This window comes from Tachyglossus aculeatus, chromosome 9, assembly GCF_015852505.1.
Source record: "Tachyglossus aculeatus isolate mTacAcu1 chromosome 9, mTacAcu1.pri, whole genome shotgun sequence".
NCBI classification, from domain to species: Eukaryota; Metazoa; Chordata; class Mammalia; order Monotremata; family Tachyglossidae; genus Tachyglossus; species Tachyglossus aculeatus.
The window spans coordinates 21,342,689-21,405,445 of record NC_052074.1 but is presented as its reverse complement, the minus strand read 5'-3'; the positions used below and the strand labels follow the sequence as shown (position 1 = coordinate 21,405,445).

At 43.6% G+C, this 62,757-nt stretch overlaps 2 protein-coding genes across 2 annotated transcripts; one reads left to right on the top strand and one right to left on the bottom strand.

Annotated features, from left to right (window-relative positions):
* Positions 1-5,111: 5,111 nt before the first annotated feature.
* On the bottom strand, positions 5,112-18,306 carry MGME1 (mitochondrial genome maintenance exonuclease 1). The gene is made up of 5 exons (XM_038751771.1): positions 18,267-18,306; positions 11,674-12,273; positions 8,112-8,331; positions 6,017-6,149; positions 5,112-5,447 (listed from the first exon to the last, which is right to left on the bottom strand). The coding sequence occupies exons 2-5, from the start codon at positions 12,188-12,190 to the stop codon at positions 5,286-5,288; spliced, it is 1,032 nt and encodes a 343-aa protein (XP_038607699.1). The 5' UTR covers positions 12,191-12,273; positions 18,267-18,306; the 3' UTR covers positions 5,112-5,285.
* Positions 18,307-18,718: 412 nt separating this feature from the next.
* Positions 18,719-56,616, top strand: SNX5 (sorting nexin 5). The gene is made up of 13 exons (XM_038750852.1): positions 18,719-18,772; positions 35,046-35,150; positions 36,570-36,680; positions 37,982-38,103; positions 38,604-38,727; positions 39,733-39,828; positions 45,959-46,064; positions 46,147-46,222; positions 49,201-49,240; positions 49,343-49,429; positions 51,244-51,403; positions 53,614-53,699; positions 56,229-56,616. The coding sequence occupies exons 1-13, from the start codon at positions 18,719-18,721 to the stop codon at positions 56,277-56,279; spliced, it is 1,218 nt and encodes a 405-aa protein (XP_038606780.1). The 3' UTR covers positions 56,280-56,616.
* Positions 56,617-62,757: the final 6,141 nt, after the last annotated feature.

Here is a 62,757-nt window from a genome sequence, read left to right as displayed (position 1 = left end):
TTCTAGATTATGTGTACACTCTAATTTATGGAGCATCTGTGTGCAGAGGCACTGTACTAAGCGCTTGGGAGAGTCCAATAAAATTAGTAGAGCCTTGAGGATTTCAGTATTTCCACAGAAACTGTTTCTAGGTGTTGGAGATTAAACCAGGGTGGGTAATCTGTTTTCTGCCTTATCCTTGGACAGGTAACTTAACTTCTCGGCGCCTCAGTTTTCTCCTTATGTAAAGGTGATTCAACACCTGTTCTCCCTACTCCTTCCTCGTGAGCCCTGTTTAGGACAGAGACTGTGTCTGAGCTGAACGTATTTACCCCAACGCTTGGCATGTAATAAGCGCTTAACAAATATTATTGCTGTTATTGTTACCGAAGAGAAACTGCGATGCAGAGAGGTAAAATACTGGCCCAAAGTCACACAGCACAAGTCAGAGGCAGAAATGAACGGCTAACAATTAAGCAGGTGTTCACTGCCTCTCTAGCAGAGAATGCCTGGAGTGGTTTCAAACATGTCACGGACTCCAAAATAAGGCGGCAGAACAATGCACCTCTCTCAGATGCAACCAATACCTTGTTATTTGTCATTCGATCCATGGCAAAAACTGCCGGCAAATCTGCCCGGTAAATGTCAGGTATTCTAATGCAGTGGGTAGCAGAGGAACCCAAAATAACCGTAAGGTTGGCAGACAAGCGGTGAGCTGGGATTAGATCCCAGATTTCCCGATTCCAAATTCTGTGCCCTTTCCACCGGGCCATGTTGCTTCTCATAACAGTCCTAACCGATAGAATGTCACATTCTAGAAAGCTCTCCCACGCAAAATTCCCAGGTTTCTGCTGGGAATTAAGCAATCCTAAGGGACCTTTTATCACTATTTTATAATCATTTCATTTGAGGTACAAGGAAGAATGTATCTCTTTGTCCAGGGTCTCATTGCAAGGAAACCCTCAGTCAATCAGTGGTATTTATTGAGTGCTTACTATATGCAGAACACTGTACCAAGCACTTGAGAGAAAGTAATACAATAGAGTTGGTAGGCTCCTATGGAGCTTACAGTCTAGAATGGAAGGTAGGCATTAAAATAAATTATTGCTAAGGGAAATGGCAGAATGGGGCCGAGGGTGGTGTGATTATCATGTTGCATGAGGGGGTACGGATCCAAAGTGCCTGGGTGACACACAAAGGAAGGCAAATAGGGGAAATGAGGGCTTAGGGAAAGCCTCTTGGAGATGTGATTTTAGGAGGGTTTTGCAGGTGGGCAGTGATGATCTGTTGGATAGAAAGGCAAAGAGAGTTCCAGGCCAGAGAAAGATCTTGAGCAGGGGATCCACAGCAAGATAGACGAGGATCAGTGAGTAGGTTGGAGTTAGAGAGAAGTGTGGGGGGTGGATTGCAGTAGGAGATCAGTGAGGTAAGGTAGGAGGGGGAGAGAATCAAAGTCTGCCAGGGACATGATGAATTCTCATGTTTGCATTTCAGTGAGTGCTACATTGCTAACCCATGCTCACTTTGCCCTGGATCCTTTTCTGCATCTAATTGTACACAGCCTTCCTAATCTTTTTTACATGCAAGTTGGTTTTCTTCCCTCTGGGTTCCCCCACAGCGATCCTTCCAACTGCATCTCGTTGTATGTTTCTGAGCACTCGATCCAGTTTGTCGCGGGGTGCTGTCATTCATCGATCAAGTGAGCATAAGCTGTAGCTCGTCAGGGATCTTTGCTGACAAGGTTAGAGGCAGGTTTCTACTATCCATGACTATCAGGTAATCAGAAAAATGGGTTCTGGAAACTCAGCTTCCTCTTGCTACTCGGTGTTTTCCCAAGGGTGCTACCAAACTGGTTCAATTTCCTCCTTCTTTGATTTCCCTTTTCCATCCTCCCAAAGGTTGAGAATGATTGGCAAAATGGTCAAAGGGCAATTTAATTGAAGAAAGAGGAAAAAGGAAAGCTCTGGATGCTTAAACCCTGGCTCAGCAGAAGAGTCAAAAGGTGGCAGCCAGGGAGGTGTTGGTGAAGAGAAGCCAAGGAGGGAGAAAAGGTGGGTTGAGAAGGGTCTGTCAGTTGATCATACTTACTGAGCACTTACTGTACTAAGCGCTTGGGAGAGTACATTATTATTCAATCGTATTTATTGAGCGCTTACTGTGTGCAGGGCACTGTACTAAGCGCTTGGGAAGTACAAGTTGGCAACATAGAGACGGTCCCTACCCAACAGTGGGCTCACAGTCTAGAAGGGGGAGACAGAGAACAAAACAAAACATATTAACAAAATAAAATAAATAGAATAAACATGTACAAATAAAATAGAGTAATAAATACGTACAAACATATACATATATATAGGTGCTGTGGGGAGGGGGAGGAGGAGGAGAGGAAGGAGGGGGCTCAGTCTGGGAAGGCCTCCTGGAGGAGGTCAGCTCTCAGTAGGGCCTTGAAGTAATATTATTACCTATTACTATTATTACTTATTATTTATTATTACTGACATATTCCCTGCTGCAGCTCCTATTCAAAAGGAGTGTCAGAGCAGAACTTGTCAAACTCCTTCTGCACACCCAAGAGTTTCATGCACCAGAGTTTCTGAAAAACACCAGCATCCTTTCTGCAATAATAAATGACTTTAATTAGCACCAGGTAAGCAGCCAGTCCCCAAGAAACACAAGATTTGGTTGGCAGTGAAAGAGCAGGGACAACTCTTGAGTACATCCCTCAAGCTAATTAATCTACTCCAGGTCACAAAAATAAGGTCTTTTAGCTACAAGGCATAAACAGAAGTCCTGCTACAATTAGGATGAATGACATCTAATACTCTAGATCTACAAGACTGACCCTGCCTAGGTCAATCTGAGGGGACCCCCTATGTACTGGGATACTCTTTATTTCCCTGTTCTGGTCTAGGTGTTTTCAAATGGATTTTTTTTGATAATTTATTTCAAGGGCTAGCCAAAAAAAATCACAGCACCACTAGCTGTTGTCTGAAAACTCATGGATGTCAGGTGAGGGGTGATGATTAAAAAGATGCCTGTAAAGAACAGAGAAGATGACTGAAAATTACTGTTCAGTACTTTTGTTAGTCCTGGAAAAATTATTGAACAAATCAAGAAAATCAATTTGAAAACTCTTAGAAGAGAGCAATGTGGGTTTTATGATGCAACTGAACACATCCAGATTAATTAAACCATCTCTCACCAGTTCTTTTCTATTCCTGTCCTGCCAAACAAACCTGTTGCAGTTTTCTGATCTCAGATGACCGTTTTTGTGAAGACTGAAGTTTATAAAAGGGTTATCATTTTATAAAAGTTTACAAAAGGGTTTACCTTTTTAATGTCATCAACTGGTTCTACTATCCAGGCTTGTACAGTTGAAACAATTTCGATTTATCACAGCTCGGTTGTTGTTACCAGTGTTTGGCTGACACTTAGAATGATATTGGTTCCTCACTGCTTTTCCCACTGGAAATACAATGCAGCCGACAAAATCCCCTCTAGGTTTCTAATTGGAGGTAGCGCCAAAGTGTTTGTGATCCAGCCTGAACACACCTTAAGACTGGCTTTATCTTAGCTCCTTGTTTACCTTCCCCACCGATTTTCCTATCCAGTGACCCAGTTCCATTGGATAGCCCTCTTTGTGTCACGCCAGCGGTAAGGCCAAATCAGAGTGTGCCTCTGCCAAGCCGATGGGCCTTGCTTTATTGTGGGGCTTTGGAGAAGAGCGGCCGTGGGGTGTCACCACCGAAAAAAAGTGAGAACCACTCAGCTAGAAACTAACTGCAGCGAGGAAATGGGGTACGGGGGAATTTTACCTCGAATCTAACTTCATTCCGATCAGGTACATGTTATGAAGACATCCCCGAGGCTCAGTCTGAAAGAAATGAGGTTGGGCCTAAAGGAAAGCCATGACCAACTAAGAATGGAAAAAATAAGGAAGAAATACAGCCTAGGGCACCGGCACTGAACGTCCACAGTTCCTGCCATCAAATGCATCAGTGGGTGGGGGCACTTTTTATGTAAAATTTTGCAGGATAGTACATACAGCTTTCCAGGCAGTTACACTCATGAACTTGTTTCCAGGACTGTCCAAGTAGCTAAACCAAAAAGATACAGAAACATAACGTGGGCATTATCATGATAGCAAAGGCTAATGCCTTCCACTTTCAAAGGCTGGACTAGCCTCTATTTGATACAGGTGACCCTCCAGAGGAGAATCTTCAACAACTTTAGGAACAAATTCAGTTTCATCTATGCCTGGATGGCAGGAATGATATCGCTGGAGAGAAAGGACCATCGGTGGCACCAAATTTAAAACCCAAATAGGTTGTCTCCCTGACTCTTCGCCCTTCTCCCCAGCTATTTACCGCCTATCCCAGTTAGCCACACACCCATTACCTCTCCCACGCTCAGCTACTTCTCAATACTGTCTTTGTTTTTCCCTAAAAATATTGGGCACTTTGGCTCACTGGTTCACAGCTAGACTGTGACAGAATCGATGTGTCTTTCCTTCTCCCTTAGACTATAAATTCCTCAAGAGCAGAGACAATATTCTGCACCCAGTGGGCCCCCTGACTGTGCCGCCCACGTCCTTCATCCTTATTTCGTAACAGAACGTGGCCGGCACCCATTAGTGGTCAAATAAATCGAGAGACAATGGTTCCTGTTTTCCAGAAAGACATACAGGAAAAGAAAATTCCAATCCCAGGGCTTCTCCTAGTCCCTTCACTTCCAAGGTAATTATTTTCCAAGTCCTGTGCTGCCTTTGGTACCCTCTGCTGGTTGTAGAAGAAAGTCTCAAACTTTCTCATTGGTTCAGAGCTCATCTCCAACTTCTCCGAGGATTATTGGGATGGAAATGGAGGCATTCGGGGTCAAGGATAGAATGACTCTTGCAGCAAGTCCTAGTGGTATTCTAGTTGTACCAGACACTTTGGTGAACTTTTATTCAACTGCATCAAGAACCCGCTGAAAAAAATATACAGATTCACCCCCCCCGCCCTAAAAAATTTCAGATGGACCTGAAAGATGCTCTCAGCAAATCAAATGGAAACAACTGGGGTCATCCAAACAGAAGACCCAAAAAACAAAGTCACCACAGTGTGAGAGTCACCATTATTCTGTTTGCTCTCTTCAAATCAATCTCTGTGGGAAGGGCACGAAATTCCACACATTAAAACTCACCCTCTCGTCCTGCGCTATCCGTAACCATTGCTCTTCTGGAAAGAAAGCAATTCACAATCCCCAAGTGAGATGCTTATGGCCTTCTCTCCAAACTCTTAAGCTGGAGAATGCCGCCCTGAACCCTAATCTGGTTGCTGAATACTCTGGTTCTTTTCCTTCTCTTTGAAGTCTTCTAGGCGAAGCAGCCACCTGGACCAGTACTGGGAGCAGATCTCAGAGTGCAGGAAGTGTGAGTGGGCTGGAGACCCATCTTTGTAGGCCACCACAATTAAGCCACAGTGAACCTGTGAAGAAACACAAGGAACTTTCAGATCGTTTGTTAACACATATCCCGCTCTTATTCTCCAAGCTCCAACTTCAACCCTAGGATAAGAACAGTGAGACAGTTTTGATATGAGCAAGGAGGGTCTGCGATCCACCTCTCACCCCACCAGTGATTATGAGTAGCGGAGGGGAAGAAGAGTCTCAGCATCTTTTACACACTTCCACAGTTGCCCGTGGGCCTCCCCTGATCAATTTCCAAGCTGTTGCTTGAATGAAAAGCTCCAGCACCAACTGGACCAGGTTATCTATGCATCCGTGGGCATTCAATATGCCCTTGGGAAGAAAATGATGTTGAACACTCTTAATGCCAGGTGATCTCTTGGACGGTATATGGGAAGCACAGAAAGGACAAGGAGAGAGGGGAGGAAAAAGAGCCTCTTTGTTAGGACTAGGAAGCCCAGCAGAAGTCAGACCAGATGGTAGAGAACCACACACACACATACATACACACACTCTCTCTCTCTCTCTCTCTCTACCCCCCCCCCACCCCCCAAGGTCTCAATTCCAAACAGAGGTTCAGTGTCCTGACCTGAAAACTGTAGTTGGCATCATGATTTATGGCTCCAACATAGGCTGCAACTTGCAACGGGTTGTCAAACGTGTTCTGGATAGATGGCTTTGGTTTCTCTGAAGTCTTCCAATCAATCACACACAGCTTGCCTCTACAGTAGAGCAACAAGCAAGGATTTGCAGGTACCTGTCATTAGAGGCATTTCCAAAATACGATTCTCACTGCTTTTCCTGAATTTCCCATTACACAAGGTATTAGGTCCACCTGTGGGCCACCCCCTTTCCTTGAAAGGAAGGTTGGGGCTTCTCAGTTGTGGTGCTGTTGTTTCGTGTGGTCCAACGGTCAGTGTTGCAGGTAAGGGGATGCCCAGGAATGTCTCACATCCAATAAAAATTGGTCTTACCTGGGGTCTCCCCTAGAACTTTCACCCCAAATTCTCCCTCTCCCTATCACCTTCCTTCACACACCTTTATCTTGATGGTGGGAGATAGGCAGGAGGGACAAGAAGGGGAAGACATCTCCTGCAAGAGGTCTTCTCTAAGCCCTTCTCTTTCCTCTTCTCCCACTCCCTTCTACATCACCCTGACTTGCTCCCTGTATTCATCCCCCCTCCCACTTCCATAGCACTTATATACATTATCTGTAATTTACTTATCTATACCAATGTCTGTCTCCCCCTCTAGACTATAAGCTCCTTCTGGGGACGGAATGTGCCTGCTTATTGTTAACTGTCCTCTCCCAAGTTCTTAGTACAGTGATCTGCACCCAGTAGGTGCTCAATAAATATGACAATGAATGAATGAAAGAAAAAGGGGGAATAACATAGGAAGTAGGGCCAACACCCGGCTTCCTCGTAACTCTTTTTGCTCTTCTTCACTGGAGAAAAGGAATCCGAAAGTTCTTAGAAATGCAGAGGTCTGGAATAGAACTCCTCAGGAGGGGGACTCCTGAGAATCGAGTTTCCTTACTGCAGCTGGGCCACAAGGATCGGCGAGACCCCCCAGCTCATTTTCCCTTCCCTAGGTCAATCTCTCACTCGCCACGAGAGCAATACACCTCTTGGTGCTTAGGATATATGTATATATGTTTGTACATATTTATTACTCTATTTATTTTACTCGTACATATCTATTCTATTTATTTTATTTTGTTAATATGTTTGGTTTTGTTCTCTGTCTCCCCCTTCTAGACTGTGAGCCCACTGTTGGGTAGGGACTGTCTCTATATGTTGCCAACTTGTACTTCCCAAGCGCTTAGTACAGTGCTCTGCACACAGTAAGCGTTCAATAAATACGATTGATTGATTGATTGAGGAGCGAGAGAACTGACAACAGCAAGGGTCGGGGTCCCTGTACACTGCCTTCCCAGACTGAGCCCCTTCCTTCCTCTCCCCCTCGTCTCCCGCTCCACGCCCCCATCTTACCTCCTTCCCTTCCCCATAGCACCTGTATATATGTATATATGTTTGTACATATTTATTACTCTATTTATTTATTTTACTTGTACGTATCTATTCTATTTATTTTCTTTTGTTAGTATGCTTGGTTTTGTTCTCTGTCTCCCCCTTTTAGACTGTGAGCCCGCTGTTGGGTAGGGACTGTCTCTATTTGTTGCCAACTTGTACTTCCCAAGCGCTTAGTACAGTGCTCTGCACACAGTAAGCGCTCAATAAATACGATTGATTGATTGATTGATCGATTGCCTACACAGAGATGTGTTGCTGAAAGAGGACTCCTTGAAAGGGGAGCTCCTCAGATGCCCCTGTATCCCATGGAGGGGGCAAGGGGGAGGGATACAGGGAGCCCAACTACCAGACGCTCATCTCCTTCAACTCCGGCTCCTCCAACACCCCCAAGCCAGGATATTGGAGACCCCCCGCCACCCCCGCCACGGTTTTCCCTCTGCAGCGTCAGTGGGAAGGGGGGTGGCTCTGAACACGTCCCTGCTCCCACCTTGAAGTGTCTGAAGTCTCAGCCGCCCGGCAGGCACGGGAAGTACAGGGAAAAGTGGTGGGACCGTGAGAGAGGAGAGAATGCATTTTGGGGATGGGTCTGTCTACTGCTTCTTGGTCCTCCCGCCACCAAACCCACCCGCCCCCTCAACCAGCCCGTACCGATACTCAGCTACGCAGTCCACCAGCCCCTGGTACTTCAGGATCTCATGCTGAACTGCGCTTTCCAGGGCTCTGACTCCAGTGACGTCCGCCAGGATGGGCCGCACGCTTCTTAAGTAGCCAGAATCAACGGCATCCTTGTCGTCCTCCTCCTGCGCGGACCCGGATGAAAGTACCGCTTCAATGGCTGTGTGGAAGAGCTTTCCTTGCAAAAATACATCTGAGAGAATGGGAAGAATAAAAAAAATTACATACCAAACTTTATGGCTTAGAGCAACACACGCGTATTATTGGAAAGAACTCATTTCCTCTCTGTAAACTCCTGGAGACCACCAATTTCATTACTTGTGTTGAATTTGGGCAGTGAATTCATAGCATTTCCACAGTAAAGTCCCATTAAAACAAGAGATTGTTTAAATAATAATAATAATAATAATAATGTTGGTATTTGTTAAGCGCTTACTATGTGCAAAGCACTGTTCTAAGCGCTGGGGGGAACACAAGGAGATGAGGTTGTCCCATGTGGGGCTCACAGTATTAATCCCCATTTTACAGATGAGGGAATTCAGGCACAGAGAAGTAAAGTCACCATGAAAGTTTTTAACACAGAATACCTAATAAAATGGATTTGATCAACGTAACGGTCATGCTTTAATACAAGGCGAGATAAAAATCTTGAAGTATTTAAAACTTACTGAAAAAAGGCTTTCCACAGAAGCTGTTAGGGGACACTACTTCTAAGTCTCAAACACCTAACTCAGGTCTCCATGGTATAAAAGCTGTCAGGCTACCCCTCCTGAACTCAACTGAACTCAAACCTGATCCTCCCAAGTTACCAAGATTGGAGAGAGAGCCTGAGCACACCACCCCTCCAACCCTTTCCAGCATTTATCTCCAATCCGGTCTGAAGCGGTTAGAGAAAAAATAAAAAATCCACAACACGGGAAAGAAGCCAATAATAAAACCCCACCTACCCGTGCGCCCCTAGTTCCTCCTTAAAATGGACAGTCTGAGTTCTGCTGAAGCAGGGCTCAGGAGAGGGACTGGATTTTTTTTAAGGAAGTTTATTCAGTATTTTATTTCGCCCTGCCTGTCGCCCTTTTTGAAAATCGTTTTGTGAACTAAAACGACACTACGGAGAGGTTATCTGCAGGAACTGTGGAATTTGGTCTTGAGGTAATCCATTTGTTCCAGCAGTGTGTAACAACAGAAACGTTTGAGAGCAAGTTGCTACCATTATGGTTTTCACATTTTTTTTACCCCAGCATCCTAAAAGCCCTGGTGACATTCCCTCTCTCCCCAAATTCTCCTGGGCCCCATGCTTGAGGCAGGTCTTCTTTTCTCCCTTACTCCCTTCAACTGCTTTCCCTCTTCCCTCCTCCTCCCCTTAAGTGGCGAGTGGTCAGGATAGGCTGGTCCCAGGTGGCCCCCGGCCGCTCTTATACATATCTATTCTATTTATTTTATTTTGTTGGTATGTTTGGTTTTGTTCTCTGTCTCCCCCTTCTAGACCGTGAGCCCGCTGTTGGGTAGGGACTGTCTCTATGTGTTGCCGACTTGTACTTCCCAAGAGCTTACTACAGTGCTCTGCACACAGTAAGCGCTCAATAAATACGATTGATTGATTGATTGCAGGAGAGGGATACTTGGGCCGGCCCCTGCTTTGGCTTTGGTGAGGGGGCTTTCATTCATTCATTCAATCAATCGTATTTACTGAGTGCTTACTGTGTGCAGAGCACTGTACCTAAGCACTTGGAAAGTACAATTCAGCAATAAAGAGAGAGAATCCCTGCCCACACCGGGCTTACAGTCTAGAATTGGGGGAGACAGACACCAGGGATCAATATAAGCCTGCCCTTATCAGAGCAGATGGAGCAAAACGGGGGAAGATAGAGGACACAACGTAGTAATAATAATGAATGTGGCATGCAGTGCTCTGCATGTAGTGCTCAATAAATACCACTGATTGATGTGTTAAGCACCGACTGTGTCCCACTCACTGCACTAATCCCCGAGGTTGACAGAGTATAAGCGTGGCTCAGTGGAAAGAGCCCGGCCTTTGGAGTCAGAGTTCATGGGTTCGAATTCCGGCTCCGCCAATTGTCAGCTGTGTGACTTTGGGCAAGTCACTTCACTTCTCTGGGCCTCAGTTACCTCAACTGTAAAATGTGGATTAAGATTGTGAGCCCCCCGTGGGACAACCTGATCACCTTGTAACCTCCCCAGCGCTTAGAACAGTGCTTTGCACATAGTAAGCGCTTAATAAATGCCATTATTGGAGGCCTTCCCAGACTGAGCCCCTTCCTTCCTCTCCCCCCTCGTCCCCCTCTCCCCATCTTACCTCCTTCCCTTCCCCACAGCACCTGTATATATGTTTGTACATATTTATTACTCTATTTACTTTACTTGTACATATCTATTCTATTTATTTTACTTTGTTAGTATGTTTGGTTTTGTTCTCTGCCTCCCCCTTTTAGACTGTGAGCCCACTGTTGGGTAGGGACTGTCTCTATATGTTGCCAATTTGTACTTCCCAAGTGCTTAGTACAGTGTTCTGCACATAGTAAGCGCTCAATAAATACGATTGATGATTGATGATTATTATTATAAGCAGGTTGGACACGGTCCCTGTCCCACACTGAGATCTCAGTCTAAGCGGGAAGGAAATGGGGTATTTTATCTCCAATTTACAAATGAGGTAACTGAGGCACTTGAGTGACTTGCCCAAGGTCACACTGCAGGCAAGGGGCAGAGTAGGAATTAGAAACCAGGTCCGTGCCCTTTTAATTAGGCCTCACTACTTCTCTAGGAAAGGGTGCCATGAAGTGGATGCTTTTCCGAAGACAGCCCAGCCACGCCTCACTCCCAAGTCCTTCTCCTACTCTGGAATTCCCAGCCAAGTTCTCAGCTGATTATAACGCACCATTCTGCAGTTTATACATTAAAACAATACGCGTTCAAACCCACGCAGTCAGAGGTAAAAAAACATAAGAAAACAAAATTCCACTAGGCAATGCATCAGTAAACTCTACATCCCACAGAGCAAAGCAACAAGTAAATAGGAAGAGGTGTGGTCTAGTGGAAACACCACAGGCCTTGGAACAACACGCGTTCAAACCCACGCAGTCAGAGGTAAAAAACATAACAAAACAAAATTCCACTAGGCAATGCATCAGTAAACTCTACATCCCAGAGAGCAAAGCAACAAGTAAATAAGTACATATCCCTTTTACACTGTGAGCCCACTGTTGGGTAGGGACTGTCTCTATGTGTTGCCAATTTGTATTTCCCAAGCGCTTAGTACAGTGCTCTGTACATAGTAAGCGCTCAATAAATATGATTGATGATGAGGAAGAGGTGTGGTCGAGTGGAAACAGCACAGGCCTTGGGTTCTAATCCCAGCTCTGCCAATAAGCAGGTAGTAAATCACAGATATTTACTGAGCGTTTACTATGTGCACAGCGCTGCAGTAAGCGCTTGGGAGAATACAATCCAACCATTAGCAGACCTGTTCCCTGAATTCTATTTTAAAAAAGAAGATCATTAGAGAGGGGGAGATTACTTTTAGTGTATTCCGCAAAGCCATCTTCTCCCAGTTCCAGGATCATTCTCCGCTTCCACCTCTCCAAGTAGAAGGCTTGTTCTGGCGGCATGGTCTGCTGCAGGACCCGGGTCACGCTGGGAATCTTACTCTTCTGTAAGGGAATTTTCAAAGGTAGCGAGGAGTCCTGAAGCGGGATGGGCGAAGCTTCCCTTTCAGGATCAACAAGAGGGATCCAGTTGCGCGGCACCCTTGGTTCCGAGTCCTGCTCTGGGGGCTTACGCCTGCTCACGGGTCCATAGAGCAAATGGTCTTCTTGGAATAGTGTTTCTGGCGTTCTGGATCTTACTTTAGCAGAGATAACCGAATTAATTAAGTTGGAATACTTCTCTTGGTCCACTTCTTCGTAAGGGCTCCCTTTCTTCTTCTTCCTGTTGCAAGAGCGACTTGAGGAAGAGAAGCCTACCCGGGGGACCAGCTCGGATAACATCCCTTTTGATCTTCTGCATTTCCTGAAGATGCTTTGCAGTGACTGCATTCTCAGATCCCGAATTTGGAATCTGGGTTATTTGGCCTCAAGTTCCTCCTCACGTTTTTGAACCTTCACACTTTTTGGTGCTCCTAGGCGGGGAGAAAGGCCATGGTTAACGATGAGTATTCAGACACCCAGACTGAGGCACGGAGACATGAATGGCACAGTAGAACAGTCTTCAGGGAACCCAAGTTCTAGATTATTAATCCCGGGCTTTCTGCGTTGAAGGACGTTATCAATCATATTTATTGAGCGCTTACTGTGTGCAAAGCACTGAACTAAGCGCTTATTATAATGATAGCACTTATTAAGCGCTTACTGTGTGCAAAGCACTGTTCTAAGCGCCGGTGTTCCTTTTCTCTTCTGGCAGAAAGCACCTGTAATTGTTTGATTTAAAGTTGGACAGCTAGCAGTTGATCGATGGTATTTACTGAACGCTTACTGTATGCGGAGCACTGGACTACGTGCTTGGGAGAGAACAATATACTCGGGAGAGTACATATGCTCCCTGCCCATGCGGAGCTTACACTCTAGAGGGGAAGACAGACAATATAAATTACAGACATGTGCTATCAAGTGCTGTGAGGCTGAGGGTGCAGTAAATAAAGGAAACAAATCCAAGGGCAAGAACAATGCAGAAGGGATTCCCATTCATATTTATTTTATTTTGTTTTATTTTATTTATTTATTTTATTCTAGTTTATTTCCTTGGCCGGTCCCTTATTAGTAGTAGTACGTGCCGTCGAGTCGTTTCCCGTTCATATTTATTTTATTTTGCTTTATTTATTTTATTTATTCATTTATTTTATTCTATTTATTTTGTTTTATTTAATTTATTTATTTATTTTATTCTATTTTATTTCCTTGGCCGGCCCCTTAGTAGTAGTAGTACGTGCCGTCGAGTCGTTTCCCGTTCATATTTATTTTATTTTGCTTCATTTATTCTATTTATTCATTTATTTTATTCTATCTATTTTATTTTGTTTTCTTTAATTCATTCATTCATTTGATTCTATTTCATTTTCCTCGGCCGGCCCCTTATTAGCAGTAGCGCGTGCCATCGGGTCGTTTCCTGTTCATATTTATTTTATTTTGCTTTATTTATTTTATTTATTCATTTATTTTATTTTGTTTTATTTAATTCATTCATTTATTTTATTCTATTTCATTTTCCTCGGCTGGCCCCTTATTAGCAGTAGCGTGTGCCGTCGGGTCGTTTCCCGTTCATATTTATTTTATTTTGCTTTATTTATTTAACTTATTCATTTATTTTATTCTGTTTTATTTTGTTTTCTTTAATTCATTCATTCATTTATTCGATTCTATTTCATTTTCCTCGGCCGGCCCCTTATTGGCAGTAGCGCGTGCCGTCGGGTTGTTTCCCGTTCATATTTATTTTATTTTGCTTTATTTATTCTATTTATTCATTTATTTTATTCTATTTATTTTATTTTGTTTTATTTAATTCATTCATTTATTTTATTCTATTTCATTTTCCTCGGCCGGCCCCTTATTGGCAGTAGCGCGTGCCGTCGGGTCGTTTCCCGTTCATATTTATTTTATTTTGCTTTATTTCTTTTATTTATTCATTTATTTTATTTTGTTTTATTTAATTCATCCATTTATTTTATTTTCCTCGGCCGGCCCCTTATTGGCAGTAGCGCGTGCCGTCGGGTCGTTTCCCGCTCATATTTATTTTATTTTGTGTTATTTAACTCATTCATTCATTTATTTGATTCTATTTCATTTTCCTCGGCCGGCCCCTTATCGGCAGTAGCGCGTGCCGTCGGGTCGTTTCCCATTCCCATTTATTTTATTTTGTTTCGTTTTATTTATTTTATTCTTTTTATTTTATTTTGTTACCATGTTTTGTTCTCTGTCTCCCCCCTCTAGACCGCGAGCCCACGGTCGGGTAGGGACCGTCTCTGGATGTTGCCAACTTGGACTTCCCAAGCGCTCTGCACACAGTAAGCGCTCGATAAATACGACTGATTGATTGATTATTGATCCATTTACACTCATCTGCCTCCCCCCCAACACACCCACTTTTTTTTAATGGTATTTGTTAAGTGTTTACTGTGCGCCAGGCACTGTAGTAAGATCTGGGCAAGGTACAAGTTGATCAGGTTGGAAACGGTCCTTTGTTCAACATGGGGCTTAAAGTCTTCATCCCCGTTGTACAAATGAGGAAACAGGCACAGAGAAGTTATCGCTTTTCCTTAGTGGTGGTGGCGGAATTAAGTCTTTCCCAGTTCTCAAACACCCTTCGGACGCAGGATAAATTCTGGGCTAAAAAAGTTAATAAAGAAAAGCCGGGCAGCGTTTGCAATCACTGGGGCTCCGAACCCGCCTGTCCGTAGAGGGAAACAAGGCCGAATGGACAAAGTCCAAAAGGGCGGTTCACCGTGGACCTGCTGTTGGGTAGGGACCGTCTCTATGTGTTGCCGACTTGGACTTCCCAAGCGCTTAGTACAGTGCTCTGCACACAGTAAGCGCTCAATAAATACGATTGATTGACATCTATTCTATTTATTCTATTTGGTCAGTATGTTCGGTTCTGTTCTCCGTCTCCCCCTTCTAGACTGTGAGCCCGCTGTTGGGTAGGGACTGTCTCTATGTGTTGCCGGCTTGTACCTCCCAAGCGCACTGCACACAGTAAGTGCTCAATAAATTAGATCGATTGATTGATATCTATTCTATTTATTTTATCTGGTCAGTATGTTTGGTTTTGTTCTCTGTCTCCCCCTTCTAGACTGTGAGCCCGCTGTTGGGTAGTGACTGTCTCTATATGTTGCCAATTTGTACTTCCCAAGCGCTTAGTACAGTGCTCTGCACACAGTAAGCGCTCAATAAATACGATTGATGATGATGATGATGATGGTAAATACGATGATTGATTGATATCTATTCTATTTATTCTATTTGGTCAGTATGTTCTGTTCTGTTCTCTGTCTCCCCCTTCTAGGCTGTGAGCCCGCTGTTGGGTAGGGACTGTCTCTATGTGTTGCCGACTTGTACTTCCCAAACGCTTAGTACAGTGCTCTGCACACAGTAAGCGCTCAATAAATACGATTGATTGATTGATTGATATCTATTCTATTTATTTTATTTGGTCAGTATGTTTGGTTTTGTTCTCTGTCTCCCCCTTCTAGACTGTGAGCCCGCTGTTGGGTAGGGACCGTCTCTATGTGTTGCCGACTTGTACTTCCCAAGCGCTTAGTACAGTGCTCTGCACACAGTAAGCGCTCAGTAAATACGATTGATTGATTGATAGCTATTCTATTTATTCTATTTGGTCAGTATGTTTGGTTCTGTTCTCTATTTATTTGGTCAGTATGTTCTGTTCTGTTCTCTGTCTCCCCCTTCTAGGCTGTGAGCCCGCTGCTGGGTAGGGACTGTCTCTATGTGTTGCCGACTTGGACTTCCCAAGCGCTTAGTACAGTGCTCTGCACACAGTAAGCGCTCAATAAATACGCTTGATTGATTGATTGATATCTATTCTATTTATTCTATTTGGTCAGTATGTTCGGTTTTGTTCTCTGTCTCCCCCTTCTAGGCTGTGAGCCCACTGTTGGGTAGGGACTGTCTCTATGTGTTGCCGACTTGTACTTCCCAAGCGCTCAGTACAGTGCTCTGCACACAGTAGGTGCTCAATAAATACGATTGATTGATTGATATCTATTCTATTTATTTTATTTGGTCAGTATGTTTGGTTTTGTTCTCTGTCTCCCCCTTCTAGACTGTGAGCCCGCTGTTGGGTAGGGACTGTCTCTATGTGTTGCCGATTTGTACTTCCCAAGCGCTTAGTACAGTGCTCTGCACACGGTAGGTGCTCAATAAATACGATTGATTGATATCTATTATATTTATTTTATTTGGTCAGTATGTTTGGTTCTGTTCTCTGTCTCCCCCTTCTAGACTGTGAGCCCGCTGTTGGGTAGGGACTGTCTCTATGTGTTGCTGACTTGTACTTCCCAAGCGCTTAGTACAGTGCTCTGCACACAGTAAGCGCTCAATAAATACGATTGATGATGATGACTGTCTCTATGTGTTGCCGACTTGTACTTCCCAAGCACTTAGTACAGTGCTCTGCACACACTAGGTGCTCAATAAATACGATTGATCGATTGATTGATATCTATTCTATTTATTTTATTTGATCAGTATGTTTGGTTTTGTTCTCTGTCTCCCCCTTCTAGACTGTGAGCCCGCTGTTGGGTAGGGACTGTCTCTATGAGTTGCCGACTTGTACTTCCCAAGCGCTTAGTACAGTGCTCTGCACACAGTAAGCGCTCAATAAATACGATTGATTGACCTGAACTCCAGTCCTGGCAGTGAACACGAGAAGCCAAGGTTGGCTGGATCATCATCATCATCATCATCATCATCAATCGTATTTATTGAGCGCTTACTATGTGCACAGCACTGTACTAAGCGCTTGGGAAGTACAAATTGGCAACATAGAGACAGTCCCTACCCAACAGTGGGCTCACAGTCTAGAAGCCTTTGGACAGTGATTTACACCGCCCAAATCGGGCTGTTCTACTGCCAATTCAGAGGAACCCCAGTCACCAAGGAGGAGGCTTAGTGTACCTGGTGGGGCTAAATAATAATAATGATGGTATTTGTTAAGCGCTTCCTATGTGCAAAGCACTGTTCTAAGCGCTTTGATTTTGTTAGTATGTTTGGTTTTGTTGTCTGTCTCCCCCTTCTAGACTGTGAGCCCACTGTTGGGTAGGGACTGTCTCTATATGTTGCCAACTTGCACTTCCCAAGCGCTTAGTACAGTGCTCTGCACATAGTAAGTGCTCAATAAATACGATTGATGATTGACGATGATGATTTATTGAGCCCTTACTGTGTGCAGAGCACAAGAAGCGTGGCTCAGTGGAGAAGAGCCCGGGCTTTGGAGTCAGAGGTCATGGGTTCAAATCCCGGCTCCGCCAAATGTCAGCTGTGTGACTTTGGGCGAGTCACTTCACTGGGCCTCAGTTCCCTCATCTGCAAAATGGGGATAAGACTGTGAACTCCCTGTGGGACAACCTGATCACTCTGTAACCTCCCCAGCGCTTAGAACAGTGCTTTGCACAAAGTAAGCGCTTACTAAATGCCATTATTATTATTATATGAAAAGCAGCGTGGCTCAGTGGAAAGAGCCCGGGGTTTGGAGTCAGAGGTCATGGGTTCGAATCCCGGCTCCGCCAAATGTCAGCTGTGTGACTTTGGGCGAGTCACTTCACTTCTCTGAGCCTCAGTTCCCTCATCTGTAAAATGGGGATAAGACTGGGAGCCCCCTGTGGGGACAACCTGATCACTCTGTAACCTCCCCAGTGCTTAGAACAGTGCTTTGCACATAGTAAGCACTTAATAAATGCCATTATTATTATTATATGAGAAGCAGCGTGGCTCAGTGGAAAGAGCACGGGCTTTGGAGTCAGAGGTCATGGGTTCGAATCCCGGCTCCGCCAAATCATCATCATCATCATCAATCGTATTTATTGAGCGCTTACTATGTGCAGAGCACTGTACTAAGCGCTTGGGAAGTACAAATTGGCAACATCTAGAGACAGTCCCTACCCAACAGTGGGCTCACAGTCTAAAAGGGGGAGACAGAGAACAAAACCAAACATACTAACAAAATAAAATAAACAGAATAGATATGTATAAATAAAAAAATAGAGTAAAAAAAATATGTACAAACATATATACATATATACAGCCAAATGTCAGCTGCGTGACTTTGGGCGAGTCACTTCACTTCTCTGAGCCTCAGTTCCCTCATCTGTAAAATGGGGATTAAGTCTGTGAGCCCCACGTGGGACAACCTGATCACTTTGTAACCCCCCAAGCGCTTAGAACAGTGCTTTGCACGTAGTAAGCGCTTAATAAATGCCATTATTATTATTATTATTACTAAGCGCTTGGGAAGTCCAAGTTGGCAACACATAGAGACGGTCCCTCCCCAACAACGGGCTCACGGCCTGCGCTTAGAACAGTGCTTTGCACAGAGTAATTGCTTAAGAAATGCCATTATTATTATTATTATCATTATTATTATTATTATCATTATTATTATTATTACCTTGCCAGGATACTCCTTGTCCCACATGGCTCCGGCTCGCCGGCCCCGCCCCTCGCGCTAAAAAGGGCGCGCGGCCGGAGTCACGTGACCTGCTGGGCGTGCCTCCCCCCGCCATCTTTGTTTCGGGCGGAAGCGTGCCTCCAGCCCACCTCCCGCCTCGACCCCAGGTCTTTTCTCCCATCCCTTCGGCGCCTCGTGAGGGTTTGTCGACCCTCCCTCGCCGTATCCGGGGCCGTCCGGCGAAGGGGCTCGGGGATCCGGTCCGCCGCCCGACCCCAACATGGCCGCCCCGCCTTCAGGGGGGAGCCCCTCTAGGCCGGGCTCCCGCGCGTCTCGGTGGTGGGGCCCGGGGCGCGCCGGGCCGGGGGCGGACCGGCGGAGGGGCGGGGGCTCTTAGCGGGGGCGGAGCGCACCGCGCAGCACCGCGCTCTGCACCGCGTCCCGGCTGCGCGATGGCCTCCGTGCCCAACCTGCTGCAGGCGGAGGGGGAGCATGAGCGGGGCAAGGTGGGTGGTGCCCCCCCATAACGACGCTCCTGTATATATGTTTGTACATATTTGTTACTTTTTTATTTATTTATGTATTTATTTATTTACGTTACTTGTCCATATCTATTCTATTCATTTTATTTTGTTAGTCCGTTTGGTTTTGTTGTTTGTACATATTTGTTTATTTATTTACTTTACTTGTACATATCTATTCTATTCATTTTATTTTGTTAGTCCGTTTGGTTTTGTTGTTTGTACATATTTGTTACTTTATTATTTATTTATTTATTTACTTGTCCATATCTATTCTATTCATTTTATTTTGTTAGTCCGTTTGGTTTTGTTGTTTGTACATATTTGTTACTTTATTTATTTACTTGTACATATCTATTCTATTCGTTTTATTTTGTTAGTCCGTTTGGTTTTGTTGTTTGTGCATATTTGTTACTTTATATTTATTTCTTTACTTGTACATATCTATTCTATTCATTTTATTTTGCTAGTCCGTTTGGTTTTGTTGTTTGTACATATTTGTTACTTTATTTATTTATTTATTTATTTATTTTACTTGTACATATCTATTCTGTTCATTTTATTTTGTTAGTCCGTTTGGTTTTGTTGTTTGTACATATTTGTTACTTTATTTATTCATTTATTTATTCATTTATTTATTTTACTTGTACATATCTATTCTATTCATTTTATTTTGCTAGTCCGTTTGGTTTTGTTGTTTGTACATATTTGCTACTTTATTTATTTATTTATTTATTTATTTTACTTGTACATATCTATTCTATTCATTTTATTTTGTTAGTCCGTTTGGTTTTGTTGTTTGTACATATTTGTTACTTTATTTATTCATTTATTTATTCATTTATTTATTTTACTTGTACATATCTATTCTATTCATTTTATTTTGTTAGTCCGTTTGGTTTTGTTGTTTGTACATATTTGTCACTTTATTATTTATTTATTTATTTATTTACTTGTACATATCTATTCTATTTTATTTTGTTAGTCCGTTTGGTTTTGTTGTTTGTACATATTTGTTACTTCATTTATTTATTTATTTATTTACTTGTACATATCTATTCTATTCATTTTATTTTGCTAGTCCGTTTGGTTTTGTTGTTTGTGCATCTTTGTTACTTTATTTATTTATTTATTTATTTTACTTGTCCATATCTATTCTGTTCATTTTATTTTGTTAGTCTGGTTTTGTTGTTTGTACATCTTTGTTACTTTATTTATTTATTTATTTATTTTACTTGTCCATAGCTATTCTGTTGATTTTATTTTGTCAGTCTGTTTGGTTTTGTTCCCTGTCTCCCCCCCACTTTTAGACTGTGAGCCCGCTGCGGGGTAGGGACCGTCCCTAGATGTTGCCAACTTGGACCTCCCAAGCGCCCAGTCCAGTGCCGCGCACACAGTGAGCGCTCGGTAGATACGATTGCTGCTGCTGCTGATGGTGATGCTGACGGCCTTGGTGCCGGTGGAGCTGCCTGCCGAGCGCCGTGCTGAGCGGCGCGGGGGAGAGCGGGCCGTGGGGTGCCCGCCCCCCGGTTTCCAGAGGAGGGGACGGAGGCCCAGAGCGGTGAATTGGCTTGCCCGAGGTCACCCAGCAGGCCAGGGGCGGAGCCGGGGTTAGGTGCCACGCTTGACCCCCCCACGGTCCCCACCCCCCAGTGCTCCATGTCTTCCCCCCCCCCAGTGCCCCATGTCTTCCCCCCTCCATTGCCCCATGTCTTCCCCCCTCCAGTGCCCCATGTCTTCCCCCCTCCAGTGCCCCATGTCTTCCCCCTCCAGTGCTCCATATCTTCCCCCCATTGCACCATGTCTTTCCCCCATTGCTCCATGTCTTCTCCTCCATTGCTCCATGTCTTCCCCTCCGTTGCTCCATGTCTTCCCCACCGTTGCTCCCTGTCTTCCCCCCACCATTGCTCCCTGTCTTCCCCCCACCATTGCTCCCTGTCCTCCCCCCTCCAGTGCTCCATGACTTCCCCCCTCCAGTGTTCCATGACTTCCCCCTCCAGTGCCCATGACTTCCCCCCTCCAGTGCTCCATGTCTTCCCCCCTCCAGTGCTCCATGTCTTCCCCCCTCCAGTGCTCCATGTCTTCCCCCCTCCAGTGCTCCATGTCTTCCCCCCTCCAGTGCCCCATGTCTTCCCCCCTCTATTGCTCCATGTCTCCCCCCATTGCTCCATGTCTTCCCCCTCTATTGCTCCATGTCTCCCCCCCATTGCTCCATGTCTTCCCCCCTCTATTGCTCCATGTCTTCCCCCCTCTATTGCTCCATGTCTTCCCCCCCTCATTGCTCCATGTCTTCCCCCCCCATTGCTCCATGTCTCCCCCCCCCCCATTGCTCCATGTCTTCCCCCCCTCTATTGCTCCATGTCTTCCGAGAAGTTAAATGACTTGCCCAAAGTCACACAGCTGACAAGTGGCGGAGCCGGGATTTGAACCCACGACCTGTGACTCCAAAGCTCAGGCTCTTTCCACTGAGCCACACTGCTTCTCTGTGTCTTCCCCCCTCCAGTGCTCCATGTCATCCCCCCTCCAGTGCTCCATGTCTTCCCCCCCTCCAGTGCTCCTTGTCTTCCCCCCCTCCAGTGCTCCTTGTCTCCCCCCGTGCTCCATGTCTTCCCCCCTCCAGTGCTCCATGTCTTCCCCCCCTCCAGTGCTCCCTGCCCCCCATCCCCCAACTCTTTGATCTCTCTGTGGCATCCTTTCTTCCTCCTTTTCCGGCTGAAGGGAACAAGTCCCGACTCTCAGTAGCTCTTATAAAAATAATAATAATAACAATTCTCCCCTTCTCAACTCTGCACCTCCTTCTCTCCTCGTCCTCATTGTCAGCCAAGGCAGTCTACAGTGCATTGCCCGACAGTGGGCTCTAAGGCCAAAAGCCTGCTGTAAAAATAGGCATACATGTATATAATAATAATAATGCTATTTCTTAAGCACGTACTATGTGCCAGGCACTGTACCAAGCACTAGGGTGGATACAAGCAGATTGGGTTGGACACAGTCCCTGTCCCATGTGAGGCTCACAGTCTCAATCCCCATTTTACAGATGAGGTCACTGAGGCCCAGAGAAGTGAAGTGACTTGCCCAAGGTCATCCAGCAGACAAGTGTCACAGAACCGGAATTAGAACAGTGCTTTGTACATAGTAAGTGCTTAACAAATGCCATTATAATAATAATAATAATAATAATAATAATAATTATTATTATTATTATAACACTCGACCTTCTGTCTCACAGACCCGTGCCCTAGCCACTGTGCCATGCTGCCTCTCTGTCCCTATATGTCTACATACTAGACATATAAATACATATAAATAATACATATATTAAATATATGTATATAAATACATATAAATAATAATAATAATGATGATGATAAATGCCATCAATAATGATGGCATTTATTAAGCGCTTACTATGTGCAAAGCACTGTTCTACGCACTGGGGAGGTTACAAGGTGATCAGGTTGTTCCTGGGGGGGCTCCCAGTCTTAATCCCCATTTTACAGATGAGGTAACTGAGGTACAGAGAAGTTAAGTGACTTGCCCAAAGTCACACAGCTGACAATTGGCGGAGCCAGGATTTGAACCCATGACCTCTGACTCCAAAGCCCGTGCTCTTTCCACTGAGCCACGCTGCTTCTCTAAATGCATATGTGTCTCTAGATTGTGAGCTTGTTGTGGGCAGGAATGTGTCTGGTGTACTCTCCCAAATGCTTAGTACAGTGTTTTGCACACAGTAAGTGCTCAAATATGATTATATATATATATATATATATATATATATATATATGTATGTATCAAACAATCAGAGGATTCCTAAGATGGTCACCCTGGACTAGGTAAACTATTAGACTATTCTCTAAACTATTTAGAGAAGCAGCGTGGCTCAGTGGAAAAGAGCCTGGGCTTTGGAGTCAGAGGTCGTGGGTTCAAATCCTGGCTCCGCCACTTGTCAGCTGTGTGACTTTGGGCAAGTCACATCACTTCTCTGTGCCTCCGTTCCCTCATCCGTAAAATGGGGATGAAGACTGTGAGCCCCCCGTGGGACAACCTGATCACCTTGTAACCTCCCCAGCGCTTAGAACAGTGCTTTGCACATAGTAAGCGCTTAATAAATGCCATTATTATTATTATTATTATTCTTATTAAGCTCTCCCTAAAGGGGAGGACAGCCAGCATTCTTTGTGAAATTGCAGGTAATAAAAGACAAGCCCTATCTAGACTAAAGTTCTTGTTAAAGTTTAGGTGTGGCGTCTACATGATTAGAGAAGCGTTTGATAAGAGGCTACTGTTTTATTGTTTAGAAACCATTTCTGAAACAGAGTTAGTCTTAAACATTCCTTTTTTTTTTTTGGCTTGGTCATGGGCCATTCTGGAGCATTTGCCCCGTTTTGGGACGAGCTTTGTTTGTAGCCTTAGTCATTGGGGCAATGTCATTAAATAAGGCAACATAAGAAATAAGGTGTACTACATAATTCACCTTACAGCTTTCATACGAGCGGCTCTTACTGAATGGTATATTTGAGTACACGTATTATTTGAGCATATATTTAAGAACTGATCCTGTAAATGGATTGCTGTGTAAACTCGACTTCAGGAAGAGAATAAATCATGGTGACTGGCTGATTTTTTATATCTATTGAAAGATTTTTGGAACAAACCTTTTTCCATACCCATTTCTAAAAGTCTCTTAAATCAAATTCCTAATCAGATGAAAGAATAGGACTGATTGTTCTATGGCTATGCATGCAGTAAACTACTTTATCTAAAACTAGACTCAATGTATTTTTACCCTGACACCCGAATCTCATGATTATTCCAAAGTCCGTAGAAAAAGGATGCTTAGTTAAAATTAAGACTATTAGAGAGGTGTCTTTTATGAAAATCTCAGAGGAAAAAAAAAATCAGGGACCATTCTGGAGTGACCCCGGCTGTATTGGTAACTACATTGAGGTGTTCCCTTCTGGAAAACTATTGAATTTTGAACATGGCTGCTGTTTCGTACAATCAAAAAAAAATAAGTTTTAGAAGTTTTAATCTTTCCCACTTGATTACTCCAATTGCTATTTTATACCCAGTGCTTTAAAAGAAATACACAAAGTGGCTTTATAATAAAAATGCTTTTGTAAGACCCCTGCATCTCATTATCTGTCCCAGACTGCTGCTTTCTGCTAGCCGTGCTACCAAAACACAGTTGGGCACCCAGATCCTCCCATCGCCAGACTTCAGGAGGCATAGACAGGGCACTTGGGGCGAGGCTGCCAGTTGGGAAGACCGAGTTTAAGCGTGGCTCAGTGGAAAGAGCACGGGCTTTGGAGTCAGAGGTCCTGGGTTCGAATTCCGACTCCACCACCTGTCTGCTGTGTGACCTTGGGCAAGTCACTTAACTTTTCTGAGCCTGTTACCTCATCTGGAAAATGGGGATTAAGACTGTGAGCCCCATGTGGGACAACTTGATCACCTTGCAACCCCCCCCCAGCGCTTAGAACAGTGTTCTACACATAGTAAGCGCTTAACAAATGCCATTATTATTATTATTATTATTATTATTTAAGGCATGGAACTGGTTGCCACTGCTGCCTACTGGGTGGGTCCATGGCCTCCGAGGCCACCACCCCAGCCCGTTCCCCTCTAGATTGTGAGCTCTTGTGAGCAGGGGATACGTCTGTTTATTGTTATTTTTGTACTCTCCCAAGCGCTTAGTACAGCACTTTGCACACAATAAGACCTCAATAAGTACGATCGAATGAATGAATTCCTCCAACCCACCCTTCCTCAGGGGTGCCCTCTCTCCTTAATCACATTAGCAGATTGTAGGCACTCCTTTTTCAGGTGGATTTAGGCAAGGAGGTGAAGCCAACTTTACTGTAAAGTATCCTACTGGTAGCGGAGTTTAGCAAACAGAACCTTTCTCAGTTAAATTTGTCTCTTCCCTCTTGGCTTGGGGAGCAGAGAAGCAGACAGCAGCTGTAGAATATTCTAAGGTTTCAGGTTGGGCTGCCAGGGGTTCTGTGGTTGCTTGCTGGGAATGCCCCTTGTCGTGCGACTGGATGTGCCAACCAAAAATTAATTATTTCAGCTGGGTGATCTAAGGAAGGCCTTCTGTACCAACAGTAATTGGGTAGGAGTTGTCTTTTCACTCCTTCCCTCAAGCAAGTTACATAAATTATACCTAAAGGGGTGATTTGGATTTTTCTTTTGGTCTATTGTGAAAAACCGGGATTATCTTTGTACAGAAGTGCTCTGGGCATGTCACTCCCCTCCTCAAAAATCTCCAGTGGCTGCCTGTCAACCAGTCAATGAAGCAACGACTCCTCACTCTCGGCTTCAAGGGTCTCCATCACCTCGCCCCCTCATACCTCACCTCCCTTCTCTCCTTCTCCAGCTCAGCCTGCACCCTCCTCTCCTTTTCCGCTAACCTCCTCACTGTGCCTCGTTTTTGCCTGTCCTGCTGTCAACCCATCCGCCAAAACTAGCTCTCTTCCTCCCTTCAAATCCCTACTGAGAGCTCACCTCCTCCAGAAGGCCTTCCCAGACTGAGCCCCCTTTTCCCTCTCCTCCTCCTCTCTGCCCCCGCCTCCCTCTGCCCTACCCCTTTCCCCTCCCCACAGCATTTGTATATATTTATTACTTTGTTTTACTTGTACATATTTACTGCTCTATTAATGATGTGCATATAGCTATAATTCTATTTATTCCGACGGTTTTGACACCTGTCTACTTGTTTTGTTGTCCGTCTCCCCCTTCTAGACTGAGCCCGTGGTTGGGTAGGGACCGTCTCCAAATATTGCCGACTTGTACTTCCCAAGCGCTTAGTACAGTGCTCTGCACAAAGATCTCCTGATTCCCGGTCCGGCGCTCTTTACGTGCCGCCTTGTCTCTTCCTTTTTCTCGTAAACTCCTCCCCATGTGCATAGTACAATGCTCAACACATAGTGGTTGCTCAATAAATACCAAAGGAAGATTGAACAAAAGGTCGTTTACCAGGGTAGGTTTGACTTAAATGCTTAGCAAAATCTAGGAGAGTCACAATTTCTGCTTGAGATGTTGGGGTTTTTGCTAGAACTGAGGAGTAATGTGAAGCCTTAGGCCCTGTGTAAATGCATACTTTTGGTCTCAACAGCCCAGTCTAGCATTGAAATGCCAAAGTCAGACTGGATCCAACGTTTGGAAGGCAGAATTCATGCCAATAGTAGCTGCTGTTGAACCAGAGATTAGGGTCATTTGAGGGGAATTATCCAAGACTCTGTATAAAGTATTAATAAAAAAATCAATTTATAAAATCTATTGGTTAGTGAAGTTTATAGTGCAAAAAAGCTACTCTGTTCAGTGAGCAGGCGTGTAGCAATGCCTTTTTAGTCAGAGTAGCAATAGCCCTGCTCCGTTTAGTAAGTTCTCAACATAAAGTCACTGGGTGTTGCAATCTGCTCAGATGGTTTTTATCATGTGCCGTTAAATCAGATCCCTCAGGACAGTGAAGATTTGTGGAAATGCTAATTATAGTGGGTTCATGGGTACTTTGGACCATTAAATGAATCCAGTTGGCTTGCAAATTTTGCTCATTAGGAGAACTGATACCATTTTTCAGATGACTGAGTAAAAAAGGTTTTGAAATGAAGTATCCAAGTAGTAGAGATGAGCCAGGAAAAACATAGAGATGCCCCTTTCCCCTCTTCTGATGAGTGAAAACCATTTTGATAAAGTTTTTATAGAGGTTTGGAAACATAGGGCTCAGTGACTCCTGCCAAGTGAATGGCTGGTTGGGGGTGGGAGGGAGAAATTTCAAGAACTGTACTGAATGCTTTAAATAGCAATGGGATAAGATGAATTCTTTTCATACTTTGCTTTTTAAACCAAAATGCCAAGTGCTACTTCTGTTTTCAAGTATTCAGAAGCTTTTAGTAACTAGTATTAAAGTCATCCAACATCAAGATTATCACTTTTTTAATAAATATCAACTTCCCTTTTTTAGGTTATATTAGACTTTTAACGAACATTCGCAGAATTTCATTTGTTATTTCTGCCTTTTTTCAAAATGCCTTTCTGAAGAAGCTGGGAGACTTAGTATTGATGTTAAGTGATGGAGCTCAGGGTTCAGTGTGGAAGAGCTATTTCATTCAGGACAATCTTCCCGTTATCTCTTATATGTAAGAGCCAAGTGAGTGATGGGAGCCTGACAGCTTCACTTCAGAGAGCACTAGAAAGTGGCTTTAATGAAAGGGGGTTGCAGATGAAAAGCTGTGTGTCTAGGGGAACAAACAGGATGTCTCTTTGCTGTAGTAATGATTTCCTGTGCTAGCTGAGAAAAGGGGTTTATAAATTCAAAAATTCTGATGCATGATTTAACTTGCCCTCTGCATACAGGTTCTGCTGTGTTTTGTGTCACTAGCCTCAAATCCTGAGAAATATAGGCTTGTTGAACCTCTTTTTTTCCCCCTAAATGGATAAGCCTCCAGCAATATCAGGAACTCCTTGGGAGAGGGGGAATGGCTCTAATTTGATTTAAATTAATCAAATGAGCCTTTTGTGAATGAAGGGATCAATTGTCTGGCAAACTCTTTCTTTCTTTAAAAAAAAAAAAAGCTGAGCTCTACTGTAGTTCAAGGAGCAGGTCTTTTGGATGCCAGAACTAAGTGGATGCCAGAACTTCTCCTTCATCCACGTCTGCTTTCCTCTGTTCTAACCATTTGAGCTGCTGTCTGCTTTATTGAAGTGTTGGTATTCTTTATTGTTTACAAACCTGAATGTTCCAGTTCCTCTCATCCATTGTCTGAAACACACATTTGCTACTAAGTAAACAGCTGGGGTTATCTGGAAGCTAATTCAAGGTGTGTCCAAACTATAATTTAACAGAATCTGTTGAGTAATGCATTACAAGTGTGTTGGATAGCTCTAAAAATTAAGTAAAAAATGTACTGATTGAAAGACCGAAACAATCTGGATGCAAATTAGAAAAATGGATTTCTAAACAAGTCATTTGAATCACAAAGGCCATCATCTTAATCGGACTCTTCAGTTTCTAATCTCAGAGATGGCAGCTTTGCTACGTGTTCCACAAACTGACAACTGTGCTCCTAATATTGGATTTTTTCCCTTCTTTGTGCATGTTAGAAAAAGTTTGTATCTTGTACACAGTTTCTTCTTGCACACCATTTCAGCCTTGTTGAATAAGGATGCAGTTTCAACCATTTTTGCATTTTTCTTTCAGAAATTCAGCACTTGGAGTATTGTGCAGTTTGCCAGGTACTGCTGTTAGAGGAGATGTAGGGTGACCGTTTGCTTTAATTCCTCATTAGGATTCTGGATTAATCTTGCATCTCTTTGCTGGTATCAAATGGCGAGTTATTGGTCTCATCACATACTTGCTGTAGCTAGAGGTTGTTGCTTATTAGATAGCTCAATTTTTAAGCAGAGCCTGCTGAGCGTACCAGAGGAAATAATGGTTTGTTTATCTCAAAAAGGAACTACTGAACTCATACAGACTTTTCATGCTGGAAGCTTGCCACTGCCTCAGCCTGGAGATTTTTGTCAGTCAGTGGTATTTATTAAGCAATTACTTTGTGCAGAGCACCTTACTAAGTGCTAGGGAGAGTACAGTTCAACAGAGTTGGCAGACATGATCCCTCTAGACAAAGAGCTTTCAGTCTACAGGGGAGACAGACATTAAAATAAATTACGGATAGGGGAAATTGAGTATAAGGATGCCTGTGCCATGGATGAGATCATCCAAAATCCCTCCGTGTTTAGCCAAATGGATTTTAGGACACTTGGTCTCTCCCTTTCTCCCTTTACTTATGCAGGAAATTTAGCCAAAAAGCTTTCAGGTGACTCATGGTCACCCATTAATCACCTGAGACTCTTATAAGAATATTAGGTTTGGAAAAGAGGAATCTGCTTTATTTTTTCTGGGTGATCGAAGGGGTGGGGTTAAAAGTGTCCAGTGGGCAGTGGGGAAGATGTCTGGAGCACCCAAGTTGGGCAGTGGTTGAAGCTGGGGCCGCCACGGGCAGAGTCTGCTTTGGCCCCTTTTAGACTGTGAGCCCACTGTTGGGTAGGGACTGTCTATATGTTGCCAACTTGTACTTTCCAAGCGCTTAGTACAGTGTTCTACACACAGTAAGCGCTCAATAAATAGGATTGATTGATTGCCGGACTGGTCCGAAGCTGGACGGCGTTGGACAAGGGAGGATGGTGGGGGCTCTCCTGAGCATGGGCCTTCTAGAGAAATGCCTTTTATCAATCGTATTTATTGAACACTGTACTAAGTGCTTGGAAGAGTGTAATACAACAAAGTTGGCAGACTCGTTCCCTGTCCAGAGCGAGTTTATTCTGTAGTAAACACTGATGTTTCCAAAGAGGAGGCGGAAGGCTGTCTGCAAGCTTCAAATAGCTCAAAGAGTCTGATCTGAGGATTTGATCCTCTGCTTTGATTATGGAGAAAATTCAGTTTATGCTCCTTAAGATCATTAGCGTAGATTTCGGCAGGTGGGGAGGAAAAAAAAACAACTCCTTTCAGCCCCCGCTTCTTTGGCTGCCTGTAATCTGCCAGAATTTTGGGGTGGGGAGCTGTAGGTGGACCAGTCCCCCCAAACATGAGGGAATGAAGCTTTCCATCTTGGAACTGAGGCCCGCTCTGCTCACACGATCAGTCTGGAGCCTTTGGAAAAGGTCCAGCTTCTCGCTATGCAATACTGAATGCAGAAAAAAGAAACCAGCAGATAAACCTTCCCCTGTTCGCCCAACCCACGTTCTCCCAATTTTTCTTGCACACCTTAGGAAGAAGCATGGCCCAGTGAAAAGAGCACAGGCCTAGGAGTCAGAGAACCTGAGTTCTAATCCTGACTCTGCCACTTACCTGCTGGGTGATGTTGGGTAAATCACTTAACTTCTCTGTGCCTGTGTCGTCCTCAGTAAAGTGGACGATTCAGTACTTGCCCCCACTCCTATTTAGTCTGTGATCCCAATGTTGAACAGGGACTGCGTCTCAACTGCTTATCTTGTAGCTACCCCAGTGCTTACTACGGTGGTTGGCACACAGAAAGCACTTAACAGTACGACAATTATTATTATGCCAGGGCACCTTCAACTTTAAAGTAGCCCGGAGAGATTGGACCATTGTTCTTCTTCCTTCTCCCACTATATGTAAATCACTTTTGTCTGTCCAGCCCAGTGAATTGTAAATTCTTGGAGGGCAGTAGTTATATGTTGGGGCTCCTGGTGTATTTTCCCAATCTCTTTGAACAGTGCTCCACAATGCAGTAGGTCCTCAGTAAATACCACAGATGATGATGGATTCACTTCCCTTTATTTTCCCAGTTCCACTCCTTCCGATTGTGAGCTATTTGAGAGCAGGCATTTATTTTTACATCTAGTGTCCGTTCCCTAATGGCTAGTAATCAATCAGTGGTATTTATTGAGCATTTACTAAATGCTTGGGAGAGTACAACGTAACAGAGTTGGTAGACACTTTCCCTGCCCACCATGAGTTTAGACTGTGAGCCCACTGTTGGGTAGGAACTGTCTCTATATGTTGCCAATTTGTACTTCCCAAGCGCTTAGTACAGTGTTCTGCACATAGTAAGCGCTCAATAAATACGATTGATGATGATGAGTTTAACAGTCTAGCGGACTTACAGTCTAGTACAATCCTCTGTGGACACAATAGACAGTCGATAAATACTTTTGCTGATAATGAGGTTCGCTTAATAAACATTCAATAAGTACCACTGATTGATTTTCACTTCCCACCACCTGCTCCTAATTGGCTGCTGGGAAGTCTGTGTGCTACATCACAGGTGCTCAGACCTTTCCCTGAGGAAATAAGAAATGCTGGTTTTGCTCTCCCTGCCCCAGAAACATCCTTTAGACAGTCTACTCCAAGTCTCTCGGCAATCAATTGGTGGTCTTCTCAGGCTTTAGGGGAAATCTGTGTTCATTTCTGTGGGCACTTGAGCCTTGCTGGAGGGTTTTGAGTGGCAGGCGATCTGTGATGGGACACTTGTTTCAATTCACTTATTTTGAAAGAAGTTAGAGGTGAGTACATTATCTGCTATATCAGTTACCTGCGCATTAGCTCCCCTCCATTTCCAGGGATAACCAGGTACCTTGAACAAGCCCCTGCCTGCAGCCATTAAACTTCGAAGTTCATCTCACATTGTAGTGGTCTGAGCCAAATCTTGGTTTTTGTGTCCGGAGGTCAACTGTCAGATTGCTGTCCAATTGGCTGGAAAAAAAAGCATTATTAGTGCTTCTATAGAGCCAAGATTGGGCATAGATGTTTGGTATAAACTTGTTTCTGCTAGAAGCCAAAATCTTCAAAAATCACAAATTTATCCAAACTCCTTGAATACTTTCTAATCAATAATTGTCTTTTATTCATCTTACTATGCAGAATACTGTTTTTGAAGCCCTTGGGAGAATACAACTGATCTTTTCTGCCTGCTCAACTCCGTGTGCTTTCCATCTGTTGTGGGAGGAAGTATTTCCATTTGTTTGTTTTGAACCTGCCAGTTTCAGTGGAAAACCCTGGATCTTGCAGTTGTGGCATTTATGATCATCCCGTCTCCACCCTTCATGTTGTAGACCTCAGTTGTGTCCCCTTGGAGAAGATACCTTTCTAGACACAGTAGTCCAAACTCTTTCAGCTTCTCCTCGGATTGACGCATCTTCATTCTGTTGGTCATCCCGAGTGCCTGCCTTTGTCCAGTTCTGTCCTTATTATGATGCTCAGACTTACAGCATAATTGGTTTCTGGTTCTTGAAAATTATTATAAGGGGTAATATAACTCAGAACTAGTTTTCTTATAAAAGTGTTATGAATTGAGAATTGATTCCTGAAACAAGCCGGGATAGCCGCCTCAACCAGCCCCTCCTAGCCTTTTTGTTTGTTTGTTTGTTTTTAAAGGTATTTAAGTGTTTACAAGTTGCCAGGCACTGTACTAAGCGCTGGGGTAGATATAAGCTAATCAGGTTGGACACAGTCCCCATCCCACATCAGGCTCACAGTCTTAATCCCCATTATACAGACGAGGGAACTGAGGCACAGAGAAGTGAAGTGACTTGCCCAAGCTCATGCAGCAGGCAAGTGACAGATCTGGGACTAGAATTTAGGTTCTGTGACACCCAGGCTCGTGCTCTTCCCACTAGGCCAAGCTGCTTTTCTGCTTCATCCTTCCCTGCCTCCCTGCCTCTTCCTCTCTCTTTACACCCTTCACTTCCCCATTTGTTTTTCTCTCGCTGTCTTTCATTTTGTTTCGACAGCAATCCCAGTGACAAGTACTGCCGCTGCTACTGCTCCTCGAGGCTGCAAAGCTGGGGACAGACTGGTGCGGGGTGGGGAGGAAAGAGCAGAGCAAGTAGAGGAGAAGGAAGTCAGCAGAGAATAATAATAGTAATAACTGTGGTACTTAAGTGCGTACTATGTGCCAAGCACTATCCCAGGTGCTGGCATAGGTACAAGACCATAAGGTCCCACATGGAGCTCACAGTGTAAATAGGAGGGAGAGCAACTATTGAATCTCTGTTTTACAAATAAGGGAACTGAGGCACAGAGAAGTTAAGTGACTTGCCTAGGGTCACGCAGCAGACAACACTGCTCATCATGGAGGAGGGTAAGACAGCCTCTTCTCTCCTCCTCCATCATCCCCCTTCCCATCCTACTGCATTCTCTCTTCCCATGTCCCACCCCAGTCTGGGGCTCCTGAACTTCGTGGTCCTGGAGGGTAGCGACCGAAGGTAGTGAGGGTGACTACAGCCACGACAACAGCAGCTGCCAAATACAGTGTAGTCAAAAGAACAGAGTTGAAACAGGGAAGGCGTTTTTGGGGTAGGGGCCGGGAAGATTTGAATTGGGTTGCACCTGAACTGGCTGAAAAATCAAGCACTGGAGCAGGAGAGGAATGAGAACGGTATTATTGTGTCAAAGAGACTGGGAAAAAATTGAGATTACTCCTACTCCAATAGCATCACAAGTTTGCACATGTTCAATGAAGTTTTGGTATAATAGCAGAAGGCCTGGGTGGTGGTGGGAGAGACTTTTAAGGCAGCCAAAAGGGGGAAAAAAAAAGGAACAGCTTGGGCTGACCATCCAAGCAAGCTCCATGTGGTAGAAAACAGAGCCGTTTGTCTTTCTGCTTAGATAAATCCATCTCTCTCTGATTCCCAGTTTTTGTAGATAATGCTACTCTCTCTCTCTGACCTCAAAATTGAAATACTTTCCATTGTTCTTCCCTTACTCAATGTTCAACCTGTTTCTTCCTTTATGATGATGCTTATATCCATCCCTTTTCTCCATACCCTCGTAACAATCCCTAATCCAGCTTCTGATCAGCTGTCAGTTTCAGTACTGTGACTTCCACTCGTTGCTTTAAAGCATTTGCTTTATTCAGGACCCGTTTCTTTCTTCAGCTGCCTTTTGACATCCTCATTTTCAATAGCTTTCTGCTAAGTCTCCTCTCAAGAAAGACACTTTGTAGCCTGATTGCTGTCCATTATGTTGGTTTGTCTTTGGTATAAATACCACTGATTGATTAGTAGTGTCCCAATAGCTCTTTGCACTGTATTACATTGAGACTGGGCTTCACTATGGCTCTTAGTTATTGCTTCTGCTTTTTCTGGGTTGCTTCAGATTGCTGTACAGCAGCTGCTTGGGTGCCTTGCTATTAGACACTCTCCTGACACATTCTACCTGGAGAAACGGTGTTGCTATGAGCACTGCCTCACTGATGGTAGTTAGGTGACTACTTAGTTGGCCTTGTTCTTCCGTCCAATGTAAGACCATTCTGAGATGGTCTTTCTCTAATAAATGAGAAACAGCGTGGCCAGTGGATAGAGCACAGGCCTGGGTTCTCATCCCAGCTCATCCAGTTGTCTACTGGGTGACCTTGGACAAGTCACTTAAATTTTCTGTGCTTCAGTTACCTCATCTGTAAAATGGGGATCAAGACTATGAACCCCATGTGGGGCAGGGAGTGTGTCCAACCTGATTAGCCTCTATCTACCCCAGTACTTAATATAGTGCCTGGCACATAGTAAGTGCTTAGCAAATACCATAAGAAAAAATAAAAGTCGTGATTTTTTGAGTGTTTTCTCTACAGTCCCCCCAACAATTACCACTGTGATGCTTGGGATTCTCAAATAATAATAATAATAATAATAATAATGGTATTTAAGTGCTTATTGTGTGCCAAGCACTGTTCTAGGCACTGGGGTAGATAGAAGGTAATCAGGTTGTCCCACGTGGGGCTCAGTCTTCATCCCCATTTTACAGATGAGGGGACTGAGGCACAGAGAATTTAAGTGACTTGCCCAAAGTCACACAGCTGACAAGTGGCAGAGCCGGTATTAGAACCCACAACCTCTGACTCCCAAGCCCGTGCTCTTTCCACTAAGCCATGCTACTTCTACATTTTGAGAAATTTGAAGTATCATAGAATTGCACCGTACACATTAATGCGGTTGTTCCCCACATGTAGTTCTGGATGCTCAGTCTTTCTGTCTGTGTCCTTTTGTAACTTTCAATTACAGTAGCCTTTCTCATAATTGCTGATTTATAAATTTGTATTATAGGTATGAATGAGATATCCCATGTCAAACTGAACAAAACATAACAAAATCTTGTCAACAAGCCAGACTTTGTGTATCTCTTTCCGTTTAGCTTTATATTGTTCTGTGGGACCTTTTCACCTATGGTATCTAAGCAGCTGTAAATAGTAAAAGTCAGTGAAAAGCCGAATGAGTGTGATAAAATGTGCCATTCCTGTTTTTGCTGGCATTAGAATAAATTACTCGCAGTTTGCTTGCTGAGCTTAAGTACAGTACCTTTCCACCGCTAGAGAAGGCTTTGTAGAAGTGGCTGGGAGGCAGTGAAGGTATGGGGATGGGCTGTGTCTCTTCCTCAGTCGGTCCCTGGTAGTTTTATAGGGCAAAGAGGGATCCAGATCTGGGAGCAATGAGGAGTTTGGAGTTTTGGCATTTTCTACTATTGGGCAGTTAGTGTTGCTCATTTTGTACCTACCTCCTCTGGAAATTCCATTCCATTGAGCTTGTATGGGATGTTTGACCTGTAGGTATGATAGATCCCCAGAGAAGACTTTATATTAGTCATTTCTAATGCTCAGCCAACTGGAAAAAACTTCTCAAATTTGCTTGAGTTCCTGCATTTCGGATGTGTATTTTAAAACTAGAGATATGGTAGCCTAAGCAAATTTCCGTATCAAGCAGTGGTAGTTGAACTAAGCTGATTTTTTTTTTTAATGTGTTTCAGTTGAGGTCTGTGTCTGTGGACCTGAATGTTGATCCTTCTCTCCAGATTGACATCCCCGATGCCCTTAGTGAAAGAGACAAGGTCAAGTTTACTGTGCACACCAAGGTAAGGGAGTAAGAGGGGAAGGGTTCTTGGAGGGTGTACTGGGGTTTGAGGGTCAGGATTTCAGGCACTGAGTAACTAGACAATGGGTGACTAGGTAAACGTTGGCAAGATGGTATATGGCAGAGCGAGGCTACGACCTTTGAGCAGTCATATTTATTGAGCGCTTACTGTCTGCAGAGCACACTGTTCTAAGCGCTTGGGAGAGTACAGTACAATAGAGTTGGTACACATGTTCCTTGCCCACAAGGAGCTCTTTGATACCCTCAGTCTATCCACTCAAGGTCTTCATAGCGAGTATCAGGTTGAATTTAGGAGTCCGTGATAATGGTATTTGTGAAGCTCTGATTATGCGGTGGGATAGGGACAGTATATTCAGTTTAGACACAGTCCCCAGCCCACCTAAGGCTCACAATCTCAGTGGGAGGGAGAACAGAGGTTTAATCTCCATTTTACAGTTGAGGAAAGGGAGACCCAGAGAAATTTAAGTGACTCGTCCAAGGTTACAAAGCAGACAAGTGGTGGAGCAGGGATTAGAACCCATGTCTCCTATCTCCCAGGCCTGGGATCTTTTCCACTAGACCATGCCACTTCCATGGTTTACAAGGGAGCTGAGGAGGGAAAAGTAACTTTCCTCCTCCATTTCCTATTTTCTCCATTAGAAGCAAGCATGTGCAACTTAAATATAAAAATTGCTACTTTCCCATCTGCTCTCTTCTAAGCTGCTTTGAAAAGATATTATGGGGAGTAGCACTGGCCACACTGACTACCAAATCTCTCATAGCATGTGCCCACCCTCATCACCTCCAGGTGTTCCTCAGATCTCAGATGTGGACCCCCAGTGGGGTGGACCCTACTGGCCTGCAGGTTCCATGTGATGGAAGTCTGTCCATCACACATCTGACCAGGATGGGTTCTGATATCTCCACTTCTTTCCCCCCAATTACTGGGGGTGAAGGAGGAAGAGGAGTAGGTGAACCAGGCATGGGTTAGGGTATACTTTTGGGGGTTACTGGGGTACATGTATAGTTGCCCCAGAGAATGCTGAAAAAACCCGGAGCCTTGCACGAAGCACTTAATTTTCAGTTTTGTCACCAAAGATGTGGTGTGTGCTCCTTCCCCATTCAGAGATGCATAACGGGGAAGAAGTTCCTGAAGCTATTCCCACCCTGGGGATCAGACTGCCAGATTTCAGCCACCTGTAGCTAGCTGAAGGGGATGGGGTTGAAGGGTCGGTGAGGAGGCCGGGGGGACGAAAGACACACGGACAGACAGGGCTTTCATCACCCTGGAAGCTGGCAGCTGGCTGCACTTTTGGTTGTGGAACACATTAACTGGTTCTTGTTTCTCAGTTGTGGAAGTCCTCAGAAGTCAACCCCGCACGGAATTCTCTGGTGAACTTTCTTTTTCCATATCTTACAGACTACACTGCCTATTTTTCAAACCCCAGAGTTTTCTGTTACAAGACAGCACGAAGACTTTGTGTGGCTACATGATACACTTACTGAAACTGAAGAATATGCGGGGCTCATTGTAAGTCTGCTTTAAAAAGGCGAAGTGGTCTAAGTCGGCATCTTTCTCCTTAACTATTCTACATTCCAAGTCTCGTTAAGATGAATGTATAGTGATCCTTTTCATCTAATATCTTCAGTAACTCTGTTAAATTTGGCCTCTAAAAGAAGCCTTTGAATATATTATAAGGCTGTTGAGGCAAAATTCTAATTTTTAACACTTGTGGGTGTTTTTTTTTTTAAATTAGTGATAAAACCAAGAACCATGGTTGGTTGTAATAATGAACATAGGTAACAGTTGGGCCTAGGCTACCCCTGGGCTTTTGTTTTAAATGCCATGCCAACCACAGCTAGTTTGTACAAGCTATGTTAATATAGCCATGGCTGGGAGATGCTCTGATTCCTCAAAATCGTGTGTTTACTGCTCCTTTCTTTGAGATCCGGCCACTGCCCAGGTTTTGCTAAATGTACAGTTTTTCCCCTTATTAAAAGAGAGCTAGAAGGAATCGCTCTGCCAAGTAGGCTGAAAGGTAAAGGGCTTCCCAGATGAATGGTGAATCTTAATTGACAGCTGTTTAATCTCTGCTGGCAGCTGAGTCCAAATGGAGGTGTAAACTGAGGCAAAAATGAAAGCCCCGTGTGATGTTGTCCAGGATCTTTTTTGAGGGCAAAACTATTCTTGTTTTAATCCTGTCTCTGCCAGCTGCACTTCAAAATTTGAGTGCAGATGGTAAGGCATTAATGCTAGCTGAAATTAGTTTAGAGTAGGATGAGAACAGCATTTCACATTGTAATACCTTCCTGGCAGTGTGGTCCATGACAGCCCATCGATGGGCTCTAATAATCCAATAATCGTCCAACTGAAGCCATGTTTGGAAAGGGAGCTTATTCATCATTGAAAGGTCAGGATGAGTGACTGGCAAAAAGAAGCAGGTATGGGGCGTCTCTATAAAACAGGGTTAGCATCCTTTAACAAACATGCCAGTTGTGACATACAGGCCTTCTCCATGAAGCATGGCTTCAAATCCTCCCCAGCCACAAGAACCAAGCTTATGGCCTTGAATTTACTCACCGCAGTGGCTTACACAACTACAGCCCCACCTCACTTTCATTCCAACACCCCACTGGTAGCATCTGTGCCGATTCTTTCTGCCTAAAGATCTTTCTGACTCTGCTCTAAATGACTTATTCTTTGGCCTTACTATTCTAAGGCAGCATTAATTTTATTATAATGGTGATGAAGTGAGTCTGTTTTAATATATGAGATCTTTATAATATACCCATCAATGTAAAAGCTTGCTGTGAATAATATATTTAATGCAGATACCTCCAGCACCTTCAAAACCTGACTTTGATGGACCCAGAGAGAAGATGCAGAAATTAGGGGAAGGTGAAGGTTCTATGACCAAGGAGGAGTTTGCCAAAATGAAGCAAGAACTAGAAGCGTGAGTGGGATTCATAGGTTGACTTTGGGAAACAGAACAGCCCTCGCATTGAAGGAGATACAGTGTTAAAAGGAAACTTGTTTTCACCATCCCAGGCTCCATTTGCTGCCAACAGCTTGCTAAACCGTGCAATTGCCGGTGTTGATGATCAAGTTATTTTTAGCTTTTTAACATTCAAGTCCATTAAACTGAGCTCCCTGTGGGTTCTAATGTTGTATCCTTAAGGGGCAAGTCTTAAGACAGAAGGGAATGTGTGGCTGTCTGAATTCTCGGGGACCATTCCCAACCACCCTATTCCCTAGCAAAGTCTTTAAATCAAGAAGGAACAGCCATATTAAGTTGCCCCCACCACTCCAGAGGTTAGAGCATGTGGAATCTGTCACCAGGTGGCTGAAGTTTGGCCCACTGTTTCCTGGGCCAGTCAGGCTGTTATTCTGCGGGGTTGGTTATATAGTGACGATTAGTACAAGTCTAAAATACTTCATTTTTATTTTTTTTAGTGAATATTTAGCTGTCTTTAAGAAGACTGTATCCTCACATGAAGTCTTCCTCCAGAGGCTGTCATCTCATCCTGTCCTCAGCAAAGACTGCAACTTCCACGTTTTCCTGGAGTATGACCAGGATGTAAGGCAGTTACTTTTTCACTTCCTTTAACTTGACAGGCCTAGATTAAGACTGAATTATATTTCCAGGAACTTGTTTGGGGACTTCTCAATGGGGATGCTAGTGTACAGGAGCTTGATATTTTTTTTTTCCTCACTGTTCCAAAATAATACAATGGAGGTGGACTTTGATTAAGAAACAGATTAAGCTACTTGACACATCAACCACTGTGGTTCAATGCTTAGAACAGTGCTTTGCACATAGTAAGCGCTTAACAAATGACATCATTATTATTATTTTGAAGGTACTTAGCCTGTTGAGAGAAACCTCTAGTTAGAAAACAGAAGGAGAGTTTCATTCATTCACTTTGATATTTTGGTCCCTCCGTTATAACTAAGAAGAGCATTAGTGAGAAGGCATGGCATAGCCCTTGGGAGACCACCAGTAATCGATATTTTTCTGTCCTAGCTGTTTATTTGGAACAGAAATCTGTCCTCCCTCTCATTTGAGCTCCATAGTTTTTAGGACTACCGAGCTAAAAATGGCATGGGCAGATTCACATTAAAGAATTAAATTTCTCCGATTCACTCGGCAACTTAGGGCTTAATTTTCAGTCGTCTTCCATTAAAGTTCTTAGTAGATAATTAGCTTTTGCACCTATTCAGTATCCACCTTTGATTTAAAAAAATATTGGAATGGAAAAATGCTATTTTGAAGGAATTCTAACACAAGTTGGGTGGTAAATTATAGCTGTGAAAAAGTTCCCCAAAGTACAGCAAAATTTGTAAAAGGAAGTTTTGAGAGCAGCATGACCTTTGCCCAAGCTCAGCCATTATCTTTCAACTCAGCAAGCTGGGAACTGGTTGTTGGAACAAACATATTAAAGAAAGGAAATGTCTTTTAAAAGTGACAGCACCAATAAAAATGATCATATTTGGAACTTGTTCAGGATTCTTCTTGGTGCAGAGTAAGTAACATTTATTGTGAACCATCTTTTTAATTTTTTTGACTTTTCTTTTTTCTCAGCTAAGTGTTAGGAGAAAAAATACCAAAGAGATGTTTGGAGGCTTTTTTAAAAGTGTGGTCAAAAGTGCCGATGAAGTCCTTTTTTCTGGAGTTAAGGTAGGTGGCCTTTAAACTTCTTGGTAAACAGTTCCACTGGGTGAAAAGCCGTCAGATTTTTACTTTGGAAATCTAATGTTTCATAAAGAGGAACAGCTGGGAATTTTAAGAATCTATCTTTTAGTTTAAATTTAAGGGAATATTTGGTTTACTAAAGAGGCAAGTCCTGTGCTTTAGTATTCTTGTAAGTATCAAAGTCATCTAAGCAACTTATCACAAAGTCTAAGGCTTACACTATGACTTGTGTATATTTCTTTGGGAAAATGTGTGAAGTGTTTATGTCTGAATAAACATAAAGAATAAATGAACTGTAAAATAAGTAGTTCCTGCCCGTGAAGAGTTTACAGTCCAGGGGAGAATATAAGCAGGCACAAATTCTCTGATAGAAAATAGATAAAAACAGGGCATAAATACTGACGATTTGAAAAGCAATTAAAAAGATATACCCATAAGTGCTTTGTACAGTTCTCCTGCACACAGTAAGTGATCAATAAATCCTACTGTTGGAGTGCTAAGGGGACTGATAGGGAGGTGGAGGATTAATTAGGGAATGCTTCATGGAGGAGGTGACTTTTTAGGGGACTCTGAAGGTGGAAGGGATGTAGTTCAGAAGATTTGAGAAGGAAATGCATTTCATTGAGGGATTAAAATATGACAGAAGAGTCACAGAGTAGGTTTAGGAGGTTTCATTCATTCAGTCGTATTTATTGAGCACTTACTGTGTGCAGAGTACTGTACTAAAGGAGTAAAGGGAGCAAGTTGCAGTGTCGCAGAAGAAACAACTAGCTAGGAGACAGTTGGAAAATCTAGAGGACAATGATGAGGTTTTGTTTCAGCTGAGCAACCAGAAATTTGTGAAGAGGGGAATGGAGAGCATTTTAAAAGGTAAGAGCTGTTGTGTAGGGAGAAGGGAAAGGTTTAAGGCAGAGATACCCATAAAGAGGCTGTTCTAGTAATCCAGCCAGGAGGTGATGAGGACTTGAACAAAGTGTCCAACTCTGGTTCATGGACCAATCCTCCATTTGTAACAATTCCATTTTAAAATAGATTCCTACTCATGACAGTTTGACTTAAGCTGCAGTTTTCAGGAACTAATTGTGTCATAAGTCAGAGGACTTCCTTTACCTTAGCAAGTATATCAACATGTGCAATTTGTACAGGGTTTTGAATTTTTTCACATGTTATATTCTCTGGAAGTCATTCAGCATTATCTCCACTTTGCAGGTGTGGAAATGGAGGTCGAAGTACACACATGGTACTTGCTGTTTGGGCCACTATTGGGTCATGCTACCTTTTAGAGTAAAACAAAAAAAAACAGCACAGAACAGTCAACATATTGTTCCAGGAGCAAAATCACACCTAATGATTATTCTGCTGAAGTCAAGTTCTAAGCTTTCTTTTACAGCTTTTCTTTTCCATCTCATTGAAAGAAATGCTCTAGTCATATTTTATTTACTTATAGAGACCTCCAAGGATTTCATTAAATTCCCAAAACTTAAGTTTAAATTAGCTGGTCCACCTAATTAAAAGAATCCACTTGGCCATAGGGAGGCAGGCTGCAAGGCAGGGCTCCGTATTTTCTTTTGGGTAAACTTGGTTCTTACTGATCTCTTAGCTACAAACTTGCCCACCTAAACAGCAGTAATTCAGGGGAATTTGACAGGATCAACAACTAAAGACACCTTTTCATCTACTTTCCAGCTAAGCAGGGACCTTTGTTGCCAGTTTACTTATACATATTTTCCACTTTTCTATTCCTTCTCCCTTTCTCTCCTCTTTCCTCCCCTATCTTTCAAAGTTGCAGAGTTGGAGTTGCTGTGACCAGACATGCTGAGTGTGTGCACTAGAAAAATGCCACATGCTTGACAACTCCATGTAGGCTTTTTTAAAACTTTATTAGTAGGATCAAAGTATCATAAAGTTGTATTCTCAAATGACCTGACCCAGTAGGTGCCCTCTGTGTTAACACCACCTTGACGTTGTCTGTCTTTCAAGGTTGGATTTGTGTCTTGGAGTGTGCCTCCTGTGCTAGGTTGTAAGCTCCATGAAGAGGGATCACATTTTCTAATTCTATTGTACTCTCCCAGACACCTAGTACAGTGCACTCTAGTAGACCCTCAATAAATACTGATTGTTTTGTATAATTGGAAGAGTACCTCTCGTTGAACAGCAGGTCATGGAAGCATTCCTTTGGATGAACTGGTCTTCGTGATGACCAATATATCCCTCTTGGTTTATGTAGTCGAGAGATTGTAATTCTTAATTACCCTTCAAACATTTCAAGAACATTAACTTTGGTGTCTTCTTTCAGTGTTACCATTAGCAGCTCAGCCCTTACAGCAATACAAACCACTTGGTTTCTGACTCTGTTCTTAGGGACATTGGGGTAAGTACAAGATTATTAGCTCAAGCATGGTTCCTGTCCTACCCAACTAGCTCAGCTTCTTTTCTTCCTTGTTCTTCTAGGCTCTTAGCTTGTGGTTTTTAAAAGACCTTTCAACCAGTTTGTTCCCCTTCTAGCCATTCTTAAACTTCCTATTACAGAGCCTTTACAAAAATGATTTTAGAATGCCTTACTTGAAGAAAACAGATCTGTACAGGTCAGTGCCTGTAAAACCCTTCATATAGTAACCCACCTACATTAAAATAAAGAAAAATGTATAATCCCAAATTCCTAAACCATTCTGCACCCTTGTCTTATTTTGGAAAAGGTGGCTGTAACCACCTTTCATTGCCCATGGCAATGGAAAGAAATAAATTACATCCTCTCCTCAATTTTTCAGGGCCACATAGTTTTACTAGATTTTTTTTTTCCACAGGAAGATATGTAAAAGAGGATATAAAGGATTCATTCTGTTGCATTTGAAGGATGTCAGACACTTTCCCCCAGTTGGAACAATGCCTTCAGTTTATGAATCCTGCAGTATGTTGATTAAAATTGTAGAAGTTGAAATGCCTTTTCAGAAGTACTTTATCTGGGTAGAATTTCATACTAAGTAGTTGGGAAGTTGCAAGGCTGTCGTTTTTCTTTTGTTGTTGTTTTTTGTTTTTTGTTTGTTTTTTGTTAAAACCACACCTTTCCAAGGAAGAGACCGTAATTTTAGTTTCTTAAAGTCAGTGAAACTCCAGTCTCATACTTTTGGCTACTGGAAGGAATTGTGACAACTAGAATATTTTATCCACAGGGGTCTTGAAGGTGCTATTCACTTGGAGGTGTCCATGTTTGTTTGTTTTTATTGTCTTATTGTAGTCAGGGGTTTCTGGGCTAGTTCCACTAAGAGTTAAGCAGACTCCTGGCTCTCTTTACTATTGTTATGAAGTTTAGGGGCATTTATTTTTCCAGCCGGGCAAAAAACTCAAAAAATGAATTTTAAGGGAAGTGTGAGAAGACTGCACTGTATGTTGAAGTGTTGAGTTGAAGTTGGTATCAAAGGATAGGTTAAATTTTCAAGAAGCATGGAAGCATTATGAGAAATTTTGGAGATTTGTTTTTTATTTAGATGTGATACACCACCCCCTGGGGCAGTGTAAAAAATGTCAAAGGAGCTGCAGCACATGTCTAATCCCAGTGCTCCTTAACCAGTCCCCCTCCCACATGTCTCAAAAGACTAAGCTGAGTAAGGAAAAAAGCTTATTGCAAGATAAAAAATAATTATTTTCAGGGACTTTGGGCATGGCAGATTGTGTGGAGAGCTAAGTGATGTAATCAGCTGTAGCTGTGGCACATGTGATGGAAGTAGGGGGACCCAGCTTTTCTTTCCCTCCCTCCTGCACTTTCAGAGAAGGCTGGAACATAGTTGCTCAATGCTACAAAGACTATAAGGCAAGAATCGCTTTAGGAAGTTTCTACCAAACTTAAACCACATTAGAGAAGCATTGTGACCTAGCACTTAGACCACGAGCACTGGAGTCAGAAGGACCTGGTTTCTAATCCCGGCTCTGCCACTGGTCTGCTTGGACAAGTCACTTCTCTGTGCCTGCTACTTCATCCGTAAAATGGGGATTAAGACTGTGAGCCCTTCGTGGGACAGGGACTATGTCCAACCTTGGTTACCTTGTATCTACCCCCAGCACTTAATACAGCACCTGACACATGGTAGGCACTTAAACAAATACCATTTAAAAAAAGCAAAAGAAAAAAAGAAAAAAAAACCCACTGACTGAAATCAGTTTTTTGGGGGGTGAAGGGGATAATATTAGTTCTCAAAGATGAGGTGGTACATCAAGTCTTATCAGTGGGAACAGCCTCAGGTCTATTCTGGGATCCAAAAAGCCACTCAAGTAGCTTGAGTTAGAAACCCTCAGGAATTTCTTCCTAGTCTCTGCCTTTTGTGAAATGGCTTGATACCAGGTTATCACTGTTTCCTTTATCCATAGTAGGAGCAAGAAATCATTTAAAAGTCTCTTAAACCTGTCTTAAAGAGAGGTTATGAGCAGAAAATATTCTGTATGAATGTCCGATGGGGTGGAGGGAGATTCTTACCTCCCACGATGGACCTCCTTCTGTCTAAAGGGACACTGGAACACATCTTGAAGCTATGAATACAAGCTCCCTGAATTCTTCCCCAGGCACTGTTAGTGGCAGGAAAGTACAAGCCCCTTCATCTAACAATGCATCAGTGCTTTCAATTGGCCTCTCTTCACTCTGGGAAGAAAGAATCTTTGAAATACCTTTAAAGTATGAAAAAGGAGTATCTGTGCTTTGGTGTGTCTCTCCTTTCTCTTCCCTCTTCCTGCCATCCTGTCATTGCCCCCCGCCCCAAGGAATGTTAAGAATGAATCTAGAATTTTGAGCAGCTCCCCCAGGGCCAGGTGAAGCTAGACAGTTCAGTTTCTTGCAAACAAGGGAATTCCTTTCCCCTGCCTTTATCACAGTCTTGATAAGATCTCTGTTACAAGGGTTTAAGACCTTTGTGGGAAGTGTTTTCTCTGTGTGTGTGTGTGTGTGTGTGTGTGTGTGTGTGTGTGTGGTTTTTTTTTTTTCTGGCTCCCAGGAGAGGGACCATTGCCACGCTTCCCACTGAGTAGAATGGTGGGAGAACTTGAGGATTGGGAGGTCCTTTCCCAGGACTCACGCCTTTAGATCATAATTGTGATCTGTCACCACTTAATGGCTGAGTCTCACACTAATCTCACACGAAGCTCACACTGCAGCTAATCACACCAAAGAATCCATCCAGCCTGAGAGGAAAAGCTGGACGGCTCCTTCCTCCACTTCCCCATGAATGGATGACCCTCACGGGTCCTGCCACGTGCTCTCCTATTGGCAGGATTGAACCCTAAAATGTATGACCATCTTGCGTAATAATAAGAGATATTAGACCAACCCTTGTAAGTAAAATGTAGCCATCTTCCTTACCCATAATAATTGTGGTATTTAAGTGCTTACTATGTGTAAGGCACTGAACTAAGCCCTAGGGTGGATACAAGCAAATCGGGTTGGATAGAGTCCCAGTCTCACGTGGGGCTCACAGTCTTAAGTGATCCCCATATTACAGATGAGATAACTGAGGCATAGAGAAGTGAAGTGATTTGCCCAAGGTCACGCAGTAGACAAGTGGAGGCGCCGGGATGAGAAGACAGGTCCTTCTGACTCCCAGGCATGTGTTCTCTCCACTAGACCACGCTGCTAAGTTGAGATCTTGTTTCTGAGGCTGTTGACGAATCCAGACTTGCCATTTCTTGGGAAATTTTTCATCTTTCCCCAGCAGCTGAGACAGTTAACTGAAGGGTGAGAAGACAGGCATTTAATATTGTCTAAACATGTCCATTAAGAAATGCCTCAAAGTGAAGGGGTTTGTCTTCAATATTCGGTATATTGGTAACGTAAGTTTTGAGCTCCATGGTTAGTAGTGAAACTACATGCCACCATGTTTGAATAATGGAAAAAAAAAATGGTTCCATTAAAACTGCCCTCAAATTCCCCTCAGCCCCAGTTTTGGCAAGTTTTGTATAGATTCCTTCATCCCTAACTGGTGACAAATTTTAGGCTGTCAGTGTGAGTTGGACTGAGCCTTGAATTAAAAAATTATGTAACTGTCTCTAAAGGGACTACAGTTCTCTGGCTTTTGCTCTCCTTTTCTCTTTGTAACCTCCGGTCTTCCAAAACAAGCTTTTTTTCTCCCCCCAGGAGGTGGATGATTTCTTTGAGCAAGAGAAGAACTTCCTTGTAAACTATTACAACAGGATCAAAGATTCATGTGCCAAAGCTGACAGAATGACAAGATCTCATAAAAGTACTTGTTTGTTTAATTGAAACTATTGTTAAATGTTTTCATCAAAGTTCCAATGACACTAATGTTATCCCTGTTTCTGCAGATGTTGCAGATGACTATATTCACACTTCGGCTAGTCTGAACAGTTTAGCTTTGGAAGAACCAACTGTCATCAAAAAGTATGTACTACAAAGTTGTTGAAAGATCCCCCTAAATTTGAAGAATATCTGAAATACTACCAAAGGGTTTTTTTGAGAATCTTGTTTGGATCTCCGGGATAACTTGATTCATGGCCAATTTGGAATCCTAGGGCTCTGAAAGGAAGTGCTTTTGAGCTAACCTTCCCCATTTTTTAGGACATATCCTCCAGGTAGTACTCCTTCAGGCATTTTTATCTCCTCCATTCCACACTTTCTCCCTGGAAAGAAATGCCGTTATTAATTCCCCCGAGTTTCTTTCGATAGGAGACCTTTACTTTCTAGTTCTGGAATAAGATGAAGAAAAAACCTTCTGCTGGAGTCTGGTGGCTTGTCTAATCCTAGTGTAGAATATTGGCATTCCACATTTATGAAAAGGGGGTTCAATGCCAGTTCTCATTCTTACATAGCCTGGACAGGGACTGTGTCTAAACTGAGGTACTTGTGTCTTCCTCAGTGCTTAGAACAGGGCTTGAAATGTAGTAACTGCTTAACAAGTACCGTCATCATAATAAGGGATTTTGCACAGCTGCTCGCTTTTTCAACTGGAAGATGTAAGGCGGCCAAGAGATGACACAAAAATGAGAGATGGAATTAAGAGGGCAGTTACTCTCCCAGATGGTAGTCACTTTGGATGTCAACGAACAGTAGCAGTGACTTTTTCACCAAGGTCACATAGTTGTTGTGATTTTCCTAAATCACAAGAGGGAGGTTACCAGATGTGGAAAGAACAAGTTTGCTTTTTGAGTTGCCCCAATATCTTATGTATTTGAAAACATGTGTGGGTGGGGGGTGGCAGGGAGCGAGGTGGGAAGAGAAAGAGAGATTTAAATGTTGAAATTTCTGGTTAAAAGTTACCGGAAGAAGTATTTCTCCTGGATCATAAGAAAATTGATTCCTCTTCCACCCCTTCTCCCTTCCCTCCCCACCACCAAATCTTCAGTTGCTCAATAAAAGGAGTTTTGCTTGTGCAGAGTGTATGTTTGCATGCAGCCCTGATAAGAAAGGGGAAGACTGCAAAGTTCCAAGAATGCCATTTACTAATTTTGAAGCTTGTTAACAGAATATTTAGGATATTTTATGTTCACATTGAGGTGTCTGTCTCCCGACCTTTTTCCCAGCTAGGAATCCAGGGGAATAGATTTGTGGCCCCTGGCATCACATCGGACTTCACAGGGAGTCCCTTCCCTTCCCATCCACAATTTTGCTACTGAAGTAGGCAAGAGTCTGCTTCTCTGACCACTGGAAGCCAAGAAAACTATGCTGCCAGAAGCTCCCCAAACCCTGAAACTTTTTAGGTATTCCGATTGCCTTCAGATCCCAGTACTTGACTTCCGCAGAAATCAGATCCATATTCCCTTTGGGCACGCAGTTGAGTCTGGGCACATCGCAGTGGGATTGGTATTTAACATTTGGCCCTGATGATTATGTTTCTATCCAATTTTTAACCACTTTAGTCTCCTTCACTTTACACTGATTCTTTGTATGCGAAGTCCTGTAGTGGTTTTTGTGGGGCTCTTTTTGTTTGTCTCAACACCAAAAATTCGGAAAGTGCAATTTGCAGATACATGATCTGAATCTTGGATTAGGCCTGTGCAAACCTCTACTGTCTTCCCCGCTTTGTTTTCATATTTGCCTTAAGGAGGGAACTCCTGACTGCTCTCCTGGTTAACCTCTGCAGCTCTGCCAGATTTTGAGGTGTGTGTTTGGTGGTCCTCAGAGTGATTTAGGCATCAGTGGAATACAATTTCACTTTCTCTTATCACCATGCTCTTGGTCCCTCCCCCTACAAGATTACTCCGTGGTTAATGAATCAGTAAAGCCATGTATTGTCTTATGCCGTGGAGTCATCATTGACCCATAGTGACGCCATGGACCCATCTCTCCCAGAACGCCCCACCTCCGTCTGCAGTCGTTCTGGTAGTGGATCCATGGAGTTTTCTTGGTAAAAATATGGACGTGGTTTGCCATTGTCTCCTTCCGCACAGTCTACTTGAGTCTCTGCCCTAGACTCTCTCTCATGCTACTGATGCCCAGCATACGTGAGTTTTGACTTGTAGCAGATGGCCTTCCACTCACTAGCCACTGTCCAAGCTAGGAATGGAGTGGGTATACCTCTGTTTGATTCTCCCTCTGGTAAGACTGGTAGAGTACTGGAAACTCTCCAGGTGCGACCCTTAGAGGGGTAAAGCCATCTAAGCCGATCATAAAAGAGGAATCTGGTTTCTGAGGCACTCCACTCCTCCCTTCTTTGGTTTGTGTTATTGACCCAGTTTACAAGGGGAATGTGCGTGCGTGCGTATGTGTGTGTTGGATAAGGCAGATGATCATTTCAGCTCTTCCCTCTCCCTCCCTCCCCCCGTGAAGCGCTTAGTACGGTGCTCTGCACACAGTAAGCTCTCAATAAATATGATTGAATGAATGGTATTTCACTGCTTACTGTGTGCCAGGTACTTACTGTCCTATGTACTGGGGTACATGCAAGATAATCAGATTGGACCCAATCCCTGTCCCCCATGGGACTCACAGTGTTAATCCCTCTTTTACAGATGAGGGAATTGAGGCACAGAGAAGTTAAGTGACTCGCACAAGGTCACACAGTAGACAAGTGGCAGAGTCAGGATTACGACCTAGGCCTTCCGACTCCAAGCCCCTTTTCTCTTTCCAGTAGGCCACACTACTTCAACACGAGGGTGTGCCAAGGATCTTCAGTCAGTCCGGATGGCTGTCTCCTTTTTCTCACCGATTTTGTATATTTAGGTTACATCCCATCTCTTTTTGTGGAAAATGAGAAATGAATTTAGGAAGACGTAGCCTGTTGTGGGCAGGAATCATGTCTACCAACTCAGTTGTACTGCATCTTCCCAAGTGATTAGCGTGGTGCCCGGCGAGCAGTAAATGCTCAGTAAATACCATTGATTGATTAAGAAGCTTAAAAAAAGTTATTTTGTGTGTTTCAGGTACTTACTGAAAGTTGCAGAGTTGTTTGAAAAGCTTAGGGTAAGCTGGGTTTTTTGCGTGATGCTTTTTTTTTTTAATGAAATTCAGATTTATTTTCTACTTGCCAAACACCAGTGAATCAGTTATGTTTGTCTTGTGTAGAAAGTGGAAGGTCGTGTTTCTTCAGATGAAGATTTAAAACTGTCAGAGCTCCTGAGATACTACATGCTCAACATTGAAGCAGCTAAGGTAAGAGGGAGGAATTCTTAGTGGGCGGGTCAATAAGCAAATCAATCAAAAACAAACATTTAGGTGTTCTCTAAATTGAAAGGATTACCAAATGCAACAAGATTTTCTTAGGTGGAACATAAAACTCTCAGACCAAATTTGGTAACAAAATTTATTAGAATCTTTTTAATGGTATTTGTTAAGCATTTAGTATGTGCCAGGCACTGTACTAAGTGCTAGGGTATACAAGTTAATCAGGTTGGACAAAGTACACATTTTAACTTTGCCAGCAGCAGTGATTAGAGAATTATCAGAGTTTTTTTTTTTGAGTGACTCATAAGTAACTCAATTCATATGTAATTCAAATATATGCTTAGAAAATTTTAATGTTGACTTGGCATGATTATTGTGATTGTATTTGGGCCACAAGGGCAGATTGTGGTTTTGGGATTCCAAGATATTTGTCTGTGTTACCTTTTGGCAGAGGCACGGTATTAAGGCTGAAGGGGAAAAAATCATTATAAGGGAATTTAATGTTGTCAGGCAAGGAAGGAATTGTTTTCCAAACAGAAGACAGTGTTTAAGTGAGGTTGTGGTGTTTTTAGACCAATTTTAAGGAAAACCTAAGACCAATTTTCTTGAATGACATGATACTGTATTCCAGTAAGTAACACTCCCCTTTAAAGAGAAATAGCTGAAAGATAGCTGAAAGTTGAGTCAGGTGTTTAATCTCCTCTTCCTCCCCCAACATCCCAATACAATATGCCAGTGTAATGACTTAGAGTTGTGTGGATTTGATTTTATTTTTTGGGAGGGGGCAGTAGGAGCAGAAGACATGTTGCCCAGAAGTGGAAAGATAGTTCACGTCTCACTGCTGTGTCCTTTGCCTATGAGAAGCACCGTGGCTCAGTGGAAAGAGCCCAGGCTTGGGAGTCAGAGGTCATGGGTTCTAATCCTGGCTCCGCCACTTGTCAGCTGGGTGACTCTGGGCAAGTCACCTAACTTCTCTGTACCTCAGTCACCTCATCTGTAAAATGGGGATTAAGACTGTGAGCCCCGTGTGGGACAACCTGATTACCTTGTATCCCCCAGTGCTTAGAACAGTGCTTTGCCCATAGTAAGCGCTTAACAAATGCCATCATTATTATTATTATTATTATGTACATGCACATTTGCATACACCTGTACGTTTGTATTTGTGAATATGTACATGTGCAAAGGACACAATGAGATGTGTACTACCTTATATAAATCAGAAAGAGAGGCTGCATGGCCTAGAAGTTAGAGCATAAATCTGGTAGTCAGGGAACCTGGAATCTAATCGTGGCTCTACTATTTGCCTGCCGAGTGATCTTGGGCAAGTCCCTTAACTGTGCCTCAGTTTCCTGAAAAATGGGGATTAAATTGTTCCCTTCTTATTAGACTGTGAGCCCCATGTGGGAGGGACTATGTCTGATATTTTTATAGTAGATCTACTCCAGTCCTTAATACTGTGCTTTGCACATATTAAGCATTTAACGAACGCTGTTGTTATTATTATTCTGTACATAACATAATTCTTGAGACCAGTCCTTAATCCATCATGGGTTGCATGCTTGGCAGTGCCTGAGAGAGAGAATCCTGGATGGGCAAGTTAAGATGCCATGTCCCTTGCCACTGGCTGTGTGGCAACTGGAGGAGGACCACCAGAAATGGGTGGGTCCATGACAAAGCCAGTCGCTCATTGGAGTAGTTGGAGATACTTAACTCATTTCTAGATTTTGTTCATGTTCAATTTGTGTCCCGGAGATTTTTTCAGGAAGGGGAAATTTATCGAAGTGCCATCTTCTTTCCAGGATCTCTTATACAGACGCACAAAGGCCCTGATTGAATATGAAAATTCAAACAAAGCGTTGGATAAAGCCAGGTTGAAAAGCAAAGATGTGAAGCAGGCTGAAGCCCACCAGCAGGAGTGCTGTCAAAAGTTTGAACAGCTCTCGGAATCTGCCAAAGAAGGTAGGGCAGAAACTGTCTAGAAACAAGACGCTCTGTCTGTCTTTCAGGGAATGGGAAGCGCTTCACGGGGCCTGATGCAGCTCACGGGAAGTTACCAGTCTGCTCTGGGGGGACCCTCTTGCTCGAAGCGGCCAGAGGTCACCGGTCCAAGGGCCCAGGGCAGGGCCTTCACAGAAGCCTTACCTGGTGGAGGCCAGTTCAGCCTAGCCTGCTCATTGCATCTGTCTCCTGTTGGCCACCCCTCCACAGAGATGGGGGATTGTTCCCGAAGACTGGTTTACAGGCTAAGTTGTTCTGTCCAGGAGTCCCCAGTCCACTGCTGGGCTAGGGAAATGCTTCCTGAGCCTGAGGGGAAGGTGTATGGTAGATGCTACCTCTCCCTCTTCCTCCTCCTCTTCTCTTTCTCCCCTGTCTGTGTTGGGTCAGGGATGCCCCAGATCGATTCCTGGCTCGTACTACGACTTTCCTTCTTCCTTCCACAAGGACTCAGCCCCGGTATCATGCTTTAGATATGCAGGGGGAGGGGCAGGGTGAATAGGTGACTGACCACGCTGGATACTAAACTCACCCTGTATATCTCTGTTTACCGAACATAGTTACTTTGGTCACAAATGGGTGGGTTCTGTGTGTTAGGAATCTTTGTGTGCATTCTGCAATGAGCTGCATCCCTGCCCTCCTCCCTTGTTCATTCAGTCGTATTTATTGGGTGCTTACTGTGTGCAGAGCACTGTACTAAGCGCTTGTTGCACTCCATTCCCCAGCGGGAACATACTTGTCAGGGATGGCAGAGTCTGACTGGTGCCGCCCAAACTACCACCGCTCTCACAGAGTCCTTTGCACGGCCCAAGGTCTGTCCGTCATTCGAGACGGGAGACTCCCTCCCTACTGCGTGATCGGGTATAAAAAGGACTTAGTAGCCTCTTAGTGGGATCCCATTGCAGCTTCTTATTGTTTTAAATAGCACTTAATGCAAGTGCTGCCCTTGTAACAGATTTGGTGGGGGAGTGTTCCGCAGGCCTGGTGCTGTGTATGTACAGTCAGCTGAGAGAATATCCTGGCTCTGAGCATTTGACCGAAGGAGAGTAAAGCCCAGAAAGCCACCGTAGTGTGGATGGAGCCAGCAAAGGGGTTTTTCCTCCTTCAGTAATTTTATTTTAGCCCCCAAATTACTTTACCGAGTCTCTGCTATCGTATAGTCTCTTTAAACACATGCATAATTAATTAATTTATTTTTTTGGCTACGCCTTAGGCTTAGTAGCAGCTTGGAAGTGAGAACAGATTAATTCATTATTCTGCAGCCCCAGCCAAGTACTCATCCCCTCTCCCAGTTACCTAGTCACCCATCCACCCACCCGCCCCCTTCTGTAGCTACATACGTGTCCTCTTCACCACTGTCTCTCCTCCACCAGTGAGGGAGATGTATCTTGCTGAGGTGCCTTGGGATGACGGGGCCATAGAGTGTGGGGTTGAACAACGACTGCCACAGGAGGGGAAACGGCAGTTAAGGTGAGGACTCACTGTATTAGCAAGTAGTTCTGCCCCTCCACATCAAGCTGGAGTGATTGGTCTGTGGCTACCAGGTGGAGAGAACTGCACTGCTTCCAGTCTGACCATTTTTTTCCCCCTCCCACTTCCTCCCCCCTCTTCACAGCAGAAAGCTAAGTTTCAGCTGCTCCAGCTCAGTTGCAGGGAGGCATCGTGGACTGCAATCTGGTTCTCTCAAGGCTGGATCTTGCACCCAAACCCATCAGTTCCAGAGTTAGCTGCTCTGCTGTCACCATCCAGGCTTTCTCTTTAAGCAGTAGGTGTCCAGAGCAACTTGGGACTTGGGGTGGCCTAAAACCTAGGAGAGGGTTGAGAATGGAGAGGAGGAGAGACAGATGGCGAAGGGAGTAGATTTCCCTAGGCCTTACTAGTTCCCAATCTATCGTTTTGCCCAAACGTCAGACTTCAGTGCTGATTATTAAGATGAAGAGATGCGTGTCGCACAATTCTCTTTTGATCTTATTCCTCTGGTCTCAGGGCTTCTGAAATCGGGGTGGCCAGAGAATTCAGTGGTGAGAAATACCATTGATTGGTGGTGAGTGTCTGTGAGAACACTTCTCTTGTTGCGAATATTTACAGGTTCTTTATAAGCATAGGTAAGTGCCCAGTTGATTTTAACAGAAACATTCTTTTTGAAAGCTGACTTCTCTCATTTGGTTCTGTAGAACTGAACAGTTTCAAGCGGAAGAGAGTGTCGGCATTTAGAAAAAATCTCATTGAAATGTCCGAATTGGAAATAAAGCACGCAAAGGTAAGTTACTTCACTCTCCAAACTGAGAAAAATGTACTGTTTTAGCAGGGCAGTAACCACACTTCTAGGAAAAAAATGATTCCCTTCACCCTCATAATGCTACTCTGTTTCAGTGTCAGGTTTGTGCAGGATCTTTGTGCGTCTGTGGACAAAGTAGACACCATGAACTAAGAGGAAATCGCAGTCAGTTTTACACTGTCTGCCCAAGCAGGGGTTCAATTAAATTGGCATCACCCAAGGATATATAAACTTTGTCTAAATGATGGTTGTTTTTCTTTAATGCATTGTCAGTGCACCTTATAATGCCCTCCTCTAATGCTATCCTTCTCAGTATACCTCGATCTCAGCTATTTCACGGCTGACCTCTCGCCCACATCCTGCCTCTGGCCTGAAATGCCCTCCCTCCTCATATCAGACAGACAATTACTCTCTCCCTAGACCTTCCCTAACGAATACCTCCTTTCCTCTTCTCCCACTCTCTTCTGCGTCACCCTGACTTGCTCCCTTTATTCCCCCCACCTCCCAGCCCCACAGCACTTAAGTACATATCTGTAATTTATTTATATTAATGTCTGTCTCCCTCTCTAGACTGTAAGCTCTTTGAGGGCAGAGAATGGGTCTGCTTATTGTTGTACTCTCCCGTGTTTAGTACAGTGCTCTGCACACAGCAAGCACTCAATAAATACAATTGACTGACTAGAAAAAAATGAGACTCAATGTTTGTTTCCCAGATCCCATTTTTCAGTCCTGCATCTGCAAGGGTGTTATTGACATAGGACAGGAAACACCACCCCCTCCTCCCCTACTTCACTGTTGGACCTCCAGGGCCTTCCCAGTCCCTGCTCAAAGCCCCAGACAACCACTGGAGCTTTTGGGCTATTATCTCCCCTGTTTATCTATTTTAGTGACTGTCTCCCCTTATAGACTGTAAGCTCCTTGTGGGCAGAAATCACATCTACCAACTCTATTATAGTGTACTCTCCGAGGGTTTAGTACAAAACTCTGCAGTCAGTAAGCGCTCAGTAAATACCATTGATTGTGTGGTGTTCTGGGGCTCTTTTCTCTCCCCTTCATTCCCCCCCCCCCAAAAAAACCCCCCCAAAACATCAGTTTTCAGCACTAGGAGTGTATATGTATTCTCCCAGGCTCTCTTCCTTCTCCCCAAGCCCTGTGTGAGTGGGCTTCAGGACCTTGAGTTCACGGAGCACACCAAGACACTTCACCTTAGAGAAGCAGCGTGGCTCAGTGGAAAGAGCACGGGCTTTGGAGTCAGAAGACATGGATTCAAATCCCGGCTCCGCCAACTGTCAGCTGTGTGACTTTGGGCAAGTCACTTAACTTCTTTGTGCCTCAGTTACCTCATCTGTAAAATGGGGATGAAGACTCAAGTCACTGAACTTCTCTGTGCCTCAGTTACCTCATCTGTAAAATGGGGATGAAGACTGTGAGCCCCCCGTGGGACAACCTGATCACCTTGTATCCTCCCCAGCGCTTAGAACAGTGCTTTGCACATAATAAACGCTTAATAAATGCCATTATTATTATTATTGTTATTATTACCTGCTCTGTAAAAAATGACTTCAGCATCCCATCCACTACCCTGTCCTGACTGGAAATTTCTAGGAACCCAGCTAAACAAAGCCTGCCCACAACTTTGCATCCAATATCCTTGGGTTTACTTGGCTAATAATTGCTGTTTGAGGGTGGTACAGTGGCAGTCATGAGAGAGAGAGCATGCATATTCACTGTTTTGAGCTGTCCTTGTTTGATGTGGGTATTTGAGTACTCTGTATATACCTTCTCCCTTTAGGTTATCACACTCAGCGTTTCGAGGCTGAGGTGAGACACAGATAATAATAATAATAATAATAATGGCATTTGTTAAGCGCTTACTATGTGCAAAGCACTGTTCTAAGCGCTGGGGGGGGATACAAGGTGATCGAGTTGTCCCGCATGGGGCTCACAGGCTTCATCCCCATTTTACAGATGAGGTAACTGAGGCTCCGAGAAGTGAAGTGACTTGCCCAAGGTCACACAGCAGATACGTGGTGAGGCCGGGGTTCGAACCCATGACCTCTGACTCCAAAGCCCGGGCTCTTTCCACTGAGCCAGATGCAGGGATTGTCAGGCTGGCAGGTAGAACTCTTATGAGCCTAAGGTGTAAGGAGAAAGAGGGGAAGAGTTCTCTTGGGCAGAGCCAAGTTAAAATGGTTAACTCTACTCGAATGGATCTGAATTTCTCTTGGGGGAAAAACTAAACCAAAATGGTATTATAATAATTATGATGTTCGTTAAACACTTATATGCGAGGCACTGTACTAAAAACTGGGGTGGATGCAAGCAAATTGAGTTGGACGAAATCCCTGTCCCACCACGTCCAGGTAAGATAACCTTCTGACTCCCAAGCCCATCTCTATCCACTACACTATGCTGGCATCCAATTGATATACATCTTAGAAACTTTGGAGTACATGTTGTGTCAGGCTTCATCTCATAACTATTAAATCTTTTTTTTTTTCCCCTTTCCAGAATAATGTGTCTCTCTTGCAAAGCTGCCTTGACTTGTTCAAGAACAACTAAGTTGCCTTTACTGTGAATGAACCGAAGAGAACATGAACGTGGAAGCCAGCAGCCGTGGAAAATTTCTATTTAGCGTTTACTCATATTGGTTTAAAAATTCTATAGATGTTGCTTTCTGAAAATTGTAAGTCACGCATATCAATTTAGTTTACTATTTCCTTTGTTTAAGATAATTGCATGCGAACGTAACCAACTGTCTCTTTTAGTTTGCTACTTCATTACTAGGCAGAAAGTAGAACTACTGGCTCCTTTGAAGTGTGTATCTTCACAGGTTGGAAAAAGGTGCATGATTTGCACATCCCTAAATGTCCCTTTAAACCCTTTATTGTCCCCCCCCCACCCCAGTATAATATTTTGGATTCGGGGTCAATTATGCATAACAAATTATTTGGTGACTTGGTACTTCAACATTCCATTTGTTAATCAGTCTTTTTTCTCTTAATCATGTATTTCTACAACTAGGCCAATTATTTGTAAAAAAAAAAAATCAAGAGGTAGTTGTGTTAGATTTATTTTTCTAAGTAATCTTGTACAGTAAACCTTTTATACAAATAGAGAGAATACTTAGTCATCTGAAAAAGCAAGAGGAAAAACACTTATAGGTCTGCAAATAATATGGAAGTTCAGGGTCAGTGATAAGCAATGTTCATATTGGTGTTACCACTCCCCCACCCCCCACCCCCAGCAATCCCCTCTGAAAATTTAGGGCAAAATATGAATTCAGTTAGGACTTTTTTTCTTTATTACAAGTAGTTTATTGTATGAACTACAATAAAAGAAAAGAACAGGAATGACTTAAAAATGTCTTTATTGCTTCTTGTAAACGGAACCAGCACTTTTTAGTATCTGGGATCTATGCTGGGGTCTGATGTTATTTTATTGGCCCAATTCGTTCAGATCACTAGTGAACAGCTTTTAAGTAGTATTGGTATTTACTGCACACCTACTGAGTGCTTGAGAAGTAGAAAAGGTGTATGGGGTGAAAGACACAAGATATTTTCTCAGGCAATGTAATCAGAAAATATAAAATTGAACATTCATTCAACTAGGCATATATAGCCAAGTAATGAGGATGGGCATAAATAAATAAAAATATGCAGTAGATGGTTGAAGGGTTGAGAAGCAGCATGGCTCAGTGGAAAGAGCCCAGGCTTTGGATTCAGAGGTCATGGGTTCAAATCCCAGCTCCCCCACTTGTCAGCTGTGTGACTTTGGGCAAGTCACTTAACTTCTCTGCGCCTCAGTTACCTCATCTGTAAAATGGGGATTAAGACTGTGAGCCCCATGTGGGACAACCTGATCACCTTGTAACCTCCCCAGCGCTTAGAACAGTGCTTTACACATAGTAAGCACTTAATAAATGCTATTATTATTATTATTATTATAGTCAATCTGACTTTGGAAGAAGTGGGATTTTTGGAGAGGTTAGAAAGAGGGAGAGATTTATAGAGATTAAGATTCTCCTCTAGACTGTGAACTCCTTGTGGGCAGGATCATGCCTATCAACATTTTTGTACTCTCCCAAGTGCTTAATCCAGTGTTCTCTCCACACAATAAGTGTTCTGTAAATACCGTTGTGTGAAATTTTAGGTCTTCAGAAGCACACATTCTCAATTGGTGGATAAGGTAGGGTTTTAAATTGGTGCTTTACAATCAATCAATCAATCAATCAATCGTATTTATTGAGCGCTTACTGTGTGCAGAGCACTGTACTAAGCGCTTGAGAAGTACAAGTTGGCAACATATAGAGACAGTCCCTACCCAACAGTGGGCTCACAGTCTAAAAGGGGGAGACAGAGAACAAAACCAAACATACTAACAAAATAAAATAAATAGGATACGTACAAATCTCTATGCCTCAGTTCCCTCATCTGTAAAATGGGGATTAAGCCGGTGAGCCCCACATGGGACAACCCGATCACCTTGTAAACTCCCCAGTGTTTAGAACAGTGCTTTGCACATAGTAAGTGCTTAATAAATGCCATCAGTATTATTATTATTACGTACTAAGCGCTTGGGAACTACAAGTTGGCAACACATAGAGACGGTCCCTACCCAACAGTGGGCTCACAGTCTGCGCTTAGAAGAGTGCTTTACAAATAGGCGCACCTCAGCATGATTCACGTCGACTTGGCACTAGTATTTTCATCTCTGTTTTAGGAATTACATTGGATTTATGCTTATCTTGCTGGTTGGAGGGTTTGGCTCAGTTTGATGTTTGGTTTAAACTTGTGGATATAGAAACTGTTCGCACTGATTTTCTTGTGTCTGTAGGTGGCAGGCAAAGTCAGCCTAATTCGGCATTTGCCCGAGATTCTTGCCCACACGTGGAACAGATTTAACTAAGATTACCTGTGCATTCCTGCGTAATCCATCTGCTGAAGGAATATACATTCAGTTAGGGCTTTCATGTGCCCGAGGTAGGAGGAATTTCATGGCATTTGCGATTCCAAGTAATTCCATATGGCATCCACGCAGAGCGGAAATCCCACCCAGGATTTTTGTGGGCTGTTTCAGTACTCTGATTTCAGGCCCAACTTCATACTTCTTAAAATGCTTGTTTTATTGTGGGAGTCTTTTTGGGGATGCTGATAGATATCATGTGACCCGATTTCAGAGTGGGGCTACTGGGACGAGTGTTAAATAAAATTTTGCTAGAAGAAATTTTTGGTGAAACCAAATTGTTCAGTTCATTCATTCATTCAATCGTATTTATTGAGTGCTTACTGTGTGCAGAGCACTGTACTAAGCGCTTGGGGAGTACAAGTTGGCAACATATAGAGACGGTCCCTACCCAACAGTAGGCTCACGGTCTAGAAGGGGGAGACAGAGAACAAAACATATTAACAGAATGAAATAAATAGAATAAATATGTACAAGTAAAGCAGAGTAATAAATACATACAAACATATCAGTGGAAGGCCAGAGAACCATTAAAGAAAAGCCTCTGCAAAGCCAAATTTCCCTAAGTAATGCAGGCCAGGATTCCTATTGTATAATGCTGATCTAGTTCCATGAAACTTGGTCTCTTCCGATTTTAAACCCCACATCCACTCCTCTGTCCCTTGGTCTGTTTGCCCTCCCAAACTTAATGATGGCCTGAGCCCTGGTGATAATGGGAATGGTTTCCTCAAGGAGTTGCTTGTTGTAACTATATTACTATTAATTCACTTGGGTTACTATGAAATGATTTTTCTTCTCACAACTTTTCCCCTCCTCCCTTTCTTGTTTCTATTATTGGCAGGAGTAGTTTCCTGGACGATGAAACTCCCTTATTACAAAATCTCCATAAGCCAAAATTTTTGTTGATCCCAGCATCCCATTGTAATTGAACACACTCAGTGATCTAGAGGTTCTTTATAAAGAACTCTGTGATAAAATAGACGGGACCAATTTTATTGTGAAAGAGGCTTTTTTAATAACTTACTCTGCATGGAAATGTCTAGACCTTTGCCCTTTTCACCATCTCTGTGGTTCAGAATCTGTAAGTGACCACTCCCTCAGCTGACCACCTAAATTTGTTCCTTTCATTTCCAGAGAGGGGCTAGGGCTGTGCTCTCTGGCTAGAGACCGACTCTGAAAAATTAATGTCTTAAAACAAATTAAAACTTAATGGCAGGAACAAAGCCAAACAAAGTGACCCAATTAAAGCACTTTGTGACTTTAAAAAAAAAAGAGCTTTTACCTCTTCAGTGATTGTTGGCATCGTCTTGGAGCTCCGGGAGTGCAAAACCGTTGCCATGGAGGACAGGAAATCCTTAGTCTGCCCTGGCTGAGGAAACATTGGAAACTGGCCTACTGTAAATCACAACAGTCTTTGTACCAAGAAATATGTGTTTTCACACAATGTTTTTCTAAAGTCTGGGTTTTTTTTTCTGCAACTCTTTAGACCTTATTTGTTCGGTCTGTTAATACACTTGTATGAGAGGTGGAGGGAAATGAAACTGTTGCCCGTGTCAACCTCCTCAGAGACCATCCTGCCTCCAGTCTCTTCCCTTCTCCAGTCCACATTTCCCTCATAGCCCGGATCATTTTCCTGAGACGTGGTTTTGCGCATGTCTTCCCATTTCTCAAAAACCTCCGGTGGTTGGTTACTCCTCTCTGCATCTGTTGATTGTGAGTTCCTTGTGGGCAGAGATGATGTCTGCCAACTCTGCATCTGTTGATTGTGAGTTCCTTGTGGGCAGGGATGATGTCTGCCAACTCTGTTGTATTATACTTTCCCAAGCGCACCATACAGTGCTCTATGCACAGAAAGGTCTCAATAAATACCATAGTTGGATTGCAACAAGCATCACCCAGCAGGTGCAAGCAGAACTGTAGCTAGGAGGCGGAGATCAATCAATCAGTGGTATTTATTGGGGTGCTTACTATGTGCAGAGCCGTGTACTAAGCGCTTGGAGTGTACTAAGGGATGTGGAGTGTACACAACAGAATGAGCGGAAACATTCCCTGCCCGTAATGAGTTGTGAAAAGCCTCACATGGCCAGGACGGTTGGGTGGATGAGGGGCTTGAGGTTGGGCTGTTTGTCCTGGAGGAGAGGGTTAGGTTGCTGAGCTGATGCTAACTGAGAGAGAACTGAACCACTTCCATTCCTTAGACCAGGACCAGGGCCCTGAATGACCACCCTCTGTCGGCCTCCCTTCCTGCAGGAAGGCCTGGCCACAGTCCGACTCTTCCCATCCCCTTGGGTAGGAGTTGGGCCCAGTCCCGGCACAGCTGGCTCAAGATGACTGAGGTAGCTAACTCTGGCAGACCTGAGGCCTCCACAGGAATAGTATGATTAGCATTGATGGTCTATTCATTTCAAATTCTGAATTGGGTATTTGGATCCCATGTGAGAGAAAAGTCAAAGGCATGATCCCTGCTGCTGGGGAACTTATGATCCAATGGGCTCTGACGTGGTTCTCTGAGCCTTTGCTCTCTGGTACCTAGACTGTGTTTGTGTGTGCCTAGGGCTTGTCCTGGCATGATCTGGACAACGAGGCTGGCTGGGCTGCAGGAGACCCTCCTGCTCAGAAAGGCCGGGGGTCCGGATCCAAGCATTGCTTAATTTTTGCCTGATGTGATTCCCTGACTGCAAGGAATGTATGGCTTATCCTAGCAGAGGAAGGTATGAGTCAGAAGCAATATCTACAGAGCTTTGTGTGCTTAGTACAGTGCTCTGGACACAAGCACTCAATAAATTGGACTGATTGCGTGCTTTGAACTTAAAAGCACAGAGAAGGTGGCTGTTTGGGAGGTGCCGACGTAAAGCACATCCATCCAGGGGAGACCTGGCCAGGCTATGCAGGCACAAGGTGGCATTCCAAAAGTGGAGCTTTGATCGCAGGATTCACCACCTGAAAGCGCCCTGGGATCCCAAGAGTCACTGACCACTGAGGAGCCAGCCTCTCTGTTCCTCTAGCAACCTGAAAGGAAGCAGATAAGGCAAGGTGGGGAACTCATCCTGCTCCACAGTGCCATGCAGAAGGAAGAACAGGTTGTGAAAGTTAAACCAACAAGGTAATCCCAGAGTCACCTTTGAAAGCAGGTACTAGAAAGAAACCTGGATAACAAAAAATGCTGAGCTTTTAGTGAGCAGTAAGAGACCCTAAAAGGGAGTTTACTTAAGGCAGCGTAAACAACTAGCTATTTTAGAAAAGCCGGAGTAGGCAGTCTGTCTATTCACCTCAAACATTCATCTTTCTCTGTAGCCCTCTGTTTCCAGGACTGGGGTGGTGCTGTGCCGGAAACTGGACTAGGTTGGAAGACTGGAGACCAGTCTGCCTCTCCCACTGGACTGTCAGCTCCTTGACTCTCAAGTGCTTAGTACAGGGCTCTGTGTACATCGAGAAGCTCAATAAATAGTATTGATTGGTTTATTAATTGATTGAGCATTAGCTGCAGACATCCCAGTACCACAGCAGGGCCTTGGTCTTTGGTTTTGTTTCCACATTATGCTTCTCAGTGCAATTTCACTTAGTTTTCAGGCTCAGAAGTAGGCCTCTCAGATAGCCACCTTTGGATTTGAACTATGCCCTGCTAATGTCTTTTTTAATTTGGCCCATTGACATTAAAGGAGACTAAAAGTCAAATAAAGGGTTGCCAAATTCCAATCTTAGGGCCGGATTTTGTGTGGATCTGCTGTAAGGATGACTCCAGGAAGCTTCAGTGCTTCGGCCCAAGACACCAAAAGCAGAATAATAACTGCGCTGGCCGGGCTGTGGTTCAGGGGCTGAGCCAGCTGTCCTTAGCCTGGCAGGAGCCTGAGATCTGCTGATAAGAAGAGGCCATGTAGCCAAGGACTCAGGGTCTGAGAAGGCAAGTACAAACTGATTTGCCCATCATGGAACCCGACCGGTTTTATCGGATCCAAATGGGTTTTACTCAGAGCTACTAGTGCTTAAGCCAGTAGTCTAAACCAACTGGGATGGAGAAAGGGGCAGGGAATTTTTTTCTTTTTATATAATGGTATATAAGTGCTTACTATGAGCC

Coding starts and splice junctions, on each gene's coding strand:
- MGME1 (XM_038751771.1), bottom strand. CDS start 12,190: ATGCAGTCACTGCAAAGCATCTTCAGGAAATGCAGAAGATCAAAAGGG. Junction 8,332..11,673: donor CTTTGCGGAATACACTAAAA/GTAATCTCCCCC, acceptor CCATTCTCTCAG/ATGTATTTTTGCAAGGAAAG. Junction 6,150..8,111: donor GACTGCGTAGCTGAGTATCG/GTACGGGCTGGT, acceptor GCTCTACTGTAG/AGGCAAGCTGTGTGTGATTG.
- SNX5 (XM_038750852.1), top strand. CDS start 18,719: ATGGCCTCCGTGCCCAACCTGCTGCAGGCGGAGGGGGAGCATGAGCGG. Junction 38,728..39,732: donor TCCTGGAGTATGACCAGGAT/GTAAGGCAGTTA, acceptor CTTTTTTCTCAG/CTAAGTGTTAGGAGAAAAAA. Junction 51,404..53,613: donor CTCGGAATCTGCCAAAGAAG/GTAGGGCAGAAA, acceptor TTGGTTCTGTAG/AACTGAACAGTTTCAAGCGG.